The sequence below is a fragment of the Loxodonta africana genome, unplaced genomic scaffold, assembly GCF_030014295.1.
Source record: "Loxodonta africana isolate mLoxAfr1 unplaced genomic scaffold, mLoxAfr1.hap2 scaffold_272, whole genome shotgun sequence".
Lineage (NCBI taxonomy): Eukaryota > Metazoa > Chordata > Mammalia > Proboscidea > Elephantidae > Loxodonta > Loxodonta africana.
Genome location: NW_026974995.1, coordinates 3,510 through 75,598, shown reverse-complemented (window position 1 = coordinate 75,598; position 72,089 = coordinate 3,510). Strand labels below are relative to the sequence as shown.

Here is a 72,089-nt window from a genome sequence, read left to right as displayed (position 1 = left end):
ATTTGTTCATGTTTAAATTAGACACCTCAGGGAAAAGAAACTCCACATGATCTATAATCAGAAGGTAATGGCCCTACCATACACGTACACATCAAATACACATACAAAGGGCAACAACCACGGAAGTAAAGAATAGAAACCACATGCTCAACATAAGCCAGTCTTAAGACTTTACTAATTCTTAACTAATTATTTAAACAGTGTGACTCAATATGATTAAGCGTAACTCCTCAAGGTATATTCGTTTCAAAATTATATAACTTTATTAAAAAATAGTTCATACATTGCTTACCTAAGCATCTCATAAGACTATGATGAGGCCCAATTTTAAAAATGTGAAAACATTGCTTATGTCAAAGAGCTGTTGCAGATTGTGGTTATTATTATCTCACTCAATAAACCACCTGCTTTCCCCATAGAAAGCATTTCCATGACTCAACCAGATAAGTACTTCAGCTTTTGACTTCATTTTCCATAGGTAGACACAGCTTTGAAGGATGAATGCATCCTCGTTTGTATCTATAAAAGAAATTTGTCACTGAAATCACTTACATAACTACATATTTGCTAAAGAGATGAATAAAATACTTGTGAGGCTTATGTCAGTAAACTGATTTTGTTGAATGCTACTTAGAATTGACAAATAAAACTAGTGAATATACATTTATAAGGTTAATGTCATGTCTTTGCTTTTAAACAAGCATTTTCCTTATGTTCCCAGGGAGCTAGGCTATCCTAAATTGGGTCAGCAATGTTAACTCCATATCCAGCTACAAGCTGTTACCCAGAAACAAACAAACAAAAAAAGCATAGAACAAACCCAAAAGGGTCCAGGGGTCAGCCAACAACCATATATTAAAATATAAAGAGAGTCAATATAATAAAGGATTAACCTAAACACAGAAAGCTATAACTACAACAAGCCGAATTGGTTCTCAGGATCCATAGGTCTTCAAACACTAAGAAACTATACCAAATGGGTAGGACTGAGTGCTCTAACTGGTTCAATGGACTGTGGAAGTGCCTACCAAAACTAAGTAAAAATTTACCCCAGGAAGGGAGTTAGAGATCTACCCAATATCACAGGTAGCTTACATCACAGAAAGCAATTATCGTATGACAGACCCAGGACCCCTGAGCCAACAGACAAAACTGTTAGAAAAGGGAAACAAGAAAAAGTCTCCCAATCATGATCTTAGTTCTTTGTCTTTACGTTAACCAGTGATAGTCTGTAAGTCATTTACTCATAGGTAATTATTCCAAGGATTGTAAGGAGGCCATTGAAACACCCTTACTCTTAATGAATCAGCACCTGTCAAAATTGTATAAAAAGCACTTATTGATTATCCTTCTTTGGATTTTGGTTTGTTTGCAGCCTGAGTGCTTACAGCCAATTTCCATTTTTTGTTTTCTGATGTCACAATAAAAAAAACTCTGTCACAGAAGGCTTTAATGAAAATTATTACTCCACAACAGATATAGGATCCAACAGTGGTCAGTTTAGCCTAGGACAAAAGGAAGAGAGACAATGAAGTGAAATATGTAAGAACATCAACTCCAGACTCATACAGGCTTGGGTTCAAACCCAAGCTCTTCTGTTTAGTTATGTCTCATGGAACAAGTTACTTCCAATCCTTGGTTTCCACTTCTGAAAAGTGAGTATACTAAGAATGCCTACTGATAGACTCAAACACAATCCACATGAATACATTCAACAGGAGATCAAGCCCCCAGACCACTGACGCAGGGAAGAATTGTCAACATTTTTACTTGTACTTAACTCCCCCTTTACCATGAACAGGGCTGACAAGTGCTTTTACTGATAAGCTCTTTGACTCTTTCTTTTATTATTTTAAAAATGGAAATTATTTTATTTGGTCACAGTGTAGGTATGCCAATTTTTTTTTTAATGCATAGCAGTTTTATATGACCTTCATAATCCCTTAGTACCTGTCAAACATACATGAGTCCAATTCTATTTCAGGCAGCTTCTTTATACAAAGAAAATCAAGTTGTCTGTACCTTAATTGATGATAATTTATGTTAATGATTACATAATTCTGAAAATTCAAAAATGTGAACTATAAATATCACCGTATATCAAGTTCTTCTTGAAAATTCTGGTCATGGTAGCCTCCTATTCTTTATGGAGAAAAGTCCATTCAGTGGCTGGATAAAATGTGAATGCCATTTCCAAGTCTTATTTCTACATCTAAGAAGAAAGTCTCACATACACACAAGGTAGAGAATGTTCCCCACTGCTTCTCAAGTGCTGTTTCCAATTTGATGTCATGGAACAAAAAATAGAGAAGGAAAAGGTTCGTCACTTATTTCCAACTGGAATTTAGGGATGTTTCCGTGAGAGGATGTGAACCTGTAGAACTGCCTCTCAGTTGCCCTCCGGGGTTTGAAAATTTTCCATCAGCATGATTCTCCAAGACAGTTTAATGTGGTTTGAAGTACTTAAGCATTGGCAAATATCTATGTCCCAAATCAATTAGGATATTTTTTAAATCTCCTTCTTTTATAACTACTCCTGAGATTCTATGTGACGATGCTTTCACTTCCCTTTATGTTCAGGAATATAACAATGTTTATGCTAGAATGGAAACGCCTAATGTTCTTACTAAATGCAAGAGCTGAGTTCTGGGATAAGGCACAGCATCGATCCAGGACAGCATGTGCTGTTCTTGGGCTAGGGTGGCAGTGAGTGCTTATGAAGGAATAACATATTTTAAAAATAAATATGCAAAAATATGTAGATTAATCCAAATGTTGTTTTTTTCTCTCTCTCTCTCTCTCTACATACCTAATCTTGATATTCTATGTCTTTAAAACTAAAAGCCTGATTTCTGTCCCTGGGTGGTACAAATCGTTAATGCACACACCTGTTAACTGAAAAGATGGATGTAAAAGTCTACCTCGAGGCACCTCAGAACGAGGTCCTGGCCATCTACTTCTAAAAACTTAGTACCTGAAAACCCTATGAGGCAGAGTTCTACTCTGACACACATGAGGTCCCCGTGAGTCAGAATCAAATCAATAGTACCTGGGTTTTGTTCAACTGTTTGTTGCATATTTTCTTCTCTTCTCATGTTATATGAAAAAAAATGAATGACAGATCAGTTTACTCTGATGAAATGTAGCATTGTGATTGAAGTTTGAGGGAAAACCTGGAGATCCCCCATCAGGCCGCTTCAGAAAGGGGCCAAACCAAACAATATGTTGCTCCATTCGGTATTTAAACATTTTACTCTAACTACTTCTATAGCAATTCATACCCCACAAAAGAAGTAAAGTTGAAGTGATTCATCAGAAAAGTTAAGGCCTAGAAGCACCTTCACATCAAGCACCTATGGGAACAAAGAACAAGGGTTGCTTTCTTTTTATTAAAATTTTAGAGGTTTGCCCTGACCAGAAGAACTGGCTGACATGGACCACATTCCTTGTGATTCAAGGACAGAAATCCCCAGAGTACTGCCTGACACAGGGCCTGGAGTCTGTGGAAAGACTGGGTGATATTGTTAGGTACCATCAAGATGGATACTCAGGGTAAAGGACATCTTCTGCCACTCTCAAAACCCTCAGAGCATAGACAGATGAGAGCTTGAAAAGGGCCCAAACAAAGGGCCCAAGGCCAAAGATCAGCAGGGGACTATTTTTATCCCAGAGCCCTGAACTTGTGTTCCCTGAACTGAGCATGTCAGTACCACTCTGGTAACCCAATGTAGTACAATCCTGTGGAAATAAATAAACAAATAAAGATCCAGCCTGCTGAAGCCATTTGGATGCCAGACCATGTAACTGGAACTGGGGTCCCAGCCACAGGAACAGTCATAAATTGATTGGGACTGAATAAGAGCTCCTGGAGGATTCTGTTTGACTCCATGGATGGGATAGAGTATGGAAGAGCAGCATGAAAAATATAAATAGCCAGGGGTCCATAGAGTGTCCAAGTTGGGATGCTATACCCAGAAGGCACTTCAGACTTCCCAGTCACGGGCACTGGAGAATGCTGAACATTTTACAGCAGGCACTCCAAAGCATGGAAGCAGGGACAAGATTCTGCGTGTTTAGGGCCAAGGATATTTTTATGTAAAATATCAGTTCTTCAAATATGTGAATATAAAATGAGATTGTAAGCCACTTAGAGAGTTCAGGGGAAGGGAAAGTGTTCCAGACAGAAGAAATAGCCTATGGATATAAAGGCCCTATGCCATAAAAAAAAAAAAAAAAATTTATGGCAAGAGTATACCTGGTCAGAAAGTGGAACAGAAAGGGACCACATGGACTGGAAGATCAGTGAGGGATCAGCCATGAGTGAGCAGTTATGAGAGGTAGGAGGGTAGCAAGATTACTGCTGCCTGATCTTTAGCAATTGTAAGGTTTTAGCTTTTATCCTGAGCACCAGCGTAATTGCGTAGAGTCATGATATGATCTGACTTATGTGTTTAAAGGTTAACTCTAACTGGCTTGGTGAGGATAGACCTGGGATATTGAATGCAAAGGTAAAAGCAGGAAGACTAAGTAAGAGGGACTTGCAATAATCGAGGTGAAAGAGAATGGTGGCTTGGAATTAAGTGACAGCTCTCAAAATGAAAAGAAGTTCTTGAATTTGAGATATATGTTAAAGCTGACAGGGTTTCCTGATAGAGTGGATGTGGGCAAGGAGAAAAACAAATGAACCAAATGAGGCATCAGTAGAGATGGAGGATGACGTGAGTGGAGACTTCTTGGGGATTGGGTCAGAACAGCCAGAAATACTGCTTTGGATTTATTCAGTTTAAGAAATCCATTTGTCATTTAGATGGAAATACCATGGAACCAGCTGGATGTCCAGATCTCAACCTCAAGGAAGAAGTCTGGGCTGGAAAAATTAATTTGGGCACCTTGATCATATAAGAGATTATGTAAAGGAAAAGGGAATACAGCAACTGGGTTAAAAGATGTAAAATGATTTAATAAGATGAGAAATGAAGAACTGCTGTTAAATACAATGATGCAGAGGTCTGTGGTGACCTTGAAGAGAGGATTTTCAAATAGATTTAGTTATTGACATGTGACTGAAGGGAGTTTAAAGAGGTTGGAAGGGGAGAAATGGGGGCTGGGCATTTTAGAGATCCCATGTATTTTTCCATCCAAGGACGGAGAATGAAATGGGGTATTAGACACAAAGGACATGGAGTCAAAAAAATATTTTTACGATGAGAGAGGTAACAGATTGCTTCCTTGATGATGTAACTGATCCAGCAGAGGAGGAAACATGGATGAAATAAGAGTCAGAAGAGATTCTTAGGCAAGTGTCCTTGTGTAAGCAGTGAGGAGATGAGGTACCATGTAAAAGTAAAGAGAGACTGGTTGCCTTTGTAAGGGTCACAGATACTTCATTTACGGCAGCAGTTAGAAGGCAGCCTACGAGTGAATGGATCCTGTCAGATTGAAAGATATAGTTGTAGGAGTCTGGAAATACTCTTTTGACAATTTAAATTATTTCATTGAAATAAGAAGGAAGTATATCAATGCTTCCCATTAAGTTTGACGCTTGTGGTAATTTGTTAGGCAGATGCCTTTCTTCAGATTGAAGTATCCTTCAATTCCTACTTTGCTAAACCTCAGTATCATAAAAAGTTGAGAATTTTTCAAATTCTAATACATAGGTAATGATATAATTTACCAGATAGTATTAGTAAAAACAAGTCTCCATAACAAAACAGTATGACCAAGATTTGTTTCAGATGTCAGGGTGTCAAAAAAAAAAATGTTAGACATTGAGCTGTTAAATAATATGTTTAATGGTTAAAGGCTATTTAATGTGAACTTATTCGGAGATCCTATAGAACTATAAGAAATTTGTGAGAACAAATGAACATGGAATATTGCATCATTAATGAACAGAATTGTACTAGATGATGTAGATTCTGATATTACTTTATTTTTTTAGTAGTGACTTAAACAAGTTGGAAATTTATTTACCTCTTACATATAAGAAGTCTGAGCCAAGTAGTATGAGGCTGCTATTACAACTCTACAACATGAGGGTTTTAGGATCCTTCAGTCTTGCTTTCACTGACCTTAACACACATCCTCATGGTACAAGATGGGTGCCTGAATTCCCACTACAATTCCGCATTTACAGAATTACCATTTAATATACCACTTTCGGGTTTTGGGTACAGTTTCATTTACATTTTATTTGCCGTAATTTGTTTGCATGATCACACATAACTACATTGGATGTTGGGAAATCTCTTTTAGCTAGGAAGTGAGTTTATCAGAAAAACAACAACAGCAACAAACAACCACAAAAATCATTGCCATCCCCTGAGTTGGGTCTCAGAAGGTTTCCAGATTTGTGTTATTTATAAGGAAAGCAGACGCCACATCTTTCTAATGTAGAGTAGGTGGTGGTTTTGAACCACCACACTTCACATCAGCAGCTAAGAGATTACCTTGTGTGCCACCAGAGCTGCTTAATTGGGATCAGGACCCTAAAAGTGAACTTTTTTTTCAGTTAACATAATTTCATGAAGTTCCTATTCCTGATATCTAAGATTTTTTTTTCTACTTTCCTTAAGGGTTTTTCAAACTGTGGTGTGCTTGACAAGAAGTTTAGTAGATAATCTGATTTCTCTTTCTTAGTGATTTCTTTTCATTACTATACTCTAAACAAACACAAAATTCAACTCTCCTTAAATTACCTTATAGGCAATCCCTATAGGCTACTTAGCTGCCAACTCCAAGATATGAGTGATCCGAGAGTAGTAATAGCATTTCCTAACCTACCCGTCAGTATTTTTCTGTGGCATTACATTGCTTTCTGCCTTACAAGTTCCAGTCCCTATAAAGTATTTTGTTTAAGCCCACTTTAAATTTTTTCCTCTTGAAATTTAACTTTTAAGTTTAATATTTTATTTTTCATCTGAAACCCAGCAATCTGGTCCATAATTTCCTCATGGAATTTTTCATTTCATTATTCCTGAAAGTATAAATCAAAGGATTGAGCACGGGAGTTACAATGGCATAAACTATGGCCACCAACTTGTCGAAGGAGAAAGCAGATGGAGGTCGGGCATAGATAATTATGCATGGGACAAAAAACAAAACCACCACAGCAATGTGAGATCCACAGGTGGAGAGAGCTTTCAGCCGTCCTTCAGAGCTATGAGTTCTTAGGGAGAGCAAGATGACACAATAGGAGATGAGCAACAAGGAGAAGATTATGATGCAGATAAACCCACTATTGGCAACCACCAAAAGGCTAAGGATGTGAGTGTCAGTGCAGGCAAGCTTCAATAATGGGTTCAAATCACATAGGAAGCGATCAATAACATTGGGGCCACAGAAGGGCAGCTGGAAAGTAAAGACAATTTGTGTCAAAGAATGCAAGAAGCCCCCTGTCCAGGCTACCCCCATCAGGATACCACAGAGCCTCCAGTTCATGATAGAGGGGTAGTGCAATGGCTTGCAAATGGCCACATAGCGGTCATAGGCCACGGCGGTCAGGACAGTCACCTCCACGCCAGCAAAGAAGTGGTCAGCAAAGACCTGGGTCGTATAGCCCTTGAAGGAGATGGTTTTCTTCTCATAGAGGGAGTCCACAATCATCTTTGGCGCAAATGCAGAGGAATAGCAGGCATCCAGGAAGGACAGGAAGGCCAGAAAGAAGTACATCGGGGATCCCAGGACTGTCGGGCTGCTGACAATGGTCACCACAACTAGCAAATTGCCCCCAACAGTGGCCATGTAAGAGAACAAAAATACGATACACTGCTGGTGGGATTGTAAAATGGTACAACCACTGTGGAAATCCATCTGGCGTTATCTTAAACAGTTAGAAATAGAACTACCATACAAACCAGAAATCCCACTCCTCGGAATATACCCTAAAAATACAAGACCCTTCACACAAACAGATATATGCACACCCATGTTTATTGCAGCTCTGTTTACAATAGCAAAAAGCTGGAAGCAACCAAGATGTCCATCAACGGACGAATGGGTAAATAAATTGTGGTATATTCACACAATGGAATACTACGCATCGATAAAGAACAGTGACGAATCTCTGAAACATTTCATAACATGGAGGAATCTGGAAGGCATTATGCTGAGCGAAATGAGTCAGTTGCAAAAGGACAAATATTGTATAAGACCACTATTATAAGATCTTGAGGAATAGAAAAAACGGAAAAGAACACATACTTTTGTGGTTACAAAGGGGGGAGGGAGGGAGGGAGGGAGGGAGAGGGCTTTTTATTGATCAATCTGTAGATGGGAACTGCTTTGGGTGAAGGGAAAGACAACACTCAAAACAAGGAAGGTCAGCCTAATTGGACAGGATTAAAAGTAAAGAGGTTTCCGAGATAAAATGAAAGCTTCAAAGGATAGCGAAGCAGGGGCTGGGGTCTGGGGAACTTGGTTTGAGAGGACTTCTAAATCAATGGGCAAAACAATTCTATTATGAAAACACTCTGCATCCCACTTTGAATTGTGGCACCTGGGGTCCTAAATGCCAACAAGCAGCCATCTAAAATACATTAATTGGTCTCAACCCACCGGGAGCAAAGGCAAAGGAAGAACACCAAGGTCACACGACAACTAAGAACCCAAGAGACAGAAAGGGCCACTTGAACCAGAGACCTACAATATCCTGAGACCAGAAGAACAAGTTGGTGCCCGGCCACAATCGATGTCTGCCCTGTCAGGGAGCACAAGAGACAACTCCTGAGGGAGCAGGAGACCAATGGGATACAGACCCCAAATTCTCATTAAAAGACCACACCTAATGGTATGATTGCGACTAGAGGAATCCCAGAGACAATGCTCCCCAGAACTTCTGATGGCACAGGACAGGAACCAACCCCGAAGACAAATCATCAGGCATGAAAAGGACTGGTCAGTGGGGGGGAGAGAGATACTGATGAAGAGCGAGCTAATTAAATCAGGTGGACACGGGAGAGTGTGTTGGCAACTCTTGACTGGAGGGGGGATGGGAAGATAGAGAGAGATGGAAGAAGGTAAAATTGGCACGAAACGAGAGACTGTAAGGGCTGACTCAATAGGGGGAGAGCAAGTGGGAGAAGGGAGTAAGATGTATGTAAACCTACATGTGACAGACTGATTGGAATGGTAAATGTTCACTTGAAGCTTAATAAAAATTTAAAAAAAAAAAAAAAAATACAACAAATTCTATTTTTTGAACACTTGGATTCCATGAAAGACCCAAGAGGATGAACTCAGTTACAAAGCTTTGGTTTTGCATATTTCAGAGGAAAAGTTGGAAGCTAACACAGTGACCATGTAGAATCTGAAATTAGGAGAAATATATTTGTCTTAAACCAGTTTATTATATTAGTGTAGTCATCAAAATTATTGGTGCATTCATAAGCAAAATTATTTTAAGTCCTTCTGTTGTTGTTAAGAATACAAAATTAGAAATTTCTTGAGCCATCAGTCAGAACTGAGGTTAAACTCTTTAAAACAGTCAGAGTTTCAATAGGGGGAAGGGAACCATTCACATGTGGTAGGGATGACAAATGGTTTTTAAAGTGGGTGCCAGCTTTGACTTGTTAGGTGTGGCTACCTAGAGTGAAATGTTGAGGAAGATTCTGAAGCACATCCAAGCTCTGAGGAAAGGAGGACTGTAATGTATTAGTTATGCCTCCCATTGACATGGCATGGGAACCAGGATGACCTGCATGGGAAATGCATCTCTCTCCAGGAGACTGTCCTACCTACAAATAAAGGAATAGCTAACATGCATTTTAACAGGCAATTGGAAATCATGCCTATTCCCCCAAATATTTCTTTAAAAATTTGAGTTGAACTGGGCCTTCAAGATGAATTAATTCATTTCTTATCAAAAATAAAGGCCAATGGAACATTGCCTAACTGTATGCTTAACAAAAATAAGGATGCATTAAGTTTTGGGTTGTCTTTGTTTTTGTTTTAGTCTTCATTTTAGGATGTAAACAGAAGCTGACAAAAATAATAATACCTACTTCAAAGTGTTCTGCTGATGACTGAGTGAAATAATGCAAGGAAAAAAGCAATTGCTCAGTGCCTAGTGTCTAGGATACTGTCCATGTAAGGTCTTATTATCCCTATTCTAGTAACAGCTAAGTTATGGTTTGAGAGTTCAGGAAATAAAAAAACATGTAGATCTTGGATTTTCTGTCTCCACAGCCAATGTCCATTCCACTGGATCAATAACAAGCAGTGAGAATGTTTCTTTTCTGGGAGAACTTCAGAGTAAGGATGGCCTTTCTACACTCTCCACACACCTCTCAAGGTTAAAACCTTCTGATTCATTTGTTCATGTTTAAATTAGACACCTCAGGGAAAAAAAACTCCAGATGATTTATAATCAGAAGGTAATGGCCCTACCATACACAATACATATCAAATACATATACAAAGGGCAACAACTATGGAAGTGAAGAATAGAAACAAGATATTCAACATAAGCCAGTCTTAAGACTTAATTTATTCTTAACCAATTGTTCAAACCATGTGACCTAACACAATCAAGTGCAACTCCTCAAGGTATATTCGTTTCAAAATTATATAACATTATTGTAAAATAGTTCATATATTGCTTACCTAAGCATCTCACAAGACTATGATGAGGGCCAATTTTGAAGATGTGAAAGCATTGCTTATTTCAAAGAACTGTTGTTGCAAACTGTGGTCATTATTGTCTCACTTAATAAACCAGCTGCTTTCCCCATGGAAAGCATTTCCACGACTCAACCAAATAATTATTTCAACTTCTGACTTCATTTTCCGTAGATAGACAAAGCTTTGAAGGATGAATGTGTCTTTGTACCTGTAATAGAAATTTATCACTCAAATCATTTACGTAATTATATGTTTGCTAAAGAGACGAAAAAAATACTTGTGGGGCTTATAGTGGTAAAGTGATTTTGTTAAATGCCACTTAGAATTGACAAACAAAACTAATGAATATACAATTTTACAGGTTTATGTCATCTATTTGTTTGCTTTTAAAAAAACATTTTCCTTATGTTCCCAGGGACCTTGGCAATCCTAAATTGTGCCAGCACTGTTAACTCCATATCTAGCTGCAAGGTGTTATCCAGAAACAAACAAAAAATAAAAACATAAGACAAACCCAAAAGGGTCATTGGGTCTGTCAACAAACATATCTTAAAATATAAAGATTATCAATAAAGGGTTAACCTAACCACAGAAGGCCATAACCACAACAGGTCAATTTATTTCTCAGGATCCATAGGGCTTCAAACTCTAAGAAACTGTATCAAAGGGGTAGGACTGAGTGCTCTAACTTGTTGAATGGACTGTGGAAGTGCCTACCAAAACAAAGTGAAAATTTACCCCCGGAAGTGAGTTAGAGATCTACCCAACATCACACATAGCCCACATCACAGACAGCAATTATCATATGACAGACCCTGGACCCCTGAGCCAATAGACCAAACTGTCAGAAAAGATAAACAAGAAAAGGTCACCCAGTCATGACCTTAGTTCTTTGTATTTACTTAAAACAAAGATAGTCTGTAAGTAATTTTCTTATAGGCAATTACACTAATGGCTGTGAAGATCTCCTTGAAACACTATTACTCGTAAGGAATCTGCACCTGTCAAAATTGTACAAAAAGCACTTATTGATTATTCTTCTTTGGATTTTGGTTTCTTTGTAGCCTGAGTGCTTGCAGCCAATTTCCCTTTTTGTGTTTTCTGATAAGTCACAATAAAAAACTCTGTTGCAGAAGGCTTTAGTGAAAGTTATCACTCTACAACAGATATAGGACCCAATAGTGGTCAGTTTAGCCTAGGACAAAAGTAAGGGAGACAATGAAGTGAAATAAGTAAGAACATCAACTCCAGACTCATACAGGCTTGGATTCAAATCCAAGCTCTTCTATTTAGTTATGGCTCATGGAACAAGTTACTTCCAATCCTTGGTTTCCACTTCTGAAAAGTGAGTATACTAAGAATGCCTATTCATAGAATCAGGTAACACAATATGCATAAATACATTCAACAGGAGATCAAGCCCCCAGACCACTGACACAGGGAATTGGCAACATTTTTTCTTATGCTTAATTCCCCTTTTACCACGAACAGGGCTGACAAGTGCTTTTACTGATAAGCTCTTTGACTCTTTGTTTTACTAATTTAAAAATGGAAATTATTTTATTTGGTCACAGTGTAGGTATGCCAATTGTTTTAATGCATAGCACTATTGAATGACCTTTGTAATCCTTTAGTACCTCTCAAACACCCATGAGTCCACTTCTACTTCAGGCAGCTTCTTTACACAAAGAAAATCAAGTTGTCTGTAAATTAATTAATGCTAATTTATATTGATGATTAAATGGTTCTAAGAATGCAAAAATGTGAATTATAAATCTCACCATACATCATTTTTTTTTTTTTTGAAAATTCTGGTGTTGCCAATCTCCTATTCTTTGTGGAGAAAAGTTCATTCAGTGCCTGGATAAAATGTGAATGCCATTTCCAAGTCTTATTTCTACATCTAAGAGAGAGAGAAAGTCTCACAGGCACACAAGGCAGAGAATGTTCCCCACTGCTTCTCAAGTGCTGTTTCCAATTTGATGTCATGGAACAAAAAATAGAGAAGGAAAAGATTTGTCCTTTATTTCCAACTGGAATTTAAAGAGGTTTCCCTGAGAGGACACGAACCTGTAGAACTGCCTCTCAGTTGCCCTCCGGGGTTTGAAAATTTTCCATCAGCATGATTCTCCAAGACAGTTTAATGTGGTTTGAAGTACTTAAGCATTGGCAAATTTCTATGTCCCAAATCAATCAGGATTTTTTTTTTTGTTTTAATCTCCTTCTTTCATAACTACTCCTGAGATTCTATGTGAAGATGTTTTCACTTCCCTTTATGTTCAGGAATATAACAATGTGTACGCTGGGATGGAAATGCCTATGTTCTTACTAAACGCAAGAGCTCAGTTCTGGGATCAGGCACAGCATCTATACATGAGGACAGCATGTGCTGTTCTTGGGCTGGGGTAGCAATGAGTGCTTATTAAGGAATAACATATTTCATATAGAAATATGCAAAACTACATAGATTAACCCAAATGTTACCTTTTTCTCTACATACCTGATCTTGATATTCCATGACTTTAAAACTAAAAGCCTGATTTCTGTCCCTGGGTGGTACAAATCGTTAATGCACACACCTGTTAACCAAATGGATGGATGTTAACGTCCACCTCGAGGTACCTCAGAACAAGGTCTTGGCCATTTACTTCCAAAAAATTAGTACTTGAAAGTTCTATGAGGCATAGCTCTACTCTGACACACATGGGGTCCCCATGGTCAGAATCAACTTGACAGTAACTGGACTTTGTTGGTTTGTTTAATATTTTCTTCTTTTGTCATGTTATATGAAAAGAATGAATGACAGATCAGTTTGCTCTGATGAAATGTAGCATTGTGATTGAAGTTTGAGGGAAAACCTGGAGATCCCCCATCAGGCCGCTTCAGAAAGGGGCCAAACCAAACAATACGTTGTTCCATTCGGTATTTAAACATTTTAATCTACCTACTTCTATGGCAGTTCATACCCCACAAAAGATGTAAAATTGAAGTGATTCATCAGAAAAGTTAAGGCCCAGAAGCACCTTCAAATCAAGCACCTATGGGAACAAAGAACAAGGGTTGCTTTCTTTTTATCAAAATTTTAGAGGTTTGCCCTGACCAGAAGAACTACCTGACATGGATACATTCCTTGTGATTCAAGGACAGAAATCCACAGAAAACTGCCTGATACAGGGCCTGGATTCTGTGGAGAAACTGGGTGTTCTTGTTAGGTACCATGAAGATGGACACTCCTTTAGGAGGTCTTCCTCCACTCTCAACACCCTCAGTCAGAGCATGGACAGATGAGAGCTTTATAAGGGCCCACACAAAAGGCCCAAGGACAAGGATCAGCAGGGGACTGTTTTTATCCCAGAGCCCTGAACTTCCGTCCCCGGAACTGAGCATCTCAGCAAAACTCTGATAACCCAAAGTAGTGTAATCCTGTGGAAAAAATAAACAAAGATCTAGCCTTCTGAAGCCATTTGGATGCCAGTCCATGTAACTGGAACTGGGGTCCCAGCAGCAGGACCAGTCATAAGTTGATTGGGGCTGAATAAGAGCCCCTGGAAGATACTGTTTGACTCCATGGATGGGATAGAGTATGGAAGAGCAGCATGAAAATTATAAATGGTCAGGAGTCCATAGAGTCATGTCCAAGGTGGGATGCTATACCCAGAAGGCACTACAGACTTCCCAGTCACAGGCACTGGAGAATGTTGGACATTTTACAGCAGGCTCTCCAAAGCATGGAAGCAGGGACAGGGTTCTGCTTGTCCAGGTCCAAGGGTAGTTTCCTGTAAAATATCAGTTCTTCAAATCTGTGAATATAAAATGAGATTGTAAGCCATTTAGAGAGTTCAGGGGAGGAAAAGTATTCCAGACAGAAGAAATAACTTATGGGCGCTAAGGCTCTACGGCAAGAGTATATGTGATTAGCAAGCAGAAGAGAAAGCGTCACATGGACTGGAGGATCAGTGAGGGGTCAGCCCTGAGAGAGGAGTTCAGAGAGGTGGGAGGGTAGCAAGATTAATGCTGCCTGATCTTTAGCAATTGTAAGGTTTTAGCTTTTATCCTGAGCACCACTGCAGTTAAGCAGATTCATAATATGATCTGACTTACGGGTTTAAAGGATAACTACAAATGTCTTGCTGAGGATAGAACTGGGGTATTGTATACAAAGGTAAAAGTAGGGAGACTAAGTAAGAGGGACTTGCAATAATCGAGGTGAAAGAGGATGGTGGCTTGGAATTAAGTGACAGCTCTAAAAAATGATAAGAAGTTTTTGAATTGGGGATATATAGGTTAAAGCTAACAGCATTTCCTGATAGAGAGGATGTGGGCAGGGAGAAAAACAAACCAAATGAGCCCTCAGTAGAGATGGAGGATGATGTGAGTGGAGTCTGTTTGGGGATTGGGTCAGAACAACCAGAAATACTGCTTTGGATTTATTCAGTTTAAGAAACCAACTTGTCATTTAGATGGAAATACCATGGAAGCAGTTGGATGTCCAGATCTCAACCTCAAAGAAGAAGCCTGGGCTGGAAATATTAATTTGGGCACCTTGGTCATGTAAGAGATTATGTAAAGGAAAAGTGAATAGAGCAACTGGGTTAAACGATGTTAATTGATTTAATAAGATGAGAAATGAAAAACTGCTGTTAAATATAATGATGCAGAGGTCTGTGGTGACCTTGAAGAGAGGATTTTCAGATAGTTCTAGTTATTTACATGTGACTGAAGGGAGTTTAAAGAGGTTGGAAGGAGAGAAAGTGGGGCTGGACATTTTAGAGATCCCATTTATTTTTCCTTCCAAGGAGGGAGAATGAAATGGGGTATTAGATACAAAGGAAGCAGAGTAAAAAAAAAATACTTTTAACAATGAGAGACGTAATGGATTGCTTCTTTGATGATGCAACTGTTGCAGTAGAGAGGGAAACATGGATGAAATAAGAGTCAGAAGAGATTCTTAGGCAACAGTCCTTGTGTAAGCAGTGAGGAGATGAGTTCCCATGTAAAAGTAAAGAGACGCTGGTTGTCTTTGGTACGGGTTACAGATACGTCACTTACAGTAGCACTTAAAAGGCAGCATATAAGTGAATGGATGCTGTCAGATTGATAGATATAGCTACAGGAGTCTGGAAATTCTCTTTTGATAATTTAAATTATTTCATTGAAATAGGGAGAAAGTACATCAATGCTTCCCATTAAGTTTGATGCTTGTAGTAATTTTTTAAGCAGATACCTTTCTTCAAATTGAAGTATCTTTCAATTCCTACTTTGCTAAAACTCAGTATCATAAACAGTTGAGAATTTTTCAAATTCTAATACAGAGGTAATCATACAATTTACCAGGTAGTATTAGTAAAAACAAGTCTCCATAACAAAACAGTATGAACAAGATTTGTTTCAGATGTCAGGGTGTCAAAAAAAAAAAAAGTCAGACATTAAGCTGTTAAATAACATGTTTAATGGGTAAAGGCTATTTAATGTGAACTAATTTGGAGATCCTATAGAACTATAAGAAATTTGTGAGAACAAATGAACATGGAATACTGCATCATTAATGAACAGAATAGCTCATAACTGTAATAGATGATGTAGATTCAGATATTACTTTATTTTTTAACAGTGACTTAAGCAAGTTGGAAATTTATTTACCTCTTACATATAGGAATTCTGAGCCAAGTAATATGGGGCTGCTATTACAACTCTACAACATTAGGGTTTTAGAATCCTTCAGTCTTGCGTTTCCACTAACCTTAACACACATCCTCAAAGTCCAAGATGATTGCCTGAATTCCCACCACAATTCCACATTTACAGAATTACCATTTAATATATCACTTTCATTTACATTTTGTTCACCATAATTGATCACATGATCACACCTAACTACATTGGATGCTGGGGAATCTCTTTTAGCTAGGAAGCAATGATTCTTAAAAAAAGAACAACAGCAACAAACAACAACAAAAACCATTACCATCCCCTGAGTTTGGACTCAGAAGGTTTCCAGATTTGTGATATTTATAAGGAAAGCAGAAGCCACATCTTTCTGACATAGAGTAGGTGGTGATTTTGAACCACCACACTTTATGTCAGCACCTGAGGGCTTACCTTGTGTGCCACCAGAGCTGCTTAACTGGGATCAGGACCCTAAAAGTGAACTTTTTCTTCAGTTAAAATAGTTTCATGAAGTTCCTATTCCTGATATCTAAGATTTTTTTTCTACTATCCTTAAGGGCTTTTCAAAGTATGGTGTACATGGCAAGAAGTTTAGAATATAATCTGATTCCTCTTTTTTAGTGATTTCTTTTCTTTACTATATTCGAAACAAACATAAAATTCAACTTTCCATTAATTACCTATAAGGATACTTAGCTGCCAACTCCAAGATATGAGTGATCTGAGGGTGGTAATAGCATTTCCTGACCTACCCATCAATATTTTTCTGTGGCATTACATTACTTTCTGCCTTACAAGTTCCCACCCCTATAAAGCATTTTGTTAAGCCCGTTTTGAATTCTTTCCCCTTGAAATTTAAATTTTTAAGTTTAATGTTTTATTTTTCATCAGAAACCCAGCAATCTGGTCCATAATTTCCTCATAGCATTTTTCACTTCCTTATTCCTGAAAGTGTAAATCAAAGGATTGAGCAAGGGAGTTACGAAGGCATAAACTATGGTCACCATCTTGTCAAAGGAGAAAGCAGATGGATGTCGGGCATAGATAATTATGCATGGGACAAAAAACAAAACCACGATAGCAGTGTGAGATCCACAGGTGGAGAGAGCTTTCAGCCGTCCTTCAGAGCTATGAGTTCGTAGTGAGAGCAAGATGACAAAATAGGAGATAAGCAACAAGGAGAAGATTATGATGCAGATAAACCCACTGTTGGCAACGACCAAAAAGCTGCTGATGCAAGTGTCAGTACAGGCAAGCTTCAATAATGGGTTCAAATCACATAGGAAGTGATCGATAACATTGGGGCCACAGAAGGACAGCTGGAAAATAAGGAGAATTTGTATCACAGAATGCAAGAAGCCCCCTGTCCAGGCTACCCCCATCAGAATGCCACAGAGCTTCCAGTTCATGATAGAGGGGTAGTGCAATGGCTTGCAAATGGCCACATAGCGGTCATAGGCCATGGCGGTCAGGACAGTCACCTCCACTCCAGCAAAGAAGTGATCAGCAAAGACCTGGGTCATACAGCCCTTGAAGGAGATGGTTTTCTTCTCATAGAGGGAGTCCACAATCATCTTTGGCGCAAATGCAGAGGAATAGCAGGCATCCAGGAAGGACAGGAAGGCCAGAAAGAAGTACATCGGGGATCCCAGGAGTGCTGGGCTGCTGACAATTGTCACCACAACTAGCAAATTGCTCCCAAGAGTTGCAATGTAGCAGAACAAAAATACAATAAATATTATTTTCTGAACACTTGGATTCCATGAAAGACCCAAGAGAACAAACTCAGTTACAAAGCTTTGGTTTTGCATATTTCAGAGGAAAAGGTGGAAGCTAACACAGTGACCATGTAGAATCTGAAATTATGAGAAACATATTTGTCTCAAACCAGTTTATGATATTAGCGTAGTCATCAAAGTATTGGTGCATCCGTAATCAAAATTATTTTAAATGCTTCTGCTGTTGTTAAGAACATAAAATTAGAAATTTCTTGAGCCATCAGTCAGAACTGAGGTTAAACTCTTTAAAACAGTCAGAGTTTCAATAGGGGGAAGGGAACCATTCACATGTGTTAGGGATGACAAATAGTTTTTAAAGTGGATGCCAGCTTTGACTTGTTAGTAGTAGCTACCAAGAGTGAAATGTTGAGGAGGATTCTGAAGCACATCCAAGCTCTGAGGAAAGGAGGACTGTAATGTATTAGTTATGCCTCCCATTGACATGGCATGGGAACCAGGATGACCTGCATGGGAAATCCATCTCTCTCCAGGAGACTGCCTTACCTACAAATAAAAGAACAGCTAACATGCATTTCAAGAGGCAATTGGAAATCATGCCTACTTCCCCAAATATTTCTTTAAAAATTTGAGCTGAACTGGGCCTTTAAGATGACTTAATTCATTTCTTATCAAAAATAAAGGCCAATGGAACATTGCCTAACTGTATGCTTAACAAAAATAAGTATTCATTAAGTTTTGGTTCGTCTTTGTTTTTGTTTTAGTCTTCATTTTTAAACGTAAACAGAAGCTGCAAAAAATAATAATACCTACTTCAAAGTGTTCTGCTGATGACTGAGTGAAATAATGCAAGTAAAAAAAGCAATTACTCAGTGCCTAGTGTCTAGTATACTGTCCATGTGAGGTCTTCTTATCCCTATTTTACTATTAGCTAAGTTATGGTTTGAGAGTTCAAGAAACTAACAAAAGGTAGATCTGGGATTTTCTGGTGCCACAGCCAAAGTCCATTCCACTGGATCAATAAAGAAAGCAGTGAGAATGTTTCTTTTCAAGGGAGAACTTCAGAGTAAGGATGGCCTTCCTACGCTCTCCACACACCTCTCAAGGCTAAAACCTTCTGATTCATTTGTTTATGCTGAAATTAGACACCTCAGGGAAAAGAAACTCCACAGGATTTATAATCAGAAGGTATTGGCCTGACTCTATATATACACGCATACACATCAAATATATACACAAAGGGCAACAACCATAGAAGTAAAGAATAGAAACAACATGTTCAACATAAAAAAAAGCCAGTCTTTATTAATTCTTTAATTAATTAAGACTTTGTCAATTCTTAACCAATTATTTGAACAATGTGACTCAATACGATCAAGTGCAACCCCTCACGGTATATTTGTTTCAAAATTATATAGTACTATTGTAAAATACTTCATGCATTGCTAAGACTATGATGAGGGCTAATTTTGAAAATGTGAAAGCGTTGCTTATGGCATAGAAGTGTTGCAGATTGTGCTATTATTATCTCACTCAGTAAACCAGCTGTTTTCCCCATAGAAAGCATTTCCATGACTCAACCAGATAATTACTTCAACTTTTGACTTCATTTTCCATAGGTAGACACAGCTTTGAAGGATGGTGTGTCCTCCTTTATACGTATAACAGAAATTTATCATTCAAATCATTTACGTAATTACATCTTTGCTAAAGAGATGAATAAAATACTTGTAGGGCTTATACCAGTAAATTGATTTTGTTGACTGCCACTTAGAATTGACAAATAAAACTAACAAATATAAAATTTTACAGTTTAATGTCATCTGTTTGCTTCCTTTTTTTATTAATAATTTTTATTGACCTTGAAGTGAACGTTTACAAATCAAGTGAGTCTGTCACATATAAATTTATATACACCTTACTCCATACTCCCACTTGCTCTCCCCCTAATCAGTCAGCCCTTCCAGTCTCTCCTTTCGTGACAATTTTGCCAGCTTCCAACCCTCTCTACCCTCTCATCCCCTCTCCAGACAGGAGATGCCAACAAAGTCTCAAGTGTCCCCCTGATACAAGTAGCTCACTCTTCATCAGCATCTCTCTCCTACCCACTGTCCAGTCCCTTCCATGTCTGATGAGTTGTCTTCGGGAATGCTTCCTGTCCTGGGCCAACAGAAGATTTGGGGACCATGACCGTCGGAATTCCTCTAGTCTCAGTCAGACCATTAAGTCTGGTTTTTTATGAGAATTTGGGGTCTGCATCCCACTGATCTCCTGCTCCCTCAGGGGTTCTCTGTTGTGCTCCCTGTCAGGGCAGTCATTGGTTGTGGCCAGGCACCAACTAGTTCTTCTGGTCTCAGGATGATGTAAGTCTCTGGTTCATGTGGCCCTTTCTGTCTCTTGGGCTCATAGTTGTCGTGTGACCTTGGTGTTCTTCATTCTCCTTTGATCCAGGTGGGTTGAGACCAATTGATGCATCTTAGATGGCCGCTTGTTAGCATTTAAGACCCTGGATGCCACATTTCAAAGTGGGATGCAGAATGTTTTCATAATAGAATTTACTTTCCCAATTGACTCAGAAGTCCCCTTAAGCTATAGTCCCCAAACCCCCGCCCTTGCTCCGCAGACCTTTGAAGCATTCAATTTATCCTGGAAACTTCTTTGCTTTTGATCGAGTCCAGTTGAGCTGACCTTGCACGTATTGAGTATTGTCCGTCCTTTCACCTAAAGTAGTTCTTATCTACTAAGTAATCAGTAAAATACCCTCTCCCACCCTCCCTCCCTCCCCACCTCGTAACCACAAACGTATGTGTTCTTCTCTGTATATACTATTTCTCAACATCTTATAATAGTGGTCTTGTACAATATTTGTCCTTTTGCCTCTGACTAATTTCACTCAGCATAATGCCTTCCAGGTTCCTCCATGTTATGAAATGTTTCACAGATTCGTCACTGTTCCTTATCGATGCGTAGTATTCCATTGTGTGAATATACTACAATTTATTTACCCATTCATCCGTTGATGGACACCTTGGTTGCTTCCAGCTTTTTGCTATTGTAAACAGAGCTGCAATAAACATGGGTGTGCATATATCTGTTTGTGTGAAGGCTCTTGTATCTCTAGGGTATATTCCGAGGAGTGGGATTTCTGGGTTGTATGGTAGTTCTATTTCTAACTGTTTAAGATAAGGCCAGATAGATTTCCAAAGTGGTTGTACCATTTTACATTCCCACCAGCAGTGTATAAGAGTTCCAATCTCTCCACAGCCTTTCCAACATTTATTATTTTGTGTTTTTTGGATTAAGACCAGCCTTGTTGGAGTGAGATGGAATCTCATCATAGTTTTAATTTGCATTTCTCTAATGGCTAATAATCGGGAGCATTTTCTCATGTATCTGTTAGCTGCCTGAATATCTTCTTTAGTGAAGTGCGTGTTCACATCCTTTGCCCACTTCTTGATTGGGTTGTTTGTCTTTTTGTGGTTGAGTTTTGACAGACTCATATAGATTTTAGAGATCAGGCGCTGGTCGGAGATGTCATAGCTGAAAATTCTTTCCCAGTCTGTAGGTGGTCTTTTTACTCTTTTGGTGAAGTCTTTAGATAAGCATAGGTGTTTGATTTTTAGGAGCTCCCAGTTACCTGGTTTCTCTTCGTCATTTTTGGTAATGTTTTGTATTCTGTTTATACCTTGTATTAGGGCTTTTAACGTTGTCCCTATTTTTTCTTCCAAGATATTTATCGTTTTAGTCTTTATGTTCAGGTCTTTGATCCACTGGGAGTTAGTTTTTGTGCATGGTGTGAGGTATGGGTCCTGTTTCATTTTTTTGCAAATGGATATCCACTTATGCCAGCACCATTTGTTAAAAAGACTATCTTTTCCCCAATTAACTGACACTGGGCCTTTGTCAAATATCAGCTGTTCATATATGGATGGATTTATATCTGGGTTCTCAATTCTGTTTGGTCTATGTGCCTGTTGTTGTACCAGTACCAGGCTGTTTTGACTACTGTGGCTATATAATAGGTTCTGAAATCAGGTAGAGTGAGGCCTCCCACTTTCTTCTTCTTTTTCAGTAATGCTTTACTTATCTGAGGCTTCTTCCCCTTCCATATGAAGTTGGTGATTTGTTTCTCCATCACATTAAACAATGACATTGGAATTTGGATCGGAAGTGCATTGTATATATAGATGGCTTTTGGTAGAATAGACATTTTTACTATGTTAAGTCTTCCTATCCATGAGCAAGGTATGTTTTTCCACTTAAGTAGGTCCTTTTTAGCTTCTTGTAGCAGTACTTTGTAGTTTTCTTTATATAGGTCTTTTACATCTTTGGTAAGATTTATTCCTAAGTATTTTATCTTCTTGGGGGCTACTGTGAATGGTATTGATTTTGTGATTTCCTCTTCGATGTTCTTTTTGTTAATGTAGAGGAATCCGAGTGATATTTGTATGTTTATCTTATAACCTGAGACTGCCGAACTCTTCTATTAGTTTCAGTAGTTTTCTGGAGGATTCCTTAGGGTTTTCTGTGTATAAGATTATGCCATCTGCAAATAGAGATCATTTTACTTCCTCCTTGCCAATCCGGATGCCCTTTACTTCTTTCTCTAGCCTAATTGCTCTGGCTAGGACCTCTAGCACAGTGTTGAATAAGAGCGGTGATAAAGGGCATTCTTGTCTGGTTCCCGTTCTCAAGGGAAATGCTTTCAGGCTCTCTCCATTTAGAGTGATGCTGGCTATTGGTTTTGTATAGATGCTCTTTATTATGTTGAGGAATTTTCCTTCAATTCCTATTTTGCTGAGAGTTTTTATCATAAATGGGTGTTGGACTTTGTCAAATGTCTTTTCTGCATCAATTGATAAGATTATGTGGTTTTTGTCTTTTGTTTTATTTATATGGTGGATTACATTAATGCTTTTTCTAATATTAAACCAGCCTTGCATACCTGGTATAAATCCCACTTGGTCATGGTGGATTAATTTTTTGATATGTTGTTGAATTCTATTGGCTAGAATTTTGTTGAGGATTTTTGCATCGATGTTCATGAGGGATATAGGTCTGTAATTTTCTTTTTTTGTGATGTCTTTATCTGGTTTTGCTATCAGGGAGATGGTGGCTTCATAGAATGAATTAGGTATTATTCCATCCTTTTCTATGCTTTGAAATACCTTTAGTAGTAGTGGTGTTAACTCTTCTCTGAGAGTTTGGTAGAACTCTACAGTAAAGCCATCCAGGCCAGGGCTTTTTTTTGTTGGGAGTTTTCGGATTACCGTTTCAATCTCTTTTTTTTGTTGTTGTTATCGGTCTATTTAGTTGTTCTACTTCTGATTGTGTTAGTTTAGGTAGGTAGTGTTTTTCCAAGAATTCATCCATTTCTTCTAGGTTTGCAAATTTGATAGGGTACAATTTTTTGTAATAATCTGATATGATTCTTTTAATTTCAGTTGGGTCTGTTGTGATGTGGCCCATCTCGTTTCTTTTTCGGGTTATTTGTTTCCTTTCTTGTATTTCTTTAGTCAGTCTGGCCAATGGTTTATCAATTTAGTTAATTTTTATCAAAGAACCAGCTTTTGGCTTTGTTAATTCTTTCAATTGTTTTTCTGTTCTCTAATTCATTTAGTTCAGCTCTAATTTTTATTATTTGTTTTCTTCTGGTGCCTGATGGATTCTTTTGTTGCTCACTTTCTATTGGTTCAAGTTGTAGGGACAGTTCTCTGATTTTGGCTCTTTCTTCTTTTTGTAAGTGTGAATTTATCCATATAAATTGGCCTCTGAGCACTGCTTTTGCTGTGTCCCAGAGATTTTGATAGGAAGTATTTTCATTGTCTTTGCATTCTATGAATTTCTTTATTCCCTCCTTAATGTCTTCTATAACCCAGTCTTTTTTCAGGAGGGTATTGTTCAGTTTCCAAGTATTTGATTTCTTTTCCCTAATTTTTCTGTTATTGATTTCGACTTTTATGGCCTTGTGGTCTGAGAAGATGCTTTGTAATATTTGGATGTTTTGGATTCTGCAAAGGTTTGTTTTATGACCTAATATGTGGTCTCTTCTAGAGAATGTTCCATGTGAGCTAGAAAAAAAAGTATACTTTGCAGCAGTTGAGTGGAGAGTTCTGTATAAGTCAATGAGGTCAAGTTGGTTGATTGTAGTAATTAGGTCTTCTGTGTCTCTATTGAGCTTCTTACTGGATGTCCTGTCCTTCTCCGAAAGTGGTGTGTTGAAGTCTCCTACTATAATTGTGGAGGTGTCTATCTCACTTTTCAGTTCTGTTAAAATTTGTTTTATGTATCTTGCTGCCCTGTCATTGGGTGCATAAATATTTAATATGGTTATATCTTCCTGGTCAATTGTCCCTTTTATCTTTATGTAGTGTCCTTCTTTATCCTTTGTGGTGGATTTAAGTCTAAAGTCTATTTTTTCAGAAATTAATATTGTTACTCCTGCTCTTTTTTGCTTATTGTTTGCTTAATATATTTTCTTCCACCCTTTGAGTTTTAGTTTGTTTGTGTCTCTAAGTCTAAGGTGTGTCTCTTGTAGGCAGCATGTAGTTGGATCGTGTTTCTTTATACAGTCTGAGACTGTCTCTTTACTGGTGCATTTAGTCCACTTACATTCAGCGTAATTATAGATAAGTATGTGTTTAGTGCTGTCATTTTGATGCCTTTTTATGTGTGTTGTTGACAATTTCATTTTTCCACTTACTTTTTTGTGCTGAGACCTTTTTCTTTGTAAATTGTGAGATCCTCATTTTCATAGTATTTGACTTTATGTTTGCTGAGTCGTTATGTTTTTCTTGGTTTTTATTTTTAGTTAAGGAGGTGTTATACCTCTTTGTGGTTACCTTAATATTTACCCCTATTTTTCTAAGTAAAGACCTAACTTGTATTGTCCTATATCGCCTTGTATCCCTCTCCATATGGCAGTTCTATGCCACCTGTATTTAGTCCTTCTTTTTGATTATTGTGATCTTTTACATAATGACTTCAATGATTCCGTGTTTTGAGCATTTTTTTTTTAATTAATCTTAATTTGTTTTTGTGATTTCCCTATTTGAGTTGATACCCGGATGTTCTGTTCTGTGACCTTGTGTTGTGCTGGAATCTGATATTATTTGTTTTCTGAAGAAACAGTTTCCTTTAGTATTTCTTGTAGGTTTGGTTTTTTTTTGCAAATTCTCTAAGCTTGTGTTTATCTGTAAATATCTTAATTTTGCCTTCAAATTTCAGAGAGAGTTTTGCTGGATAAGTGATCCTTGGCTGGTAGTTTTTCTCCTTCAGTGCTCTGTATATGTCATCACATTGCCTTCTTGCCTGCATGGTTTCTGCTGAGTAGTCTGAACTTATTGATTCTCCCTTGTAGGAGACCTTTCTTTCATCCCTGGCTGCTTTTAAAATTTTCTCTTTGTCTTTGGTTTTGGCAAGTTTAATGATAATATGTCTTGGCGATTTTCTTTTTGGATCAATCTTAAATGGGGTTCGATGAGCATCTTGGATAGATATCCTTTCGTCTTTCATGATGTCAGGGAAGTTTTTTGCCAGCAGATCTTCAGCTATTCTCTCTGTGTTTTCTGCTATCCCTCCCTGTTCTGGGACTCCAATCACACGTAAGTTATCCTTCTTGATAGAGTCCCACATGATTCTTAGGGTTTCTCCATTTTTTTTTTAATTCTTTTATCTGATTTTTTTTCAGCTATGTTGATGTTAATTCTCTGGTCCTCCAGATGTCCCACTCTGCATTCTAATTGCTCGAGTCTGCTCCTCTGACTTCCTATTGCATTGTCTAATTCTGTAAATTTATTGTTAATCTTTTGGATTTCTGAATACTGTCTCTCTATGGATTCTTGCAACTTATTAATTTTTCCACTATGTTCTTGAATAATCTTTTTGATTTCTTCAACTGCTTTATCAGTGTGTTCCTTGGCTTTTTCTGTAGATTGCCTTATTTCATTTCTGAGGTCATCCCTGATGTCTTGAAGCATTCTGTAAATTAGTTTTTTATATTTTGTATCTGGCAATTCCAGGATTGTATCTTCATTTTGGAAAGATTTTGATTCTTTAGTTTGGGGGGTTGTAGCAGCAGTGATGGTCTGCTTCTTTATGTGGTTTGATATCGATTGCTGTCTCCAAGCCATCACTTAGATATTATAGTGATTTATTCTATATTTGCTCACTGAGTCTTATCTTGTTTTGTTTTCTTTCAATATACGTGTATGGGCTACTAGATTGTGCTGTCTTGATTGTTGTAGCCCTTGACTCACTTATGACCTATTACCAGCTGGTTTGGGCTGTTACCGGATATATATGCCTGAGCCCATTCACTATTCTTGAGTAGACTCTGATTTTGGGTCATCAAGTGTGTGATGCAGACTGTCACTTATCCACCTAGAGAAGTAGTAGTGATAGTTGTGTGCACCAGATTCTAGTAGCAGCTGGGGTTCACATTCCAGGGGGGGCAGGATATTGACAGGCTTCCCCCAAGTGTCAGTGAGGTAGGTGTGTCTCTATTCCTAAAGCACTTTGGTGGGTGTGCTCTGCAGCTGTACCTTAGGCCCCCAGTGCAAGTACCTCTACAGATTGGTAGATGTCACCCTCCTTAGACCCCTAAGGCAGGAGGCTAGGTGGTCTGGGGGGAGCTTCAGCCCTCAGTTCCCTGTTGTGGGTCAGTGAGGGCTCTGTTGAATACGCAGAGTTATCAGACCTGGGAAACTTGTCTTTCCAGTGAATCCGCTAAAACAATTGCAGTCAGATCCCTATCAGATATGTCTTTGCATTATAATAGCCGCCTTGTTCCCTCTAGGGATGAAAGCCCAAGACAGTGGATCACATATGCTTGGCTGGAGCTGGTTCTGTTTTTAGTCCAATTAGGGAAGGATTTTCGGTCTCTGGGTTTTTTGTAGTTGCTTCTCTCAGGCCAGGAGAATGGGTTAGGAAAAGATCAAAAAAAAATTGAAAAGAAAAACAGCAGAGCAGTTCACTCTCTGGCTTAGGAAATTCCAATGTTAATGGAGCTGCCTGGGAAGGGGAGGGGAGGGTTCAGATAAACAGAAGAGAGTAGCACCCCGGAATATAGACAAAGTTGCTTATCTTGCTTGGGATGACTGTTTTATCTGAGATTCCCGAGGGGAGCGTCGACTGTGTGCGCTGGATGGGTAGAGATTGCCCCTGGGCTTCAGGCCCGCCTCCTGTGCTTGCGCTGTCTCAGAAGCCACTTTTAGTTCCTCTGCTCCTAGTCTAAAGCCCAGCGCCAAGGTTCCCCGGCTGGGACGCTGCACTCCTGGCTCCGAAACCAGTCACTGCCTCCCAGAGACTTCTCCTCCCGCCAGCCGCGTCTCAACCGGCTGCGCCCCCCCAGGTCAGTTCAGGGGAGTAGGGCTGCACCCCGTGTTTGCGCCGTCACAGGATGCTGTGCTCAGCTCCCCAGCGCCCAGTCCAAAGCCCAGCGCCAAGGTTTCCTGACTGGGACACTGGCTCCAGGCTCCGAAAACAGTCGCTGCTTCCCCGTGGTTGTTCGTTCTCAGTCTCTGTCACTCAGGTCAACTCTTTAAATCTGTGTTTGTTGGTCAGGGTTCGTAGATTGTCATGTTTGTGATCGATTCACTTGTTTTTCTGAGTCTTTGTTGCAAGAGGGATCCAAGGTAGCGTCTACCTAGTCAGCCATCTTGGCCCCCTCCTCCTGTCTGCTTGCTTTTAAACAGCCATTTTTCTTATGTTCCCAGGGACCTAGGCAATCCTAAATTGTGCCAGCACTGTTAACTCCATACCCAGCTGCAAGTGGCTACCCAGAAAACAAAAACATAAAACAAACCCAAACAGGTCATTGGGTCTGTGAACAACCATATATTAGAATATAAAGACTATCAGTAGAATAAAGGGTTAACCTAACCACAGAAGGCCGTAACCACAACAGGCCAATTTGTTTCTCAGGATCCATAGGGCTGTAAACACCAAGAAATTGTATCAAAGAGGTAGGACTGAGTGCTCTAACTTGTTCGATGGACTGAGGAAGTGCTTACCAAATGTAAGTAACAATTTACCCTAGGAAGCGAGTTGGAGATCTACCCTGTATCGCAGGTAGCCCACACCACAGAAAGCAATTATTGTATGACAGACCCAGGACCCCTGAGCCAACAGACCAAATTGTTAGAAAAGAGAAACAAAAAAATGCCTCCCAATCATGATCTTAGTTCTTTGTCTTTCCTTTAGCCAATGATAGTCTGTAAGTCATTTACTCATAGGTAATTGTTCCAATGATTGTACAGAGCCCCTTGAAACACCCTTACTCTTAATGAATCAGCACCTGTCAAAATTGTATAGAAAGCACTTATTGATTATCCTTCTTTGGATTTTGGTTTGTTTGTAGCCTGAGTGCTTGCAGCCAATTTCCCTTTTTTTGTTTTCTGATAAGTCACAATAAAAAACTCTGTTGCAGAAGGCTTTAGTGAAAGTTATCACTCTACAACAGATATAGGACCCAATAGTGGTCAGTTTAGCCTAGGACAAAAGTAAGGGAGACAATGAAGTGAAATAAGTAAGAACATCAACTCCAGACTCATACAGGCTTGGATTCAAATCCAAGCTCTTCTATTTAGTTATTTCTCATGGCACAAGTTACTTCAAATCCTTGATTTCCATTTCTGAAAAGTGAGCTAATAAGAATGCCTACTGATAGAATCAGATAACACAATACGCATGAATACATTCAACAGGAGATCAAGCCCCTGGACCACTGACTCAGAGAATAATTGTCAACATTTTCACTTACACTTAATCCCCCCTTTATCATGAACAGGGCTTACATGTGCTTTTACTGATAAGCTCTTTCCCTTGTTCTTTTATTAATTTAAAAACGGAAATTATTCTATTTGGTCACAGTGTAGGTACGCCAATTTTTTTAATGTATAGCACTTTTGAATGACCTTTTTAATCCTTTAGTATCTCTCAAACCCACATGAGTCTACTTCTACTTCAGGCAGCTTCTTTATACAAAGAAAATCAAGTTGTCTGTATATTAATTGATGCTAATTTATATTAATGATTAAATAATTCTAAAAATGCAAAAATTTGCTTTATAAATCTCACCATATATCATTTTCCTTTTGAAAATTCTGGTGATGGCAATCTCCTATTCTTTATGGAGAATAGTCCATTCAGTGGTTGGATAAAATGTGAATGCCACATCTAAGAGAGACAGAAAGTCTCACAGACACACAAGGCAGAGAATGTTCCCCCTGCTTCTCAAGTGCTGTTTCTAATTTGATGTCATGGAACAAAACACAGAGAAGCAAAGGTCTCCTCATTTATTTCCAACTTCCCTGAGAGGACATGAACCTGTAGAACTGCCTCTCAGTTGCCTCCCGGGGGTTTGAAAAGTTTCATTCAGCATGATTATCCAAGGCACTTTTATGTGTTTTGAAGTACTTAAGCACTGGCAAAATTGCAATGTCCCAAATCAATTGGGAATTTTTTTTTTTTTAATCTCCTTCTTTTATAACTACTCCTGAGATTCTATGTGAAGATGTTTTCACTTCCCTTTCTGTTCAGGAATATAACAATGTGTATGCTGGAATGGAAATGCCTATGTTCTTACAGAATGAAAGAGTTCAGTTCTGGAATAAAGCACAACATCTCTCCACAAGAAGTCAAAAAAATGTTTTTAACAATGAGAGCAGTAACAGATTCCTTCTTTGATGATGTGACTGATCCAGTAGAGAGGGCAATACGGATGAAATAAAAGACCAAGGAGATTCTTAGACAAAAGTCCTGTGTAAGCAGTGAGGAGAGGAAGTCACATGTAAAAGTAGAGAAAGACTGGTTTTCTTTGGCAAGGGTCCCAGATACTTCATTTACAGTAGCAGTTAAAAGGCAGCATGTAAGTGAATGGATGCTTGTAGTCTGATAGATACAGTTGTGGGAGTATGGAAATTTTCTTTTGATGGCTTAAATTATCTCGATGAAATAGAATGTTTATCTAATGTTTCCAATTAAGTCTGATTTTTCTGGTAGTTTTTTAGGTGGATATCTTTTTTCAAATTAAAGTATCTTTCTATTTCCACTTTATTAAACTTTTTTATCATGAGTAGTGGTGGATTTTGCATATTTTAATATACCGGTAATCATGTATTTTACAAGCTAAGATTAGGAAACCCAAATCCCTATAGGAATCCTGGTGGCACAGTAGTTAAGCATTTAGCTGCTGTCTTAGTTATCTGGTGCTGTTATTACAGAAATACCACAAATTGGTGGCCTTTAAACAGAAATTCTTTAACTCACAGTCTAGGAGACAAGAAATCTGAAATCGGGGCACCAGCTCCAGGGTAAGGCTTTCTCTCTCTGCCTGTTCTGGGGGAAGACCCTTGGCATCAATCTCCTCCTGGTCTAACAGCTTCTTAGCACAGGAACCCCAGGTCCAAAGGACGTGCTCCAATCCTCATTCTTCATTCTCGGTGGTGTGCAGTCCTCTTCCTCTCTGCTATATTCTCTCTCTTATATATCAAACGAGATTGACTCAAGATACAATCTAAACTTGTGGATCGAGTCCTATCTTATTAACATAACTGCCCCTAATACTGCCTCCCCACTCCCATGGTTCTGTCAGTCTGTAGTATTGTAGGGGCCTCCATGTTGTTGTGATGCTGGAGGTTATGCCACCAGTATTCAAATACCAGCAGGGTCACGCATGGTGGACAGGTTCCAACTGAGCTTCCAGGCTAAGACAAACTAGGAAGAAGAACCTGGTGGTCTACTTCCAAAAAGAATTAGCCAGTGAAAATCTTATGACTAGCAGAAGAACATTGTCTAATATAGTGCCTGAAGATGAGTCCCTCAGGTTAGAAATCACTCAAAATAAAACTGGGGAAGAGCTGCCTCCTCAAAGCAGAGTCAACCTTAATGACAAAGATGGAGTCAAGCCTTCTAGACCTTCATTTGATGATGTGGGATGACTCAGAATGGGAAGAAACAGCTCCAAACATCCATTAATAATCCAAACATGGAATGTACAAATTATGGATCTAGGAAAATTAGAAATTGTCAAAATTAAATGGAAAACAAAAACATTGCTATCCTAGGCATTAGTGAGCTGAAATGGACTAGTATTGGCTATATTTTGAATTGGACAATCATATGGTCTACTATGCTGGGAAGGACAACTGGAAGAAGAATGGTGTTGCATTTATTGTCAAAAAGAACATTTCAAGATCTATCCTGAACTATAATGCTCTCGGTGATAGGATAATATCCATACACCTTTTTACTAGACCAGTTGATATGACTGTTCTTCAAATTTACCCACAAACCACTAAGGTCAAAGATGAAGAAGTTAAAGAGTTTCACCATCTTCTGTAGGCTGAAATTGATCAAACATGCATTGATAAATACTGTTGATTGGAATGTGAAAGTTGGGAACAAAGAAGAAGGATCGGTAGTTGGAAAATATGGCCTTGGTGATAGAAATGATGTCAGGGATAGTGTGACAGAATTTTCAAGACAAATGACTTATTCATTGTAAATGCCTTTTTTTCAACAACATAAACAGTAACTATACACATGGATCTCACCAGTGAAATACACAGGAATCAGATAAACTACATATGTGGAAAGAGATAATGGAAAAGCTCAATATCATCAGTCAGAACAAGGCCAGGGGCCGACTGTGGAACAGATAATCAATTGCTGATATGCAATTTCAAGTTGAAGCTGAAGAAAATTAGAACAAGTCCACAAGAGCTAAAGTACGACCTTGAGAATATCCCACCTGAATTTGGAGACCATCTCAAGAACAGATTTGACTCACTGAACACTATTGAACAAATATCAGACTAGTTGTGAAATGACATCAAGGACATCATACCTAAAGAAAGCAAAAAGTCATTAAAAAGACAGAAAAGAAATAAAAGACCAAAATGGATGTCAGAAGGGAGCCTGAAAATTGCTCTTGAATGTTGAGTAGCTAAAGGGAAAGGAAGAAATGATGAAGTAAAAGAGCTGAACAGAAGACTTCGAAGGTTGATTATAGAAGACAAAGAATTATAATGACATGCGCAAAGACCTGGACATAGAAAGCCAAAAAGGAAGAATATGCTCAGCATTTCTCAAGCTGAAAGGACTGAAGAAAAACTTCAAGCCTTAGGTTGCAATATTGAAGGATTCTACAGGGAAAATAGTAAGCAATGCAGGAAGTATCAAAGGAAGATGGATAGAATACACAGTCGCTCTACCCAAAAGAACTGGTCTATGTTCAACTGTTTCAGGAGGTAGCATATGATCAGGAATAGATAGCACTGGAGGAAGAGGTCCAAGCCACACTGAAGGTATTGGTAAAATCAAGGGTCCAGGAATTGAGGGAATACCAATTGAGAAGTTTCAACAAATGGGTGCAGTGCTGGAAGTGCTCATTCATCTATGCCAAGAAATCTGGAAGACAGTTACCTGGCCAAGTGACTAGAATAGATCCACATTTATGCCTATTCCAAAGAAAAGCTGATCCAACTGAATGCGGAACTGATTGAACAATATCATTATCATCACACACAAGTAAAATTTTGCTGAAGAGCATTCAAAAGCAACTGCAACAGTACATTGACACAGAATGGCCAGAAATTCAAGCAGGATTCAGAAGAGAACATGGAACCAGGCACATTATTGCTGATGTCAGATGGATCTTGGCTGAAAGCAGAGAATATCAGAAAGATATTTACCTGGGTTTTATTAACTATGCAAACGAATTTGACTGTGTGGATCATACCAAATTATGGATAACATTTTGAGGAATGAAAATTTCAGAACACTTAATTATGCTGATGAGGAACCTGTACATAGATCAAGAGGCAGTCGTTTGAATAGAACAAGGGGATATTGCTTGTTTTAAAGTCAGGAAAGGTGTGCATCAGTGTTGTATCTTTTCACCATTCTTATTCAATCTGTATGCTGAGCAAATGAAACAAGAAGCTGGACTATACGAAGAAGAATGGGGCATCAGGATTGATGAAGACTCATTAACAACCCACAATTTGCAGATGACACAACCTTGCTTGCTAGCATGAAGGAGACTTGAAGCACTTACTGATGAATATCAAAGACCACAACCTTCAGTATGAATTGTGCCTCATCATAAAGAAAACAAAAATCCTTACATCTGAACCAATAAGCAACATCATGGTAAATGGAGAAAAGATTGAAGTCAAGGATTTCGTTTTACTCGGATCCGCAATCAACACCCATGGAAGTAGCAGTCTTAGAAGCAAGGATGGAGAGACTATGTCTCACATACTTTGGACATATTATTAAGAGGGAGCAGTCCCTGGAGAAGGACACCAGGCTTAGTAAAGTAGAGGATCAGTGAAAAAGAGAAGACCCTCAACCAGATGGATTGACACAGTGGCTGCAACAATGAACTCAAGCATAAGGATTTTGAGGATGGTGCAGGACCGGGCAGTGTTTCGTTCTGTTGTGCATAGGGTTGCTATGAGCTGGAACTGACTCGAGGGCACCTAACAACAACAACTTGGAGGATGCATAGAACAGATAAAAAATGTGTGAGATCTAATTGATAGGTAATATTACATGAATGGTCAGAACAACGCATATAATAGAAGATGTAGATTCTGAGCCTACTTTTTTTTTTTTAACAGTGACTTAAACGAGACCGAAATGTATTTTCCTCTTACATAAAGGCAGCCTGGGGCAAGTTGTATGGGGCTGGTATGGCAGCTCCACAACATCAGGATTACGGGCTCCTTCTGTTTTGCTTTTCTGCTAACCTTAACACACATCCTCATGGTCCACCATCGCTGCTTGAATTTCCACCAAAATTCCACATTCACAGAATTACCTTTTATTTTATGACTTTCATTGGCCAGAACTTAGTCATGTGGCCACACCTAGATACATGGGATGTTGAGAAATGTAGTCTATTAGCTAGGCAGTAGTATGTCTTAAAAAAAAAAAAGGAGAAAACAAAACCTGTTGCCATCCAGTCAATTCTGACACATATCAATCCCATAGGACAGGGTAGAACTCTCCCTTCGGTTTCCAGGGTTGTGGTCTTTATGGAAGCCAACTGCCACATTTTTCTCCTTTGGAGCAGCTTTGCTTCATAGCCAAGCATTTAACCATTGTGCCACCAGGTCTCCTTAGTTATGTGTCTAGCTAGAACTATAAAGGGGAGTTCTATTACTAAAAGGGAAGAGAAGAACAGGTGTTATCGACTGAATTATGTCCCCAGAAATAGGTGTTATAAATCCTAACCCCAATACCTGTGATTATAATCCAGTTTGGGAATGTGTTTTCTTTGTTGTGTTACTGAGGCTGTATTAGCATTTGCTAACCCGGATTAACCTGTTGTCCTCCAGAGGATTCTGACTCATAGCGAACCTACAGGACAGAGTAGAACTGCTCCATAGAGTTTTCAAGGAGTGCCCAGTGGATTCGAACCGTCAACCTTTTGGTTAGCAGTCGTAGTTCAGAACCACTACACCATCAGAGTTTGCATTAGCGCAGGGTGTGTCTTAAATCAATTTCTTCTGAGATATAAAAGAACAGATTGAGCAAGCAACAAAGCAAATAGAGTTGGGGGAAGGTAAAAGCCATGCCACGTGAGATATCCAAGAAATAGAAGCTGAAAGACAAAAAGACCTCCCTCTAGAGCCAGAAGAGAAAGCCTTCCCCCATAGCCAGCACCTTGAATTCAGAGTTCTATCATCCTAAACTGTGACAAAATAAATTTCTCTTTGTCAAAGCTGTTCACTTGTGGTATTTCTATTATAGCTGCAGCAGATAATTAAGTCAATAAGACTTCTGCCTCACCATGATTGCCTTAGACCAGAGATTGGCAAACTATACCCTAAAGGCCAAATTTGGTTTTCCACCTACTTTAGTTGTTTTTTCTTTCTTTTTTTTAAATTGTGACAAGTATATTTATAACAAAACGTTTGCCATTTCAACAATTTTTGCACGTACAGTTCAGTGATATTTGTGTTGTACAACAATCACTATTATACACTTCTAAATATTTTAGTCATCCTTAACAGAAACTCAGTGCCCCCTAAACAATGACTTCTCATTTTCCCCTCCTTTCTGCCTCCGGTAACCACTAATAAACTTTATACACTTGCTTATTTTGCAAATATTTCATATAAGTGGGATCACTTAATATTTGTTCCTTTGTAACTCACTGATTGCAATCAGCAGAATGTTTTCCAGCTTCATCCATGTATCAGGACTTTACTTCTTCTTATGGTGAGTAATACTCTGCCTTATGTATGTAACACATTTAGTTTATCTATCTGAGCCTACTTTTAACATTAGGAAAATTCCCCAACAGATCAAAAATATTTAAGGTGAGGAATCTCATTTTGGTCCCTCCAGTTATTAAATTCTATAAATGAAATAAGAAAATGGTCATCATAAGATTCTTACACAGGCAGACTTATCATGCTGTCACATACTTTGTCTGCTTCTTCAACATGGAGCAAGGTGAATAAATATAAAACGAATCCAGGTATTTAATTCTAAAATATTGTAAGCAGGCAGCAAACATTATATTCTACTATATGTATAACAAAAGTTAAATGGAAGCTATGTGCAAAGGTCTCAGTACTAAGTTTCTAGAGTCATCAATTATCCCACGAAAGATTTCTTTTTTAGTTGTTATTCCAATAGAGTCATGCTGATGTCCGTGTTCGTTTTGGACTTAACGGTTAAAAAATAATAGGACCCCGCTTATCAAGGCCCTGCCTAGTTCCCATATCTCATCCTGTACCAAATTCCCCCTTACCCTTTGTGTACCGATTACCCAGATCTTAACTTCAGGCTAGTTGCTGCCTTAGGATTTCTGCATAAGCTTTTTCTTTGTTTTTGGCCTGGGATTCTTTTCCCATTGATTTGTGCTCCTTCTGTCTTATCATTCAGACCCTATTTAGAAGCCACCTCTCAAAAAAGACCCGTGTCCACCTAAATAGAATGTCCATCCAGTCACACGTATACCACTCTATTATAATTTACTAGGAGTCTGTTATCACTATATGACTTTATTATCATCTTACATGTATTTTTGTCTCCTCTATTGGAATGTAAGCTCCAAGAGGAAAGCAAAGCTGATTGTCATATAGACCACCGTATACCCAGCACAAACTCAGCAATTATACCTCAATAATGAATAAACCTGGTGGTTAAGGAAAATTGTTGGCAGTTGTTATAGCTAGATAACTATTGTACATATAAATTTTGTACTTAAAAATAAAAATATTGATTTAAATTCTGTGCTTTGTTTCAAATACTATAACTGATCATTACAATTATTGTCATCATATATATCACATGTATTTGTCGTAACAAGAAAATGATAACAAAGTAAAATCATGCTATGACCTTTGACTTCCCATAGACCTAGTCAGGGGAGGCCTTTAGAAAAGAAACAGTGTCTCTGTGGTGACAGCTTTTCCACAACAGGATCAGGGAGAAAATAAACACCCTTTGTATTTAGAAACCCACATTTAGAAGGTAACAGCAGGAATCATTCTCCCATAGCTAAAAATAAAATAGGTCAATATCATTTCTCTTGTTCCATATCTGTTGCTGTCAAGTTGATTCTGACTGACAGCAACCTTATAGGACAAAGTAGAATTGTCCCATAAGTTTTGCTAGGCTGTAATCTTTATAGAAGCAGATTGCACATCTTTCTTCTCCAGAGCATCTGGTGGATATGGACCATCAACCTTTCAGTTAGCAGGTGAGTACTTAAGCAATGTGCCACCAGGACTTCTTTCTTGTCCAATAAAGAATGTATAACTTCATGACACAGACACTGTCGTTGCTGTTGTTTGTTGTTGTTAGGTGCCGTCAAATCGGTTCTGATTCATAGTGACCCTACGGACAACAGAAAGAAACTGGTCCTGAGCCATCCTCACAATCGTTGTTATGCTTGAGCTCATCGTTGCAGCCACTGTGTCAATCTACCTCGTTGAGGGTCTTCCTCTCTTCCACTGACCCTGTACTCTGCCAAGCATGATGTCCTTCTCCAGGGACTGATCCCACCTGACAACATGTCCAAAGTATGTAAGACGCAGTCTCGCCATCCTTGCTTCTAAGGAGCATTCTGGCTGTACTTCTTCTAAGACAGATTTGTTCATTCTTTTGGCAGTCCATGGCACATTCAATATTCTTAGCCAACACCACAATTCAAAGGCATCAATTCTTCTTTGGTCTTCCTTATTCACTGCCCAGCTTTCACGTGCATATGATGCTATTGAAAATACCATGGCTTGGGTCAGGTGCAGCTTAGTCTTCAAGGTGACATCTTTGCTCTTCAACACTTTAAAGAGGTCCTTTTTTGCAGCAGAGTTACCACGTGTCTGTCAGTTTGTCATTCTGTGGGGGCTTGCATGTTGCTGTGATGCTGGAAGCTATGCCACCACTATTCAGATACAAGCAAGGTCACCCATGGAGGACAGGTTTCAGCTGAGCTTCCAGACTAAGACAGACTAGGAAGAAGGACTGGCAGTCTACTTCTGAAAAACACTAGCTGGTGAAAACCTTATAAATAGCAGCAGACAAAGACACTAGATTCTAAAATCTCTTGACTCCTGCATGAGCGACTCTTAGTCTGTTTCTGTAAATGATAACAAAAGGCTCTGGAGAATTAACCATATGGGGCAGCTCTACTCTCTCCTGTCGGGTTGCTATGAGTTGGAATAAACTCGACAACAATCAGTTTTTTTTTTTTTTTTTGGAGTGGCCTCCATATTAAACAGCACACCACTAAACTGAGACTATGCTTGCCTTCAAAAAGGACACTTTGTAGCACAAAAACCAGGAGAATTCTAAATCCTTAGGCATTTATATGTATTTATCTTTCCCAATTTTTCCCAACCATTGAATTTAAACAGAGTAAAAATCGACAACTAAGTCTCTTTTAGACTGATATTTATTGAATAATAATTATTAAGCATCTGCTAGTCGACTAGAGGAGTCCCTTAGTGGCACAAACTGTTAACGCTTTCTGCTATTAACCAAAAATTTGACGTTTTAAGTCCACCCAGAGACACCTCAGAAAAAAAAAGACCTGGCAATCAACTTCTGAAAAAAAATCAGCCATTGAAAACCCTACAGATCAGAGTTCTACTCTGACACACATAGGGCTGTCATGAGTCAGAATCAACTCCATAGCAACTAGTTAGCTGACTGGAAGTGTATGAACTACTAGGTTTACAACGTGAATGAATAAACACCACCCCTATCCTAACAATTACAATTTTGTGGAGAAAACAGAGAAAATAAAAACACACTTACTTATAAAGTAAGTACAGTTTCTGCTTATTTATCATAAGGATATAAATGGGATGGAAAGCTAGAGAATAACTGAAAGAAGTTACTAGAGACAAGACTTCTTGAGGAGATAGGTAGTCGTCTGAAAATGAAATTTTATATATATATATATATATATGTATATATATATGTATATATAAGATTGAGCCAGATGAAGCATCTGGAGAAGGAGATGCCATCAGACAGAAGTGTGAGAACAAAAGCCATGAACTGGGAAAAGCTCAAAATCTCCAAAAATCAGTTAAAAAAAGAAGAAAAGAAAGACAAAGAGGGCTAGAGCCTTGTGAAAATGATGAAGTACAAAATGTACCAGAGAGGTAGGCAGCAATGTGGTTAGGCAGAGTACTGCAGTGTCTTGAGCAGATTTGTATGCTTAAAAGATGCCACTTAGTATTGTATATGCAAGAGATTTGATTGAATGCGGAGCATGAGACCTCACTGTACCTATAGGAAAAATTTGTTCTTGGCATGGAAGCTACTGACAATCCAGGATTTGTTGCCTCTTCCAGAGTTTTTTCACGGCATTTTTCACCTCTGCATTCCTCAGGGTGTACATCAAGGGATGTAACATGGGTGCAACAATGGTAAAGGACAGAGCCATTGCTTTGTCTATGGGATAAGTGGCCACAGGTCTTACATACAAGAAAATGCATGGCACAAAGAACAAGACAATCACTATGAGGTGGGAGCAACAGCTGGAGAGGCCTTTGCACCACCCTTCACAGCTGCAAGACTTCAGGGAGCAGAGGATGACCACGTAGGAGGCAACGAGGATAAGGAAGATGGTCACACACATCACCCCACTGTTGAGGATGACCAAGAGGCCCAGCATACAGGTATCCATGCAGGCCAGTGTCAGCAATGGAAATAAATCACACATAAAGTGATCAGTGACATTGGGACCACAGAAGGGTATTTGGTACGTGAAGAGAAGCTGTATTGTTGCATGCATGGACCCACCTACCCAGGCCCCTCCCAGCAGCAGGCAGCACACTTGAGAATTCATGACAGTCATGTAGTGCAGGGGCTTACAGATGGCCACGTAGCGATCATAGGCCATCACGATGAGAAGGATGATTGGCACCCCACCAAAGAAATGTTCTGCAAAGAGCTGGATCATGCAGCCTTCCAGGGAGATTGTAGTACTCTCAGAGAAGGAATCCACAATCATCTTGGGAGCTATGACAGAAGAATAGGTGGCATCCATGAATGACAAAGAAGGAAAAAATACATAGGTGACCTCAGACTCTGACTTGCAGTCATAGTTACCACAATGAGTAAGTTTCCCAGTACGGTAGCCACATACATGTTTAGAATCACAGCAGAGAATATTTTCCGTAGCTCTGGGTTCTTTATAAGACCCAAAAGAATGAATTCAGTCACATTGTCTTGATTTTCCACTTACTGTAGGCTGATGTAAGCACACAACTATGAGCTGGAAAATCTGCAAGAGCAATTTTTTTAATTATTGTAAAAATGTAATAATACAAGCGCAACATTTGTCAATTCAATATTTTTCAAATGTACAATTCACCAATAGTGATTAAATCAATCGTATTGTGCAACCATTACCAATATTCGTTGCCAAATTTTCCATTTCCATTAACAGAAACTCAATGCTTCCTAAGTAAGGATTCCCCCTTTCATCCTCTCTCTTGCCCCTGGGAGCTACTGTTAAACTCTGATCTCTATGAATTTGCCTATTCTGGGTGTTTCACATTAGTCAAAGGACATATAACATTTGTCTTTGTAAAAGCAATATTATTATTTCTTTTTATTGGGCTTTAGGTGAAAGTTTACAGCTCTAGCCAATTTCTCATTCAAAAATTTATACACATTTGCAAACCTCACAATATGACAGCAATATTATTTTTAATTGATAACCACCAGATGTTAGGTATTTTTTGTGCCCCATCTCACACTCTCTTGACCTATCTTTCTCTCCAACCATTGGCCTCGCAACCAGCTGTTCACAATTACAGCCTAACAGTAGCTTGATTCTACAAATTGACCCAACACTACCTCCTCTCACAGTCACATCTGTTGCTTTCTGTCCATGCACTTGCTGCTTGAGATATTTTGGAGACCCTGATACATCATTCTCAAGCAAACACACACTTAGAAATATGAGGGATTTCACATTCCAGAGGGAAACTCTTGATCATTTGGATATAGGAGCCAGTAGATAAATGGTAACCAGCTCAACTCAACCTTGGGTTAGCTTGCTTTGCTTCCATCTTTCACTCTTCCCAGTTCCTCCATCCTGTTTCCCAGAATAAACCACCTACATACAAGCTCTTCTCTCAGCCTCTTCTTGGGGCACAAGCTAGGATGCTGACCTTTAATCACTAGACATCCAAGAACTTGGGAATTTTCATGCAAATTTTCATTCATTTATTTCACATATTTATTGAGCCCCTTAGAATGTGCTATTTGGAAAGCCTACAAGACAGAGAGGCCATATATCAAGGAATCTCTACTTATTAAGGCCTATCCTCTGCTCCTCCCATCTACATTTCTTCCTTTTCAAATTGGCTTAGGGTTGTCATTGTTATTATTAATATCATTATGTATTTATAATATTCAATGAGTCTTTACTATGTCTCAGGCAGTAGAAAATCCTATGAAATATTTTTGTCATTTTAGAGTTAAGACACTGAAGTTTAAAAAAAAAAAAACATTGCTATCAAGTTGATTCCAACTCATAACAACTCTGTAGGACACAGTAGAACTGCCCCATAAAGTTTTCAAGGAGCCTGGTGGATTTGAACAGCTGAACTTTTGGTTAGCAGCTATAGCTCTTGGGGTGAAAAAAATGACATCAAGGTCATCATATAACTAGTAAATACAGAAGCCAGATTTTTCTGGTTCTAGAATCATTTCCATTAACAAATTATATTGCATCTCTCATTCTAGTATCGAGGGCACAATATGTGTGAACCACTGTTTCAAGATATAATTTCACTTTCCTAATAATCCAATGAGATAGATATATTCTTCCTGTACTCACCAGAACATTCAACAAGTCTACAGTAAAGAACATGTTCTGCTTATATACATTAAGTATCCAGTCCTGAACCTATAAATTACAATGACTGCCTGACTGCCCAATTGTTTCTAGTAATTTCCCACATGTGCTGATTACAGAACCTAAAACTTAATTCTCTTTCTCTGTTCCAGGAAGACCCAGGTTCACAACGTGATAGACACCATCTCTGCACATAAGCATAGTGTATATCATTCCTTCCATTCTTCCTTGGGAAGGGGGACTCTCAGATAGAACAAAGGGTTCTAAAGATGAGCCAAAGTATCAATAAATCAACTCTTTTATTATATTTTTAAAATTTATTTCATGCTAGCAATGTGCTTGGTCTGCTTTATGCATTATCTCATCTTTTTTTTTTTCCGTATCACACGAAATGGGTGCTATCATGAATCCCATCTTGAAGATAAGGAAACTGAAGGTTAAAATCATTATCTCATCTATGATGAGTGTGGGTTATGGATCCAAGTATCTTATTTCGAAGCACAAGTTCTTCACTGCTAGACTGTACCACTGAAGAAGTGATCAGCAGCCTCTATTAGCTAGATGCAATTGTTTCTGTAGCAAAGAACAAATGATACGGTAAAAGCACAGTTTCAGTAGGCAGCAAACTCCCCTTTACTAACGGTACTTGAGAACAGGCTGTCTTTTCCTTGGCAGGAATGTAGAAAGGGTTTTGCTTTAAATGGTGATATAAACTACATGTCCTCTAAATACTAAGAGTCCCATTCTTAGCATCACCCTTACCCCTTACTCAACAAAGTAAGCAACTTCGAGAAGACTTTTCAAATCTGCAGTATGGACCAACCCGAATTTCTTTCACCTTGAGCTCAAATAATTCAAAAGTTCTTGAATAGCTCTAATTAAATAGAAAGAACACATTCTTGGAATCGGGATAGCTGAGTTTTATTCCACACTGTCTCTCTACTGCCTTAAGATACCTTGTTAGGATGCTTACCACACTGGGCCTCAGTTTCCTCCTCTGGAGTGTGACTTGATTTTGGCTGATGATGGAATCCTAGGAGTTCAAGGGATACATCTCAAGGGCTCTGTCCCTTTCAAACACAGCAGCTCAGCTCATCTTCACTAAATGTTTACTTTTCCAAGTACAAGAACACGCACCTCAGCCAGTTATTTTGTACCCTGGGAAAGGCCATGGATTCACAGTGAGCAGACTTAGTTTTCCATTCCAATCAGGCACTGGAAAAAACAGCTGCCCTTGAGTCAATTCCAACTCACAGGGACCCCATGTGTGTCAGAGTAGAACCGTGCTCCATAGGGTTTTTGATGGCTAATTTTTTGGAAGTAGATCACCAGGCCTTTCTTCCAAGGCACTTCTGGGTGGCTTTGACCCTCCAATTTTTCAGGTAGCAACTGAGAGTGTTAACTGTTTACACCACCCAGGAACTCCATCAGACTGCTTACTCACTTCATAGTATTAACTTTCCTAACCTTCAAATCCTGCAAAAAATAAAAGAATGCAATAGTAAGTAAAGTCAACATGTGTCAAGTACTTACCACTTGAGGGCACATGATTTTCTCTTTTAATTCCCACAAAAACTGTATGATATAGGAACTATTTTTTATCATTTTTTGAAATTCCAACCTGACTTTCCGATGCAGTGGATGAGGCTTAGGAAGTTGTGAAACTTGCTTAAAGCCTTTTGGCAAGTACTTGATAGAGTTCACAGCACAGGCTACCAGCCACTATGCTCTATAACCCTTCCAAGAATTTTATATCCTGCCTCACAATACTGTAGTGAAGGTCAAAGGAAGTAAAGAACATGAGATTCTTTGGAGTGCACTGTTCAAATATTCATGATTATTTTCCATTCGTGTATATTACTACCTCCTGCTTCCTCTGCCCATGCCCTCGGCTGGCATCCAATCCATCACCATCCCTCCTTCATGCCTCAGTCCTAATACCCCGTTCACCAGTGTCTTCATGAATATTTTGCCTGACATTTATGGTGTTTCTAATTGTCTGCCTTTCATACAACGCAGCAATGAGCATCAATTTACAAACGTCTCTGTTTACTAGTTTGAATATTTTTATTGGCGAAGTTCCTAAAAACATCATCACCGAGACCAGAGGCATATCTCCGGAAAATAGTGCCTAAGGCGATTAGTTTTAAGTTGCTGAATGATGTCTCACAACTTGAGATGTAAACTGCAATGGTGAATAGAAACTGCTCTTTGGTGCCCTTCCCTTTCTCCCCTCAAGTGGTGTCCAGGGCCTGTCTCATAGCTGCCATACCCTAGTTATGCTTCTACCCTAGATGTGCTTCTAAAAATATGCACATTTTTAACTTTAATGGATTCTGTACCATTAAAACCCTTTGCCTTGGTGTTGATTTGGACTCATAGTGACCCTGCAGGGCAGAGTGGAACTGCCCCATAGGGTTTTCAAGGCTGTAATCATTACAGAAGCCGACTGTTACATCTTTCTCCTTCAGAGCAGCTGGTGGGTTTGAGCCACGAACCTTTCGGTTAGCAGCCGAGCACTTAACCGCTGTGCCACAAGGGTTCCTTTCTATAGCATTAAAACTCTCTCAAAATTCAGTTTTATTAAAGAGTCATTTCCCTGCATTCTTACTAACATTAAAAAAAAAAAACATTAGATATTCTCAATCTTGGTTATATTCAACAAATTATAGGGTGAAAAATAATATCTCATTTAATTTGCATTCATTCAATCATTCATTCAAAGAATTTCATTGATGACATAGGTAACAAATTGGTACCCAGAAAAAGCTGGGTGAAATACAATGTAACATTTATATGGAGATATACTGTCTATATACAACTATCCATATCAAACCAATAATAATAATAAATTGTTAAGCACCTGCATTTTTGTACTTGGCTAGTTTTTGATATAATTATCTTCTTTAATTCTCACATCTGGCAATGACCAGGCACACTTTATGACTGAGGAAAAGCAAAACAAACAAACTGCTCAAGGTCATACAGGTATTAATTGACAAAGGCTGGATTTGAATCTATTCATCATTGCACTTTACATCTCTAGTCTTGAGACATCATTCAGCAACTTAAAACTAATTGCCTTAGGCAGTATTTTCTGTAGATATGCCTCTGGTCTCGGTGATGATGTTTCTAGGAATTTCTCTGATAAAAATATTCAAACTAGTAAACAAAGACATTTGTAAAGTGATGTTCATTGCTGCATTGTATGAACTTTATAGCTGATGTATGTTTCCTCTGCCTGAATTTCTCACAGAGATAATTTCTCCCGTGAAATCCTGGATAACAAGAAGAGGTTAGCAATGTGTTCAGTGAGTGCCTCTGGGTCGTCATTTTTAATGAGCAATCAGCAGCCCTGCTTTCTTGGGAAGGTATGTGCCCCAAGCATATATATCATCAATAAGGACTTTAAAAGGACTATTTCCCTCCCTAAGTCTTCCGAATACACCTTGCTTTTCTTGAGAGTCGAGGACTTGTTAGTGAAGATGGAATAATCTCCAGTTGTTTTTTTGTGTAGGATGGAAGTTACTATATGATTGTAGACACAAAAATTAATGTTTACTTGGGATTCTTCTGCAGAAAGGGGGGGTTATTCTTTCTTAACTTCTCCACCCTCTTCCTAAGCAAATCACCAGCATCACCCCCAACACAACACTACCACCACCCCTTCAGCAGGGATGCTCACAAATAGGTGTGTAAGTTTTTATATTGATTGAGAGATATATTTTAAAGATTTCAACTCACCATGACATTGATAATGAAAACCAGAGATCTGAAGTATCGTTTACTAAGTAAAAGAGAAAAAAATAAAAACACCATGTAAGTTTTTTCTCAGAGGCTATTACTAGAAAAATTAAGGTTAAAGAAATTGGTACAAAAGGAAACAAGATACACATATAGACAGAGAGAGAGACAGCACCCTGGTGGTGTAGTGGTTAAAGCGCTCAAGTGCTAACCAAAAGTTCAGGAGTTCAAACCCACCAACCACTCTGTGAGCGAAAGATGTTGCAGTCTGCTTCTGTAAAGATCGCAGCCTTGAAAACCCCATAGGGCAGTTCTACTCTGTCCTATAGGGTTGCTATGAGTCAAAATTGACTCAACGGCAATCAATATGTACATATATACACCGTTTCTGTTGATTTGATTCTGACACATAATGACCCTATAAGACAGGGTAGAACTGCCCCACAGGGTTTCCAAGGAACGACTGATGGAGTCGAACTGCCAACATTTTGGTTAGCAGCCAAATGCTTAACCACTGCACCACCAGGGCTATATGTATATATATATATGTATGTATGTATGTATGTCTTTTAATGTATTAAGTATATCTAAACATATGAGAGAGAATAGAAGGAAAACAGAAAAAAAATTTTAAACTATCCTCTTCACACCAAGTGTTCCCATTCCTTTCTACAAGCACATCTTTGAAGCATGTATACACACTCTTTTATTTGCTAGTATTCATATCTGGATAAAGGCCCAAATATTAAATTATGACATTTCTGTTTTGATAATGTGCCAAAAGTTATTAAGGTAAATGAGCTAAAAATTGTTGATAGCTCAAGGCTCTTACCCTGAGATCACAATTTGTGTAAACAGATCAAACAAACAGGTGTATTATTAACAAATTTTAGGTATAATTGTGTGTGTGTTTAGATGATTCAATTATTTCAACAATTTCAAAATAACAACTTAAATTAATAGGAACATATTTAGTACTTAAGTTTTTAGGGCCATCTTCAAAGCTCAGTCTGGTGTCATCTCTGACTTCTGAGAACCCAACCAGTTACCCAGTGATCTCGGCAGGTAGAGGGTAAAAGGTCATTGAGATAAATATTCTAGAATCACGTCAGAGTAACCAAAAGTCTGACTCCAGCCAGGATTTACTCACATGAAGCTTCTTTTATAGAACAGCAAGAAATTAAGGCACGTGAGAGTTTCAGCTTGGTTGTTACAAAAGTAGAGACAAGTAAATCAGGACCTGTACAGCCAACAAATAGTCCTATTACTTAATGGGGAATTATTTTGATAGAACTCAATGGCAGCAGGTAGAGTGTCTAATGATTTTCAAAAGAAATTTAAAACAGGTGCTCTAAGTGACAAGGACTTATATAGGAAACAACCTTTGTGGTTGGCAGAGTAATTTAAATTTTCTCTAAATAGGAAAGATTGCCAAAAGACAGCCAGGAAAGCTACTTACAAAATCATTCAAGGGACTGTGCCTGCCATCTGGCTGTACTTTGAGCTTAATTTGAAAGGAGTTTCCAATCCGCATCTTAGAAGAAGCATCATTAATAAGATACCTTCCTTTGGGTGATGGACCTGTACTAAAAGAGGACAGAGAGTTATTTTCAAAAACTGGAAATGCACCAACTTGCATCATTGCAATTGCATCTCTTTGAGGCTGGGTCTCTACTGACTAAGGAGCTAATCACCGTGCAGTGAATTCCCGTCTAGCCCTCAGGGGCTGAGCATCACTGGAACCAGACCAAGATGATGATTCACATGCACAAATATAGATCCTAGTATTAACCATTCAATTATTTACTCCAAGACTAAGCTCTGTTCTTAAATAACAGAATGACCACAACGATCTTTCTGCTTAATAATACAGATCCAAAAAAAAAAAAAATTAAAAAAGAATACAACTTATTCTTGGCCATCTAGCAAGGACCAGGACTGAATTTTTCTATCACCTAGCCTGATGATCTTTTCATCTTGTAACACTATCATTAAAATTATATCACATCTGACTTTGTGAATTCCAAAGTCAAGAAAGACCCTCTGTGCCTTGGGTTACTGGCACATTTCTATAATTACTTAGCATTTGATAGAATTTTTCCTTGATATTTTTAACATAATGCCTCAGTTGCATATAAAATTATGGCAGAATATATAATTATCTCATACAACAACTTTCTAATCTTCAATGGCAGTACACTGCTGGATTGAAGAAAGATGCTCTTGGATTATTCATTTTATATTTGAATGTTTATTGTAAGACTCATTGAGTCATATTTTCATCCCCCACTCTAGAAACAAAGTGAACAATTATTTTAAGGGCAAATAAGATGGTGCAAGACTGGGTGTTTCATTCTGCTATGCGTAAGGTTGCCATGCATAGGAACTAGCTCCACAGCAAACAACAACAACAAAAAGTTGGTTAAAGACAAAAAAATAGTTTCCACTATAAGGACTGAAAAAAGTATCTCAGCCAGGAAAAATAAGGGTTAACTCTCTCCTACTTCATAAGAAATTGTATTCTCAAATAACTTGTTTCCAATTTAGATATATTTGAGGTTATAGCTTTTATTCTTTTCTACCTTCATTAATAAAAAAGATACCAATATCCTACTTTTTCAACTTGTTCATTGGAGTTTACAACTGGGTAATTCATATATTTGACCTTACACTTGGGAACTTACAACTGGTTCATTGACATATTTGACCTTACACTTTGCAAGTCTCCTGAAATGAAATTTTACAAAATATTATCCTCCCAGATGATGGACAACCTCTGCATTTGGATCATCTTTGCTAATCTACTACAATTACTCTACCTTCTCATCTAACGATTTATACATGGAGCCTTCTAACTAAGGTCCCTGAGTGGTGCAGATGGTTAAGTATTCAACTACGAGCAGGAAAGTTGGCCATTTGAACCCACGCAAAGGTTCCTTGGAAAACAGGTCTGGTGCTCTGCTTTTGAAAGATCATAACCTTGAAAACCCTATGAGGCAGTTCTACTCTTATACACATGGGTCATCATGAGTCAGAATCAACTCAATGGCAACAAACAACAGAGACATGCTTTTCCTTATCACAGACAGGTATATTATCTACATATTTATGTACTCCATGTATCTCTGTGCTATATATGTACACACACACACTTCAAACAACTACACAAATCTATATCCAGTTGTTATCTTTTGCATCACTCCTTAATAAAACTATTTTCTTCATTATACTTATTTCTAACAAACTTACATTGTTCATTTATTTGTTTCCTAGTTTATTACTCATCTAATCCTTACTGGAATTTAAGTTCCACACAAACACGACCCTTGTCTACAGAGTTCTACACTATATGCCCAGTCTTTGGAACTGTCTGGCAGAATGTAAGCACTGAACAGTATTTCTTGGATTAAAAAATAAGCCAAAATTTCCTGAACTTAATAAGGAAGACCGAAGAAAAATTGAATTGTGGTGTTGGCCAAGAATATTGAATATACCATGGACTGCCAAATGAATGAACAAATCTGCCTTGGAAGAAGTACAGCCAGAATGCTCCTTAGAAGACAGGAGGGCGAGACTGCATTTTACATACTTTGGACATGTTGTCAGGTGGGATCAGTCCCTGGAGAAGCATATCATGCTTGGTAAAGTAGAGGGTCAGCAGAAAATAGAAAGACCCTAAACGATATGGATTGACACAGTGGCTGCAACAGTGGGCTCAAGCATAACAACGGTTGTAAGGATGGCACAGGACCGGGTAGTGTTTCATTCTGTGGTACTTAGGGTAGCTATGAGTCAGAGCTGACTTGACAGCCCCTAACAACAACAACATAATAACATAGAGTGACCAGCATAAAGAAGCATTATTGCTGGAAAATATTGCTACTTGAGAAAAATATCTGCAACAAATTTGACATAATTTTTCCTGGAGGACAAATTGAATCATTAGGACTGAAAGTGAATTTCTTATATAGAGATGTAAACATACCACAGAAAGTATATTTTATTTGAAAAGAGAATATGACTTAGATATGGAAGTTCTGGATTTAAATTCTGTAGCTAAGATCTTAGACGTCTGACCTGAGGCAACTAAGTTAACTAAACCTCTTTTAGCTTCAATTTGCTTCTCTGTAGGATGGGCATATACTGAAACTACCAACTGAGTACATAGATGAAATGACCTAACATTCATTTAATGTAAATACATTTACAGAGCAATAGCTTTGGAGCCTTACCGTAAGTCTTTGTGTTGAGATTAAATTAAAAAAAAAAAAAAAATGTTTACCTTCATTGTTTCAAATGGCTCCTCAAGTCTTGGTAAGAAAAAAAGTCCTTTATAGTCATAAAAAACTGCATGCTACGAGCACATTTGAGAAAATAAGATCAAATTAAAGGTAAATTCAAAATGTCTGGCTTATATTTTGTGCTGAAAAAAATTTAGTAACATGATACGAATTGTTTCTTCTATTAGCACCTCTTGTTTTTCTTGGTAGATTAGTGGTGAACCACAACAACAAAAAATCAGCAGTGGTTCTTTCATTCCCAGCTGTCTATCCTCCCCCCCCGCCCCCATATATCCAGGAACTTCTTTTCTCTTTTTTGCTTACTGCAGGCAAAACCAAATATACAAAAAAAAAAAAAAGAAGAAGAAGAAGTCCTGAGACCAAGGTGCTGTGGAAAAGCCAATTTCACCCAAGTAAGATATGATTGAAGAATTTCATAAAATAGTAGTGAGACTGGAGCAAAGTGTACTCTAGAATCACCAAACAAGGGACTTGCAGTCCTTTCTCTGATGTATATCCTGAACGTATGCACAATGAGCATTGGAGCCTCAATAAAGTACATGAAAAACTATCAAAAGCAGCTACCAAAGGGCCTAACCACCATTAAATGTTCAATAAATGTTAGTTTCTGGGCCTTGTTTTGATCAGTGATCTGCAAAACTTGAAAATCCTCTTTCACAGTTTACCACAGATATGATCCTTCCTTTATCTCTTTACATCATCACTTTCTGGCATAATGAATAGCCTAAGCTACTCTTGTCTTCAAAAAATTTCTCATGGCATTTTTTACCTCTGTGTTTTTCACTGTATAAATGCTAGGGTTTAACATCGGGGTGAGGATTTCAAAAAAGACAGTCACCAACTTGTTCACTGGATAGGTGGCCATGGGACGCATGTAAGTGAATATACAGGGCACAAAGAAAGGTACAACTACAGTAAAATGGGAGCCACAGGTGGAGAGGGCTTTGCGCCGCCCTTCAGAGCCATGGGATTTCAGGGAGCACAGGATGACTATGTAGCAGATGAGTAACATGGAAAAAATGAGCAAGCACATGACCCCACTGTTGGCAGCAAACACCATTCCAAGTATATAGGTGTCTCTGCAGGCAAGCTTCAGCAGTGGGAAGAGGTCACACACGAAATGGTCAATGGTATTGGGGCCGCAGAAGGGCAAGTTGATCACGAAGAGAATCTGCACTGTGGCATGAAGGATTCTGCCAATCCAGGCCACAACCACCAGGAGGTGGCAGAGTCCCTGTCGCATGATGGTAGTGTAGTACAGGAGCTTGCAGATGGCTACATAGCGGTCATAGGCCATGACAATGAGGAGGATGATCTCTGACCCTCCCAGGAAGTGTTCCACAAAGAGCTGAGTCAGGCAGCTGCCCAGTGAGATGGTTCTCCTCTGGTAGAGCAGATCAATGATCATTTTGGGGGTGGTGACAGAGGTGTAAGAGGCATCTATAAAGGACAAGTAGGTGAGAAAGAAGTATATGGGAGCCGAAAGTGTGGGGCTGAAGGAGATGGTGATGACAATAAGCAGATTGGCCAGCACAGTAAATAGGAAAATGCACAAAAAGGCAATGAAAAGTATTTTCTGCAAATGTAGATTCTGTGTGAGTCACAGGAGAATAAATTCAGTCACACTGTTGGGAGGCATGAGACGATCCATTAAGGGAATGATGTCTTTCTGAGACCTGAATTACCTGCAAAAAGATAAAGAAAGATACCTAATTAATGGTGAAAGGGTTATAGTTTGAATTTCACAATATACAAATAGGGTAGTTGCCATAATTATGCAGCTCGTCCTTAGCGCCCTTCACCATGGTAACTGGTTCAACTATTCTTTCCTGCTTCCTCCATGTGCTTTCTCCTTATTTTCAGAGACACCTAATCAACTGTAAAGCATCTTCTATAGAGCAACCACTGAAGTGTAATTTACTGAGAGAATACTCGGCAATATACATGAGGGGAACTGGATTCTCATCCTGCTTCTGCCTCCATGTGACTTTGCTAAGTCCTTTCCCTACTCTTCTGAGCCCTCTGCACCTGGGAGCTTAGTAATTGTAACTGTGAAATGTATCTTGGGAGCTTCTAAGTACTGCACACAGGTAAGAGTTATTATTTCTTCCAGGAGAATTTGCATTCGAGCCCCCAGTTCTAACTGCAGAATGAAAGACATTGTCTCTTCGTCAAGAAATATCTATCATAAGGAGACAGATTAGGGAATTTTGTAATCAGTTGGAAACAACCACCACAAAACATATGCTATTCATGTCTGTTTCCTTGCTGTGCTTACTAAAGTGTCAAAGAATGTCTGCAGTGTCCGGCACTTACTAAGTGATGAACGCTTGGTGAATTGACACACTTTCTATACAACCCTGTGGAAGAATATGCATGCTTTGCCAGTCCATAAACCTAGGAACCCAAGTGCTCTGGTCCTTCCACTCTGTTTATTACTACTCTCTATGAGAAAAATAAACTTTTGGAAGGTAGTTGCATTCCAGTTTAATGTTTCCAGCAAATTTTGTGGGGTGAGTTGAAATATTACAAGATCATTGACTGTCAAGATAATTATAATTTTGGCTCATTAATACTGTTTATTTTATAAAATTATATTGCAATGTAATTTAACTTAGTTCCACTCAGTAAAATTACAGCCTTAATAAAATCAGATAAAACAAACAACCAACCAAAACTCTTGGATAGGTTTTCAGTCCACGAAGGACTATCAAGAAAAGGGAATCCTTATTTTCAAAATTTTAAGAATAGAATTTTAACTTGGAGAAGGAAGGAAATATACTTTTGGTAAGATAAATAAAATGTTGAATATATATGAATACATACATGCATATTTATATATATAATATATATACATGCAAACCTATAAAATCTACTCATTACATGTTCACTCATTCAATAGATATTTATTAGACTCTCATTATGTACATTAATATATATGTTTGACTACATGAAGTCATGAAAAAGTCCTTGTTACTGCTTTAGAGATACCTCTACCTGGCACTTTATTAGCAAAGAGCAATGGCTCATCCATCCGTGAGATGGATGATCCTCCTATGTCTTTTGTGCTCCTGCCATATGAATTATTATGTCTTCTTCTCCCATCCTGCCCAGCACAGGTCCATCATCCTTCACTCTTATTTACAAGATTTTGGAAGCATAAAATTCCCAGAGAAAATATAAAGGAAAATTTATTCTGTAAAAATTATGTATTTTCTTTTCAAAGATAATCACATAAAGGACTTTTATTTTTTAACTAGCAAGATGAAAATCTTACACCTATGTGAAAACACAGTGGAGCAGCTTCTTTGCAATTTCCTTACTGCGAAGTGGACTCCCCCCAAAAGAGTATGATGTACATAAAGGAAAAATAAGGCATTATTTATAAAAAGTGGTTTAAAAATAGCCATGAAGAAACAGAAATCACTGTCTTTTTTCTTTGGTGCAATAATACTCTTCCTAGGAATAAACCCTTGAAAATATTTTAAAAAGAGAAAAATTGTTATGTACAAATGTGTTCAACACAATTATTATTAATAAACCAATAAAAAATAAAACTGTATGGCACGTCCAGCATTAGAAAAATGGTGAAGCCAAATATTTTGCATTTCATGGAATGGTGTATAACTTTTAAAAGGGATTTTTTTTTTTAAGAATTGTGTAATGTCATAGGAAAACTCTTCTTGTCATTTAAGTGGGACAATTTGCATACGAGTTTGAACATCTAATTTGATTCTAACTAATTTAAATACATTTCGATTAAAAGAAAGGAAAATAATTTGAAATGTTGTTATTTGGTTGTGGGAGGCGGAGTGGAAGGTGACCATACAGTTTTAAGGTGCATTTAAATCTGAGATTCTATAATTATATTCTTTTCTCAGAAAAAAAAAAAAAATTCTCACCTATGAACTTATCTGACACAGCTTCATGCCCAGGGCCCCAAGCCACTGTTAATTCACCCAGACAGAAATAAGAAATAAGTAAAGCTGTAAGATTTAAAGTGCCGATAGCTCAGCTACAATAAATCTCTTTGCTGATTTATAAATGGCACCTTTGAATAATGCCTTTCTCTTGAGGCTTAAAAGTGTTACTACATATCCTATTTGCAGGCAACTTCTCTGAAGTTTCTTAGCTGTAGCTAATGAGACCTCAGGAGTATTTCATCATCATTAGCAGAACTTGCCAACCACCCAATTATTTCCAGTTACCTAACTGAACATCAGAGGAGAACTTTTATAATAATCTATCTTTAATTTTTAAATTCTTCCCTAAATCTACAAGAAGAAAAATCACATGACAAGAGAAAAAAATGAGTTGACCACTTAAGAATAAACTAAAAGATATTAGAATCTGGATATTTTGATAAGAAATTAGCTTAGTGGGCAGTTTCTAGGTGTTTGGCATTATATAAACAGCTGCTATGTTAGTTACCTAGTGCTGCTATAAGAGAAATACCACAAGTGGATAGCCTTAAAAAAAAAACAAAGAGAAATTTATTCTCTCTCAGTCTAGGAGGATGGAAGTCCAAATTCTGAGTGCCAACTCTAAGGTAAGGCTTTCTTTCTCTGTGGGTTCTGGAGGAAGCTCCTTGTCATCAATCTTCCCATAGTCTAGGAGTTTCTTTGTGCAGGAACCTCAGGTCCAAAGAATGCACTCTGCTCCTGGCATTGCTTTCTTGGTGGTATGAGTTTCCCAGGTCTCTCTGCTCACTTCTTTCTTTTCTATCTCAAAAGAGATTGTCTCAAGACACAATCCAATCTTGTAGATTAAATCCTGCCTCATTAACACAACTGTCACTAATCCCATCTCATTAATATCCTAGAGATAGGATTTACAACACATAGGAAAATCACATTAGATGACAAAATGATGGACAATCACACAATACTGGGAATCACGGCCTAGCCAAATTCATACACATTCAATTCAATCCATGATACTCCCCCTTTGGCCCTCAAAACTTCATGTTCTCACCACGTGTAAAACACATTCAGCCCATCGTATCATAGCAAAAGTCTTAAGCAATTCGAAGTCCAAAATCCAAAAACTCTTCCTCATCTGCGAAATCTAGAATAGAAGTTATCTGCTTCCAAAGTACAATGGTGGAACAGGCACAAACTAAATATTTCCATTACACATGTAAGAAATTGGAAGGAAAGAAGGGATAACAGCCACCATGCAAGTCAGCAGAACACATTACCTTTGCCCTTAAGGCTTTGAAAATAATCCTCTGTTCTCTGAGACTATTTACACAAAGGCCCTGCCTTCCAGATCTAGCTATTGGCCATGCTTTCTGGATTCTGAGTGGAGGTCCCTCGGCCCTGGGCCTCTGTCCTACCTTCCAGGCCCACTGGGACAGCAACTCTGCTCCTTCAGCTTTAGGCACACCATTCTTCTAGTCCATCTGAGTGGTGACTCCACTCTTAGAAATACCAGAGGTCATGGCTCCACCCTTTGAGACCCCAGAGGTTTTGGCCATACCCTTTGAGACTGAGGCAGCTTGTTTTCCTGTGTTCCTTGTCTTTTCAGCTTCTGCCTCCTGGTTTCTTGTCCTCTCAGTCCCTAGGGCCTCACAACCCACATCTGCCCTGCTGGGGAAAGTTTTCCAAAGCTCTGTAGCTCCGCTGATAAGTATCTGGAGGCACCCTACTCTGCCAAGAAGCCTACTGCCAAAGGCCCTCAGCTCTCTCACTCTGTGGGTGGGCTCCAGTGTCATCTCATGCTGGACTCCTTGTTCTGCCACTGCTGGTTCTCTGCCACTGCTTCTTGCCATCTGTGCCATCTCCAGTGTAACAGCTCTCTTCATTTCCCTCTGAATCCTCTATACATTCACTGTTTCAAAACTGCTTCCACATTTTAGGTATCTCTTTTTTTTTTTCTTAGAGCAGTACCCCACTCTTGGTACCAAATTCTTAGTTGTCTATTGCTGCTATAACAGAAATACCACAAATGGGAGGCTTTAACAAAGAGAAATTTATTCTCTCACATTCTGGGAGGCTAGAAGGCCAAATTCAGGGTTCGGTTCTGGGCAAAGGTCCTTGTCATCAATCTTCCTGTGGTCTAGGAGCTTCTCTGTGCAGGAATCAGGTCCAAAGATGTGCTGTGCCTCTGGCATTGCTTTCTTGGTGGTATGAGACCCCCATGTCTCTCTGCTCAACTCTGTGTTTTCTGTCTCAAAAGAGGATGGCTCAAGACACAATCTAATCTTGTAGATTGAGTCCTGCTTCATTAACATAACTGCTATTAACACCATCTCATTAACGTCATAGGGACAGGAATTACAACACATAGGAAAATCACATCAGATGACAAAATGGAGGAAAATCACACAATACTGGGAATCATGATCTATCCAAATTGATACACATGTTTTTGGGAAACACAATTCAATCCATGACATGTATGTAACTATCTGACTTTTTAATTATTTGCTATAATATTATGTGTCTTTATCAAGCCACCCTTTATGTGATTCATAATTTTTAAGTGCTGTATTCAGGTATACAGGAAGAGACAGACATGATTCCTTCATACTGAGTACATTGTTAAGTACTTCCTCATAGCAGTTGATTCTCTAATCATGGAATTAGACTAATATGATAATGAGGAAATAATTTCATGTCTTGAATTGTTTATACACAGAAATAGTTTATACAACGAGCCATTTTCTGCAGCCTTTTAAATTGAGCCAAACAATAGCCCTATGTAATGGGAATGACACAGCTATCAATATTCACATTGTATAACCAGGAAAACTAAGACAGGGAATCAGGAAATTGACTGCCAAGGTAAAAGAAGAAACTAACCCTCCTGAATCCTGGTTCAGGATTCTTATTCTTAGATTATTGTTTTACAGCAGAAGTGTCATGGCACATTTATGTTGACATCCATTTTGAGTACATTGCAAGTCACCTATTAAAAATAATAAAATGCCAATGTTTCAAAAATTTTAAAAACAAAATAAATTTGGTTCAGAAACATTCCTATACAGGACCACATTTATTCACCTATGTTCAACTGTGCTATTTAAATAAAAGGAAAAATGAATTGTGTTCAGCTTCTGAATTGGTTCAAGAGGGTACAGTCACTGTGAGCAGCATGTGTAGTGGGAGAAAAATAATTTAAGAAAGCTGTCTGTGACCATGTGACTAAACTTATTTTGACTAAACATCTGACTATTATAGTGCTCGTCATGGCAGGTTCTATAGTTTGACAGGGAATGTGAAACTATACAAAGAACTGTAATGAATATGGATTTCCATCTGTGAAAATGTCTTCAACTTTGTCTTTCAACTCTGGAATGAAAGTACAGAGTCAGAATTAGTCAAATTAGCATGTACTTCCAAGGTCATTTTGCCCATTCTCCTAAAAGATTGAAATCCATTCACAGTGACCCGTTAAACTGTCATCTAATCTCTATTAAGCAACTAAAGTGGTGAGGAGAGAGATTTCTTTAGACTCCCTTACACCTGTCTAGTCTAGTTCTGCATGGCTTAGAGTAATATGAAATAGAGAGAGGGCAGAGTCTACGGTTGTTGTTAGTTGCCTTCGAGTTGGCTCCAACTCATGGCAACCCTATGTATAATGGAACAAAACACCGTCCAGTCTTTCACCATCTTCAAAATCTTTGATATATTTAAGACCTTTTTTTGGCTATTGTGACAATCCATCTCATTGAGGGCTTCCCTTGTTTTCACTAACCCTTTACTTTACCAAAAAAGATATCCTTTTCTAGCAGTTGGTTTTTCCTGATGATGTGTCAAAAGTAAGCAATCAAAAGTTTCATCATCTTTATTTCTAAGAAGCATTCTGATTGTATTTATTCTAAAACTGTTTTGTTTACTTTTCTTGCAGTCTAACGTATATTCAGTATTCTTCACCAACACCACAGTTTGAATACATCAATTCTTTTATGGAGTTAGGTCTAAATCAGTCAGGGTTGGCTCTGAAGGTAATTTTTCAAAAGGGGTGTCCCTGAAGCTGTATCAGAAAAGCTTGTTTCCAGAATACAATTCCAAAGAAAGTGTGGAAAAAACACTGGATAGACAGTAACATGGATTTTCAAACTGGAAGATAAATTAGAATAAAAACAGGAGAAATGAAATATGCATCAGATCACAGTTTGGAAGATACCAGTTGAGTTACAGTTTCATGTTTGACAGATTTAGGGACTGATTCCACACCAAAAAGAAGTGTGACTGCCAAAGTGTTCATCTTATGGCCAACTTCATACATTTCAATCAGCAGAGGTCCATGTTTTCAAGGCAATAAAACCTTCAAGAGCAGAGGTCTTATCTTTAATTATTTACTCCAGGCCAAAGATTCTTTCATTAAAAGAAAACATCTCCCGAGCTGTTTACCAAAAATGGAAATGTTTAGGGTGGTGGGCTGTGGCCAACTCTTGGCCTGTAGAAATATAATCTCTTTATGACTCTTCCAATTTTACTTCTTCCAAATGAAGTAGAATCAAATATAACAATATTTAAGGAAATAAAAATGGAATGAACAAAATCAAAGAGCTTGGAAACACCTCCTAAGTTACCTAAGTAAACTATGTATAAATATAGGGAGACCTATTATTTTTTTTATATAAGATCATATAATGAGATGGTGGCACCCCAAAAAAACCCCACTGCCATCGCACAGTAAGGAAAAAAAACAGTGTCTACTGATCCTGAAGCTGGTGTTCTTACCCTCCACTGTGTTTCACAGTCATAATATCTTGTTAATAATTGTTGTGTCTTAGAGTCCTCTGACTTCTCGAATAAAACATATGATACCCATGAGGTGGGAGGCTATAACACTATGTCAAAGTGTCCTATAAAGACATCTATGGCATACATTCATCTTGTGGCCGCAAACTTCATTTTTTAAAAGAACCGAAACTTATTTGCAACAAAGTCTTATGAGTTAGGTAAGTTCTTTAGCCTGGAAATCTTCCTTTGACCAACTGAGGAGTAATGATTTCTCTTGTACGCCTTATGCTTAAGCCATCTCTGGAAGCAGTTTGCAAAGAGGAGTCTCAGATATATACTTAATAATGTTAGACACAAGTAACAATGTAGTGAATTTTTAATAGTGAAATTGATATGTTACAATGTGTTTTGGGGGAAACAAAAAAACGGCACTTAATTACCACTAAGGGGCCATGGTGACCCAGTGATTAAGAGCTAAGTCTGTTAACCAAAAGGTCAGCAGTTTGAATACACCAGCTGCTCCTTGGAAACCCTATGGGACACTTCTGCTCTGTCCTATAGGATCTCTATGACTCGGAATCAACTCAATGGCAATGGGTTTTTTGTTTGTTTCTTTGTTTAAATGACTTTAAATCTAATAAAATGTCACTTTCTATGACACATGGAGCCCTGGTGGAGTAGTGGTTAAGAGTTTGGCTGCTAATCGAAAGGTAAGCAGTTCAAATATATCAGTCTCTCTTTGGACTTAGGGTACTATAGGGTGGCTGTGTATCAGAATCAACTTGATAGCAACAAGTATGACATAAAATTAAAAAATAAAAAAAAACAGACCATAACTAAGTATAACTAAGTACTAGCACAAAAGAATTGCATATATAATGAAAAAGTCACAGGATGTGAAGTGAGAATATTTGAGCTCAAGGCTGATTTATTTGTTCTATGATCTAATTATTTAAATTTTATGACCCAACTTTTTTTTTCCAGTAAAATAATAACATTAACTAAATTTCAATGTTATAGGGTCATTGTGACCACCAAAGGACACTTTAAAATTTCACTTAGGTTTAAATACAATTAATTTTTATTACTGACAGCTTTTACTTGTCAGAACAAGAAACCCATATAATTTTAAACATTGGTATATTGTCAGTGTGTTGAGAGAGTATTAGCAAGTATTTTCTTTCCAAACTGTATTCTGCACTGTCCTAGATACCAGTAGCCAATATGGGTTCTGAGTAACAACAGCTTATATGTGCAAGTCAGTTATAAAACTCTGCAATTAGAGAATTTTCAATTTACAACAAAGCAAGAAAGGCTTCGATATAAAATAAAGGCTGCCTTTGATCCTGATACAATTTGAAATGGTTGAAAGAATATGGGATTTGTAATTAGAACAAATGCAGATTTAAATAGCTCTGCCTCTGACCTTGGGCTGATCATTTAGCCCTTTTTAACTTAATTTTTGTCATCTGTAAATCAGAATAATTGTTGCAAAGTGCAATGTGAAGGATGACTTTTGTGTGGCCTGTCTAGCCACGGTCTTGTAACTCCCAGCAGCACTTCGTGGTAGGGTAATTGTGGCCCATCAAAGGGACTGGTCAGTTTTGCCACCCAGCTGGGCTTGAAATGAGCCACACCAAATGGGGTAAAGAAGAGATCCCACCGCCACCAAAGAATAACAGCCAGAAGCCAGCACATCCTTTGGACCTGGGGTTCCTGTGCTAAGAAGCTCCCGGAAGAAAGAGACCAACAGAGACAACGAGCTATAACCCTGAAGATGGTGAGAAGTGGTGGGAAGAAAGAATTGGCAGGAGAAGGCTTGGTGGGCTTCCTGGCCCATGAAGAAAGTTGCGTGCCTTTTGTGCAGATGCCTAGGACCAGGGAGAGGTGTGCGTGTGAACACAGCTGGGAAGAGGCTGTCCTGATGGAAGGAGCTGTATCTTGAATGTTCTTGGACCTGAATTGTAACTGATACTTCCCTATTAAACACCATAATCATGAGTATTGTCTGTGAGTTCTGTGTGGCCGTTGCAATGGATTACCGAACCCAGCAGAGAAGTAGAGAGTGTCATGCAGGGACAGTTGGTATCAGAATTAGTAAAGATGGTGGAGAAAGGAGGCACATCTGACTTCCACGAGGAATCAGGCTTGGGCTGTTGGTTTTGATTCTCCTTTCCCCTTGTGAAGTTAGAGGAGGTCAGACACCATCTCCATGTCATTCTTGTAGAAAGGTCCTTTGGGAGTTAAGTGATATAGGTGGGAAAAAGGTATATATATACATACATATATGCATATATATATATATATGCATATATATATATACAAACCCACATACATATATATGTAACATAAAAATATAAAGATTATGATAGAAATAAAATCTTCATATTGGGCCATTTATTATCTGAAATTACATTTCTTTTCAATAATATTTTTATAGCATATTTAGTTCTGCATTCCTTACTGTGTAGATAATTGGATTTAACACAGGAGTGACAAGGGTATAGAATACAGTTATGGCTTTATCCAAGGAGAAGGTGGCTACTGGTCGCAAATACATAAAAATACAGGGCACAAAGAACAAGACAACAACAGTGATGTGGGAGGTACAGGTAGAGAGGGACTTTTTCCTTCCTGCAGAGCTGTGAATCCTCAACGAATGCAGGATGAAGACATAGGACACCAACAACATTACAAAGGTAATCACAGACATTACCCCACCACTGGCAGCAATCAGGAGACCAACAAGGAAATTGTCTGTGCAGGCAAGCTGTATCAGGGGGAAGATGTCACACACTAAGTGATCCATAATGTTAGGGCCACAGAATGGGAGCCAGAAAGTGACAAGAATCTGTCCAATAGAGTGGAAAAAACCCACTGTCCAAGACACTCCCACCAAAAGACAGCATACATGGTGTTTCATGATGGTCACATCGTGCAGAGGTCTACAGATGGCCACATAACGGTCATAGACCATGACCACAAGGAGTGCAATCTCAGAACCACCTAAGAAATGTTCAGTAAAGATCTGTGTCATGCAGCCATTGAAGGAGATGGTTTTTGTCTCAGAGAGCAAGTCAGCTAGCATTTTAGGAAGTATGGAAGAGGAGTAGCAGGCATCTATCAAAGATAAGAAGGCCAGGAAGAAATACATTGGGGCTTTCAATGTTTGACTGCAGATTATGGTGACCACAATGAGCAGGTTTCCTGAGACAGTGACAATGTAGGTGATAAACAAAACAACAACTAGAATTCTCTGCATCCGAGGATTCTGTGTAAGTCCTATTAGAATTAAATCAGTCACATTCATCCTGTTTTCTTTCATTTCAGTGCTGATGATGAACACAGATATTGGGATTATCCTGTAAAGACAACATTTTTAATAGCAGGGTGATAAGCATTTCATATTTTGTGTTTTCAAATAAGACCAAAGCATTTTAATAAACTGTTTTCCTTCAAGGCATACAATAAGAGAAAAAAATATACTTTTTCTATTTTACAAAAAGATTAGAACCATTGAGGCTGTCTAATACAGCTTCTTCTATTGGTGCTGGAATCCCACCTACAACATCTTGTGACAAGTGGTCACTGGGCATTTGCTGGAGGACATCGAGGCACAGGGAGCTCATCACATTATAAATTCCTTCTCAGCCAGCAAGAAATGTTAGAGAACTCATATATGTGTGTGTGTGTGAATCCCTGGTGGGACAATGGTTAAGCACTCGGTTGCTAAACAAAATGTTGGCACTTCAAACCTACCAGTCATTCCGTGGGAGAAAAGACCTGACCATCTGCTCCCATAAAGATTTCAGCCTAGGAAACCCTATGGGGCAGTTCTACTGTGTCAATTATGGTTGCTGTGAGTCAGAATCAACCACACAACACACAACAAAAATGACACACACACATATATATACACAAGTGTGTGTTTGTGTAAGTATATATATATACATATACATATACGTATACATATATATACCTGTGTACAAGGAGCCCTGGTGGAGCAGTGGTTAAGAGGTATGGCTGTTAACCAACTATTGATTCTGGTTTCACACACTGTTGATACACAAATTAAGACCAAACCACCTGGCTCTTCCATTCAAAAAAGAGCCCTTTAAATAGGCCACAGAGAAGCAAAGCTGTGCCTGCCTTCTTCAGCTCTTTAACCCCAGATCTACTTTAATGTTTGACTCAGAGTGGTAGTCAATAAATATTAAGTGTGCAAACAAGTTGGAAGACAATTTACTTCTTTCTCCTGTGTTTTCTTTTTCCAAAATAGGAGTGTTCACCATCTCACCTAGAAAAACAATTAAATACAGTGTTGGAAAGTGAGCTAGATATACTCCTCTCAGCCCTTCAGATCTGTTCTCACTCTTCTCCTCCATGACGGGCTTCCATGGTGTTCCTCAACTGGGCCTCCTTCTTCTCTGGCCAAAAGGAAGTGCTAGATAAATGTTAGGAGGACAGGGTGGGAAGAAAAGAATGTCAGGGTTTATTCTCCTGGGTCCCTCCCGTGGTTTATCAGTAACAGGGTACGTTTAACTAGGGTTACAGCTCTTGTTGGGTGGATATCTCCTACAGTTATATTTCCTTTTGTAGTAATTTCTTCCCCTTGTTCCCTTAGGCCTCCTGGTGGTAATGATTTCCTACTGGTAGCTAGCCCTGGCAAGCTTTATCATCACCCTTAATTAATTTCCTTCATACCTTGATAAATAATCTTCATTAAATTTTTTTTAATCTGCCTTTTTGAGCATGCTGTTTCCTGTTAGGACTGCAATGGATATGGAAAGTTTGTATTTTTTCTTGGTAAAGAATAGAAATAATTGAAAAAATTTTAGGTTATTTAAAAATTATCTCTACTTTTGATGTATAGGTGCTAAATAAATTTAACTTCCATGAGAAAAAAATTGTGAAAGACTTTGAAATATAAAAAGTCTATTGGCTATCTTCAATGAAAAAGCTATGTGTTGTCTATAGCACTCCCCTTGGGATTACATGATTCTATGAGGATTATGCCTTTCACTGTCTTTGAGATATTTTACAACTCTTCCACTTATAGAAAACTGATAATGCAAATAATTCTTGTCCATAAAATTGAAAATATTGTCTGATGGGGGTTCAATTGATTTCCCTCAGTTATTGTGGATAAAGTCAGTTTTGTATCTATTTGTAAATTCATGACACATCCCTGATTGAACAAATGTGCTACACTGGATTCTCCTTTAAATGGATTATAACATACTCCTGGTTCCCTCCTTAATTAATGTGTTAAACAAAAACTTTGTCATGTATTCATTTTATATTTGTATGAGAGCCATGATTTCATATTTTTTGGAAAAGTCTTTTGTCTTCGTGTATTAGAATTACTTAGACAGAAAGCTGAAAAACTCTCAAAAATCCTGGTCCTCTTTCTCTGTGTGTTATTGCATCATGGGTTTTTCTGTATTATTTTATTGGGGGGAGAGTTGTTTTAATTCATTTATAAAATCTCTTTTTGAGACTTTGAAATCAAATGTAAACAAGATACGATATTAAAGAACATTTTATCAGCCCCTCTAACTCTGTTCCCAAACAAAATTAGAGAAAATGAATGTCATGGATTAAATTATGTCCCCCCCCAAAATGTGTGTATCACTTGGGCTGGGCCATGATTTCCAGTTTTGTGTTGTTGTCTTCCATTTTGTGACTGTAATTTTATGTTAAAAAGGATTAGAGTGGGATTGTTACAGCCTTACCCAGGTCACATTCCTGATCCAAAATAAACGGAGATTCCCTGGCATGTGTTCTGCACTAGCTTTTAGCTCTCAAGAGATAAAAAGGAAAGGGAAGCCAGCAGAGAGCTGGGGACCTCATACCACCAAGAAAACTGTACCTGGAACAAAGCACGTATCCTTTGGACCCAGGGTCCCTGTGCTTGAGAAGCTGCTCAACCAGGGGAAGATTGATGACAAGAAATCTTCCTCCAGAGCCAACAGAGAGAGAAAACTGGCCCCTGAATTTGGATTTGTAACCTACTAGACTGTGACAGAATAAATTTCTCTTTGTTAAAGCCATCCACTAGTGGTATTTCTGTTATGGCATCACCGGATGACTAAGATAATGAATATCCTTCTTAATCAAAATAAAACCTGTGGAGTCTAGGGAGAGGTGGGGGAGAAGGATTACCTAATGAAATATAGTTTTGAGGTCCATTTAATAAGCCATTTACCAAATATTTATTAATCATCTATTATGTGCCCAACACTCTAGAAAGTTGAGAGATAGCAGTGGACAAACAGATAAAGTCTCTACACTCAACATAGCATACATTCTAGTAGGGGGAGACAGAAAATAAGCTAATAAAAAAGAAAGAAGATAGTATTTCAGATTGTAACATCTGCTATGGGAATATTAAGCAGGGTAATGGATATTTGGAATCTGGGAGTGGGGTGTTATTTTCTATAAGGTAGTCAGAGTAGGCTTCTTTGAAAAGGGAACATGTAAACTAGACTAGAAAGAAGTGAAGAAGGATGCAAGAAGACATTTAAGGAAAGAACATTTGGACCAAAAAAAAAAAATCAGTAAGTGAAAACACTTTGAGGAGGGAAAGTGGTTGGCATCATTGTCTAAAGGAGGTCAGTGTGGCTGTAGTGGAATGAACAAGGATTGATAAGTGGCAGTTTTTATAGGGCTTTGTAGATCATTTTAAGGTGTATGAATTTATTCTAAGTGAAAAACAAAGCCATTGAAAGGTTTTGCACAGCAAAATGGCATGGTCTGACTGAATCTTAGAATTGATCGTTCTGGCTATTGTGTGGGGAAAAGACTATAGAGGGGCAATAGTAGAAGCAGGGAGATTATTAGTCAAGAAGATATTGTAACTCTTCAGCAGAAATGTGATGGTGATTTGCACCAGGATGGGCGTAGTGGAGGTAGATGTATGATGATGGTAGCTTCAATACTACCTGCTGATGGACTTGATGTGGGGTGTCAGAAAGAAAGAAGGGTAAGAATTATTCCAAAGTTTTGGACTTCATCCCATGAAGGACATTGTCGACCTTTATTGAGACTACTTCACGTACAGATGCCATGATTAACGTGGGTAACGTTTACTTGGGTGCCTTTGAACTGCCAGGAACGTTTAATCCTTGTATCAACATTGAGTCATACATTGTTATTATCTTTATTTAGTAGATGAAATAACTAAGATAGAGAGAAGGTAAGGAAGTTTTTGGATGTTAGTAAGTCGTAACCCTAGTCTTACACTGAAATAAAGAGTTAGCAAAGGTAATTCTGTAAAATGTGTTTAACCTCTGAACCTCTCAACTATTTTTCTGTCAAATGAGGACAACTAGCTTGAAGGATGGCTGTGAGAGTGTCAAGACTACTAGCTCTCCAATTGGCCCAAAGTAGAGGCGCCATCAATATCAAATACTTTTATTCTTATTGAAATTTTTATGTCTACTGCCTGTGAAATTTCATAACATACGACTGTGACTATTAAAATTATAGTGTTCTTTCTATGAGGCTGTATGTGTGCCACCCAAAAGCAACTACTTATAAAAAAGGATGAGGACACATTTTACTCCCATTTATCTGCAAGGTTTTTAAGAACCTAGCATAAGCCTTTTATTCTTTTTCTTGTTTATCAAAGTGATTGTAAGGTATTTCACACACACATGCACACATACACCACCGCCGCCACCACCACCACAAGCACCACCACTATCACCAGAATTAATGGTTAATTTTGGCTTTGAGTAGATAGAGGCAGAATCTCTCACACGATTAGTGTTTTAATATGAAGGTGAAATCTAATTTTATGACATCAATATATAGATTTTCTTACAAGGCTGTCACTCACTGATGCCCTCCCCTTCAATCCCACTTTTTTTTTCCTTATTGCTAAGCATTCCCCACCCCGCAAAAGATCCCTGCTGTCCACTGGTCTCCAACCCTTTCTCATACCTCCTTCTTATCTTTACCTCCATTTTTCAGATCTCAGAGTGAGTCCTGAGGAAATTAAGGACTGAAGAAATTAAGCCTACTTTCCCCACAGGACATATGAAAATGTTTCATAAATTGTATAAAGGTTAGGCATTATTATTACATGCATTGATCAAAAACTAATATTAAATGATTGCTTCTTATATTCTTATATGCTAGGCAGTGTGCAAAGCACTTCATGCAGATTACCTCTTTTAATTATTTTTTAAAACACTATATAGAGTAGGAAGGTTATTCTTTCTATTTTACGTATAGGAAAATTGAGACAAAGAGAGTTAGCCTTTTACCCCAGAACATATGGTTAGTGAAGAGCAGGTGGGAAGATCTAATTCAGCTCTCTCTGGCCTCAAATCCTGCTCTTGACCTTGACCCCATGTTATCTCCCATGTAAGAACTTACCTAAGTAGTTAATGTGATCCTTCTTTATTATTTGTCTATCAACAAAGGCTTTAAGAAGGCTCTTATCCTAACTTGTGGAGGCATAAAAATAGATTCAAAAAAACACTTAGGAATTTGAACTATGCCTATCCCTTTACTTCCCCTGAGAATTTTCCATCTTCCCTCTCAGGAGAATTTAGAACAAGAATTTAGAACCACTTACATACTTCTTTGGGGCCCTGGTGGCACAGTGGTTAAGAGCTACAGCGGTTAACCTCAAGTTTGGAAGTTCAAATCCACTAGCCACTCTTTGGAAACCCTATGGAGCAGTTCTACTTTGCCCTATAGGGTCACTACGAGTCGAAATAAACTCAAAGGCAATGCACGTATACTTATTTGTTTAAGTCAGTCAGTAATGCATTACTACCCCTGTCCAAATAATATTTCTAACCCATCTTAAATTCATCATTAAAAGTAAGTAGGCCCCTGAGTGGCACAAACAATTTTCATTTGACTACTAACCTAAAGGTTGGTGGTTTGAACCCACCCAACAGCTCCACGGAAGATAAGCCTGATGACATGCTTCTGTAAAGATTACAGCCAAGAAACCCATATGAAGCAGTCCTACTCTGTAACACATGGGGTAACCATGAGGCGGAATCAGTACGGTGGCAACAGGTTCGATTTTGATTTTTTGGATAATATATTGAGCACTTAGTATTTGCAATCCACTTTCACATTTAAACTCAAAAACCTCATGTGTATATTATTCCTGATTCATAGATGGGAAAGCCTAGGCTCAGAATGCTTCATTTCACTTGCACAGTGTGGTGTAACTACTGAGCAGTAGAACTAAAAGCCAGCTTCTTCTGTTTCAGTTCCATTATGTGTTCTATCTAACTTAAGAGTTCTCCAAAATCAGTAGTCTCTGAAAAGAGTTGGACCACATTTCCTGCTGAGCAGAGTAAAATCCTATTCATATGACATTATACTGAGAATTTTCTGAGAATTTAAGTGCTTACAGGCCAGAATGTGATTATATGTAAATAAGCAGATAGATGATAGATGACAGATGACAGATAGGAAGATAAATGGATGAATAGATGGATGCATGGATGTATGGATGAAAGATTAGATGGATGAATGGATTGGTTGGTCGGTAGCCTGGTCTGTTGGTCGGTTGGAAGGTAGGTAGGTAGATAGATTCTTTTCATTTTGCAAATGAGGAAACAGACTGAGAGAAGAAATAGACATTTACAAAATTGCACATTCAGACTGTGGTAGACTAAGTATTCAGATTTCCTGAGTCTCAACCTGTTTATCGTTTCCCTACATGGAATAGCTGATATTCTCACTTGTTACAGAGTAATTCAAACAAAAGGTATTGCTTTGTTTGTCTAACTGATCTATATAATTGTTTCAATAACTGTAATGGATTGAATTGTGTGCCCCAGAAATATGTGTCAACTTGGCTAAGCCATGATTTCCAGTATTGTGTGATTGCTCGCCATTTTGTCACCTGACATGATTTTCCTATGTGTTGTAAATTCCATCTCTATGATGTGAATGAGCTAGGATTAGAGGCAGTTACCTTAATGAGACAGGACTCTATCTACAAGATTAAGTTTTGTTTTAAGCCAATCTCTTTTGAGATATAAAAGAGAGAAATGAACAGAGAGACAGAGGGACCTCATACCACCAAGAAAGTAGTGCTAGGAGAAAAGTATGGCCCTTGGACCCAAGATCCCTGCACTGAGAAGCTCCTAGTCCAGAGGAAGTTTGATAATAAGGACCTTCTGACAGAGCAGACAGAGAGAAAAGTCCTTCCCTGAGCACAAATGCCCTGAATTTGGACTTCTAGCCTCATAGACTGTGAGAGAATAAACTTCCGTTTGTTAAAGCCGTCCACTTGTGATACTTCTGTTATAGCACCACTAGATAATAAGACACTTACCCACGTTGGTTTCCAAACGATACCAGCCTTTTGGGAAATGAAGATGTTGAAAGATCATAAGCAAATATAGTCTTTGAATTTGTTCTAAAGGATTTATCATATAAAGACGAATCACAAAATATAAAGATCAATGATATGGAATTTTTAAGCTTCTATTTTCCACACATATTAAATCTGTCTTTCCATCTTTTTCCAAGACAAGCAAGGAAATTAAATTTGAATGTGATAAGAATCACCCCCACATCCTTCAAATATCTTTGGTAACCTACAAACACAAACTATATATTATGGAAAAGAATGGATAATTCAGAAAGCAGAACCAAAATCCCAAAGGTATTTTGGGACAAGATACATGGAAAAATCACTACCAGAAGTCCTGGACAGATAACCAAGAATCTGGAAATAACATGTGTCTAAATAGGTTGTCAAAATTTCTATGGAACATCACTTCTGTTCACCTCTCATGTTTCCCCTTTTTGAACGTAAGTGTGTATAGAAGTTATCCCATACCTGTCAGAGTGGGCGGGAGGTGGGGGGGCAGTGGGGATGAAGAAGCAGATAATGTATCTCTAGTTCATAGGTCTTCAGACTGAATGGAACTTCTCCTCAGGAGTCTCATCCACACTTGGACATGATTTAGATGATAAGATACTGACCCTTAAGTCAGAACTCGATACTGTATTTGGATGAGGGTTGAGAGAGGTACCTTGTGAAAGGGGACAGTGAGTATATTTTTCTTGTGGAGGGGATGTGCATTGTTGAGGCCAAAGGACATATTGTGGCATATTATATTTCTACCACATTATATCCTGTTATATATGCTTTTCCAGAACATTGCCACTTCCTCCTCAAATGGTGGCATCTATGCCCTTTCTATTTGAACATGGAAGGGAATTTATGACTCTGGGGACTAATAAGATACGACAGAAGTGATTCTACGTGACTTCCAAGGTTAGGTAAAAAAAGACAATGTGCTTCTACCTTGCTCACTCTCTTGGTACACATACTTTTAGAGCTCTGATTCACCATGTAAAGTCCCCATGCTTGAGAAACTATATGGACAGACAACATAGAAATAGAGGGAGATGCCCAAACAGTGCCAGTTATTCCAGCCATCACTTTTCAAGACTTTCAAGACCAGGTACCAGATATATGATAAAGAAACCTGTTAGATGATCTCATCCTCAATCACTTCTGATTTTAACCTCATGAGAAACCATGAACTAGAAGTACCCAGCTGAGGTGCTTACAGATTCATGACCTAGAGAAACCATCTAAGATAATAAAGTGATTGTTGTTTTCAGCCACTAAATTTTGGAGCAATTTGTTACACAGCTATAGTATCTGAAACAATACAGTAATTTAAACACTATCGTATTGGCTCATAGATAGACAGACCAATCGATGGAAATAGAAATTCAAGAAACAGAAAAATGGATCCATAGATATTTTATATATCATAGTGATGGCATTGCAGGGTAGTAGGAAATGGAATGGTTGTTCAATATATGGTGCTGGAAAAATCTAGTTATCCATATTACCACCTCAAACACTACCTTAAAATTCAAGCTCTATATAAAGACATAAATGTGAAAAGCAAAGCTTTAAAACTTTTGAAGTAAATTATCTTTTTAACCTCCAAGCAGGGAAGGACTTTGAAAAGTAGTTTCATTGGCCTTTCTTTCTGAATCTAGCTTCCTAATCTCTGGATCATAGCTTAGATTGTCAATTCTTGATCTCAACTGGGTCCACTCCAATATCCAAAAGCCAGCTCCTCCAAACCCTCCAATGATTATGTAAGTTTTTAATTCTGTGTACTGAAACTGCACACACACATTTGTATGTGAATATATGTGGATCTGTTTCTGATCACACACGGGTTCGTATCTGCCTACTGAGATGACTATTTGACTAAACACAGGTCTGTATCCATTTGCACATGACGCTATAATTTACCATACAATGGCATGTATCTGATCACATATGGCTTGTATTCAACCCCACATGGTTTTTTATGTGACCTCACAAGGGTCTGCACTCAACCAGGTATGGATCTGTATCCAGCCCAACATGGATTTAGCTATAACCACACACACACCAACCTCCCATATATCTGTATTCCATCCTTGGGTGCAAGTGGTTTGTACTTAATGAATAACCTAAAGGTTGGTGATTTGAACACACCCAGCAACACTGTGAAAGAAAGGCCTGTTGATCTGGTTCTGTAAAAATTACAGCCAAGAGGAGGGGCCAAGATGGCTGACTAGGTAGATGCTACCTCGGATCCCTCTTGCAACAAAGACTCGGAAAAACAAGTGAATCGATCACATATATGACAATCTATGAACCCTGAGCAACAAACACAGATTTAAAGAGTTGACCTGAGTGACAGAGACAGAGAACGAACAACTACGAGGAAGCAGAGAGTGTTTTCGGAGCTTGGAGCCAGCGTCCGAGTCAGGTAACCTTGGCACCGGGCTTAGGACTGGGTGCAGGGAAGCTGAACACAACATCCTGTGATGGCTCAAACACGGGTGCAGCCCTACCCCCCTGAACTGACCTCGGGAGGGGGCCCAGCCGGTCATCGCGGGCAGTGCGGCTACACAGCTGGCGGGAGGAGAAGTCCCTGGGAGGCAGCGACTGGTTTTGGACCCAGGCGTAAGGCATCCCAGCTGGAGAACCTTGGCGCAGGGCTTTGGACCGGGCACAGGGGAGATGAGCAAGACATCCTGTGAAGGTGCAAACACGGGGCACAGCCCTACCCCCCTGAACTGACCCTGGGAGGGGCAAAGCCCGTCCGCGCGGGTGGTGCGGGGACACGGCTGGCGGGAGGAGAAGTCCCCGGGAGGCAGCGACTGGTTTTGGAGCCAGGAGTGCAGCATCCCAGCCGGGGAACCTTGACGCTGGGCTTTGGACTGGCAGTGGAGGAACTGACAGCGGCTTCTGCAGGCCTGACCCTCAGGGGCAATCTCTACCCAGCCAGCACACATGAGCGACACGCCCCTCAGGAATCTCAGATAAAATAGTCATCCCAAGCAAGATAAGTAACTCTGTCTATATTTCGGGGTGCTACTCTCTCCTGTTTTTCTGAACCCTCCCCTCCCCTTCCCATGCGACTTCATTAACATTGGAATTTCCTGAGCCAGAGGGAGAACTGCTCCACGGCTTTTCTTCCCCCCCCCCCTTTTTTTTTTGGTCTTTTCCTAACCCATTCTTCTGGCCTGAGAGAAGCAACCACAAAAAACCCAGGGACCAAAAATCCTTCCCTAATTGGACTAAAAACAAAGAATCAGCTCTAGCCAAGCACATGGGATCCATATTTCCTGCTTTCATCCCTACAGGGAACAAGGTGGCTATTATAATGCAAAGGCATTTCTGATAGGGATCTGACTGCATTTTTTTTTAGCAGATTTACTGGAAAAACAAGTTTCCTAGGTCTGATATCTCTGTGTATTCAACAGAGCCCTCACTGACCCACAACAGGGAACTGAGGGCTGAAGCTCCCCCCAGACCATCTAGCCTCCTGCCTTAGGGGTCTAAGGAGGGTGACACCTACCAATCTGTAGAGGTACTTCCATTGTGAGCCTAAGGTACAGCTGCAGAGCCCTCCCACCAAGGTGCTTTAGGAATAGAGACACACCTACCTCACTGACACTT

The 72,089-nt window shown here is 38.6% G+C and overlaps 2 protein-coding genes and 2 pseudogenes across 2 annotated transcripts; all 4 read right to left on the bottom strand.

Annotated features, from left to right (window-relative positions):
• Nucleotides 1-6,833: 6,833 nt before the first annotated feature.
• LOC100657116 (olfactory receptor 4C15-like) lies at nucleotides 6,834-9,682 on the bottom strand. The gene is made up of 2 exons (XM_064278969.1): nucleotides 9,182-9,682; nucleotides 6,834-7,767 (listed from the first exon to the last, which is right to left on the bottom strand). Exons 1-2 carry the CDS (start codon nucleotides 9,260-9,262, stop codon nucleotides 6,916-6,918), a joined length of 933 nt encoding a protein of 310 aa, XP_064135039.1. The 5' UTR covers nucleotides 9,263-9,682; the 3' UTR covers nucleotides 6,834-6,915.
• A 6,923-nt stretch (nucleotides 9,683-16,605) lies between these two features.
• Nucleotides 16,606-18,883, bottom strand: LOC104847196 (olfactory receptor 4C15-like). Its single transcript, XM_010601961.3, has one exon. It carries the CDS (start codon nucleotides 18,096-18,098, stop codon nucleotides 17,175-17,177), a length of 924 nt encoding a protein of 307 aa, XP_010600263.1. The 5' UTR covers nucleotides 18,099-18,883; the 3' UTR covers nucleotides 16,606-17,174.
• A 17,685-nt stretch (nucleotides 18,884-36,568) lies between these two features.
• LOC135229346 (olfactory receptor 4C6-like) lies at nucleotides 36,569-43,486 on the bottom strand (annotated as a pseudogene).
• Nucleotides 43,487-49,778: 6,292 nt separating this feature from the next.
• Nucleotides 49,779-51,069, bottom strand: LOC100656552 (olfactory receptor 4C3D-like; annotated as a pseudogene).
• Between the last annotated feature and the right edge of the window lie 21,020 nt (nucleotides 51,070-72,089).

Bases quoted from the DNA above. Each gene is read 5' to 3' on its own strand.
- LOC100657116 (XM_064278969.1), bottom strand. From the start codon at position 9,262: ATGCAAAACCAAAGCTTTGTAACTGAGTTCATCCTCTTGGGTCTTTCA. The intron at 7,768-9,181 runs GTATTTTTTTTT...TCCCACCAGCAG, and splicing joins TTCAAAAAATAGAATTTGTT to TGTATCGTATTTTTGTTCTC.
- LOC104847196 (XM_010601961.3), bottom strand. From the start codon at position 18,098: ATGCAAAACCAAAGCTTTGTAACTGAGTTTGTTCTCTTGGGTCTTTCA.